Here is a 72,089-nt window from a genome sequence, read left to right on the forward strand (position 1 = left end):
GGCATTCATTGATGTAAGAGAAGGTAGAATAACACTTAGGGATGGTGATACATCGATCACCTTTGTGAACCGAAAGTTTAGATCTCCACAAACCAAAACTGTTAGACCAATAAAAACGCATAAGTGTGGGGAAGATGAAGAAACACTTAATGATGATCCAATCACAAAGAATGCCGTTGATGATACGAAATTAGATGAACCCATTTTTAACAGTTCAACGAAGAAACTTTATAAACGGATTCACGATGCTAAGATTAAAGGAAACTTTAAGTTATATAACCGATTAATATCCAATTTATCGTCAAAAGAAAAGGCAATGTTAGTTGAATTTGTGAAAGTTACGGAGGAAATCAACAAATGGATTGAAGTAAAAGTCAAAGATATACAAGTTGATGATTCAATTGAAAATAATGTTAATCACAATTTCGATACCACAGCTGACTAAGTGTGGGGAGAATCAAGGGGTTTATGTATTTCTGTTAGAGTTAGATTGTCTGTTTTCGTGTAGTTCTCGAAAATGGAACCCGAATGGTCTTTCCCTAGCAGACCCTAAAGAACTAGTCTTCTCCCCCCATTCTGAATTTTTATTTTTTTAGGTTTTTACAAAATGAAGACTGCCTGTGAACTAAACCATGGTCTAATGCTACACGCTTTGATCACTAAACGTAATAATGACACACTTCCGAGTGAAATAGTATCAGTAATCAGAGAAAGAATGGACGGAGTTAGAAAAGAATCGAGATGCGAAGATAATAAGTTACAATTTGGTAAAGGAAAATCAAAATCCGCAGCAAAAAGAAGAGCACGACACCTAGAAAGATGTCACAAATGCGGAAAATGGTCACATGGAGGTAAATGTTCAAATAATCAAACCTATTCAAACACCGAATTTGTTACTTTATGCAGAGACGGACCGTTCATATGTTTAGAAGAAAAGACACTGAATGCTCGAGGTTATGCCTATGTAGCTATGGAAAACCAATTAAACCGACTATCTTATGAATGGGATAGATCATATAACTAAGAAATCTATTTCACAGGTATGTCTGTACAGTTTTTATTTATTTTTATTTTTTAACCTTTTGATAATAAACGCTAATTTGTTCGCTATAAAGTATTAAATTGGTATTGAATAAAATTAGGTTTGGCGACTGAAATTATTGATATCATTCAAAAAAATTTATTACATCACTGCGAAATTTAACGTTTATTCTTAAGGTATAATTATCTTTAATCAATCAACCCAAAATATTTCAAAAATTCGTCATGAGTTAAATTAGGTCTTGGAACCGAAATTACTTTACCGAAAAGAGGGGCGCATGTTTTTGATAATATTTGATTGATAAAAGTGGGATAAAAAGCCAAAAAGATTTTTAATTTTATTTTTACCATGTTTTTAAAATTAATATTTAAATCTTAAATTAATATTGTAAACTTTGTAAAAACAATATATTTAAAATTGTAAATATTTGAAAAATTAATATAAGTTTGGTGTGAATTTATAATATGAATTTTTAAATTAAGTTTGGTGTGAATTTTTAATTATTAAAATATGAATTTTTAATTTTATGCATTTTAAATTTTAAGTTTGGTGTGAATTTTTAATATTAATTTTGAATTTTATATTTAAGTTGTGTGAATTTAAAAACAAAAATTTACTTTATCTCATTAAGTTAAAAATATGATTTTTAAAATTCGTCGTAAGTTGAAGACTAGGTCTTTGAACCGAAATTGCTTTACCCAAGGGAGGGACGAGAACTTTTATTATCATTATTTTTAATCTTATTGAATTAAAGTATGCCAAAAACATTAAAAAACCCAAAAATCTTAGCTTTTAAAACAATCGCTACAAAAAGACAAATTTTAAAATTTTGTCGAAGGACGGACTAGGACATCGATCCTAAACGACCTCGTCCTAAATAACAAGGGAAACAAAATTTTAAAATTAATTACTTAATTGTTTTAATTAATATAAGATGTTATATATATAAAAAAAAAAAAAACTCCGCGACTCGCGGAGTTTGAAGGGGAAATCTCCGCGACTCGCGGAGGGATCGAATTACAGAAAAAAATATAAGAGCTGGAACAGCTCAGTTCACTCCCCACACCAAATACTGCGAAGAACACAGCGAAAAAACCCGAAAATACACGAAAAAAACCCCCAAAATCACAATTTTTAACCGTTAATCATCAAATCTTTTACTAAAATCATGTTGAGAAGGATGCTATCAAGGAATTACTCAAGAAAAAAGGTAAATTTCTACACCTAAACCCCATTTAATCCGAAAATTAGTGTTCTTGAGCAATTTTTTCCCCAATTTGATTTTGATGCTTTTTAGTGTAATTATGCTTAAATTGTTTATGTATTATGCTTGTACAACCTAGATTGATGCTATTTAACATGATTAGAAGCCTTAAACTTCAAGTTTAGAATAATCTAGTGTTTGTGTTCTTGAGCAAATTTGGGGCTTTTTGATATAAACAGGTTATGGCCGATTTTTGTCATGAATTGTTGCTAAATTAAGTAGTGTAACATGTTTAGGTAGTTACATGATCCAAACTTTGAGCCTAAACATGATTTTGAGAATTAAAGTGGACTTTTTCAAGTCTAAAATTCATGAACTTGATTTTTGAAATATAATGCCATTTGAAACTTGTTTAATTGCTAGTAATGATTATTTTGACATGTTATTTGAGTTGAATGCTTATGAACTTGGCGAACATTTTCGTATATGCTTATTTGAAAAAGTGTAGATTTGATAAAAATGTGAAAATGAGCTTAAGTTTGATATAAATTGATCATGTCATTGTAATTATTTTGATTGATGATTTTGCTAACACTAATGCATATTTGGATGCACAAAAATTGTGTTTGATGTGTTTTGCAGACTGAAAGGGGTGAATCTTCATCCCAAGCTCGCAATGCTCCTGCTGAGAATGCGGAACAACAGGAGGTGGATAACTACTACAAGCAAGATATACCTCATCCAGTCATGACATTTTCTGATATGCACTTGGAAGATTTGCATCCGAACCTGAGATTTGACAGACTTTGGATAGATTATCCAAAGTACCAAAGGGGTTTGCATACTCTTCATTCTAAAGTTGTTGAGGTACCTAGGGTCATAGAATGGGGACCATTAGAAGCTGTAGAATTGGCCGGGCCAATTAGGGAATTACTTGTACAGAGGTATGGTAATTCTACTTTTAATGACTGGGTACGTTTATTCACCATGCGTAGACCTGTATATAAAGTATGATGTGAAGAATTGTTGTGTAGTATAGAATTAAATGATCGGGTAGCTAGTTTAACCGATCGATCTTTTATTAGATTTTTGTTAGGAGGTTCGATGCGCCACATGTCTTTACTAGACATGGCTCAGGCTTTACGTATATATACGCCTGAGGAGTTAGCATCTGCCGATTGTAGAGGGTTGATACTAAATGGTAGAAAGATAGATGAAAATTTTGATACACACGGTGTATGGAGTCAAATGACAAGCCATCACCGATTCAAAGGGGGAAATTACTCTTATTTGGATATAGATAGAGCTGAATTAAGAGTGATTCATAGGTTTTTAGCTAATTCGATTACACAAAGAGGTAAGAACAAGGAAAAGGTAAATGAACAGGATTTGTTTTACCATATGTGTATTCGAGACCCACAAAGCGCTGTAAGTATACCTTATTGTGTGGGTTATTATTTATCAGCTATGGTTAGGGGGATGAGACCGCATAGCATAATAGGAGGTGGTATTTTTATTACTTTGATTGCTGAATATCTCGGTGTGGATATAAGTCGGGGGGATTATTAGTAGAAGAACCAGAACCCCGCGATACAATAGGTTTAAATGTATACCATGGTGCGAAAGTTTTGAAGAGGCGAAATAACGCTGCAGTACAATACCATGGTAGACATCCACAGGTTGAGAGAAACCAACAGCAAGGTAATGTAGGAGGGGGAAATGAAATGCAAGAAATGCAAAGGTTTATAGCTTCGCAGGAGTACGAAAATGCTAGACAGAGAGCATTTGAAGATTGGCCAGTTCATCAAAACCAAATCATAGCTCATTGCCAACATATAGGTAGAAACTATATTCCTACACCAAAACCCATCTTCCCTCCCTGGTCTATAGAGATGCAACCACCGTATCCTACGTATAACCCTGCCGAAGCATTTTATAGCACCTATGGTTATGCTTGGAACCCCTATTGGTACCAGTATCATCCCTAGTCTACTTAGTTTTATTTATTTTGTAATTTGTAGTATTGATACGTTTAATACTTATGTTAATATTGTAATAGTTTTTATAATTTTCTAACTTTTATTCTTAGATTTTAATAATTTTTGAATGTGGGGTAATATACCAAACTTCAAAAATATGTGTATATGTTTGCAGTTTATCTTATATACAACAGGGTAAGACAACGCATTTTCAAAGACTGGCATTAAGTTCAGCAAAAGCAACTAATTTTGACGACAAGATGCAAAATATATGTGAAATAACAACAAGACGGAATGAACAAATGATGTGCACCATTTATCATTCAGCAAACATACGCCAATATATTTGGAAACTTTGGTAAAAATTTAATCATTTTCACACAAATCACCCTCAATAATTTAAATTGTTACTGATTTCTTGCAAATGAGGGCATTGCAAGATCTTAAGTGTGGGAAGGGGTTAAATTCTTTCGAATTTTAAAATTTTTATCTTAAACACTGGGTTACCATTAAAAATACTAGTAAAGCAGTAGTTGTATTAGAATCTAGTGCTCTCTGATAATAAAGAACAACCCTAGTCTTATATACTGACTACCCAATTCTAGTAGCGATTGTTCAAAATTTTCAATTAAATGAACTCAAATTCATGTTTATACATATTTATGAACGATAAAACTAGGTTTTAACACCGAAATTATTGTTACCTCAGAAAGGACAAAAATTGAGAAACAAACCAAAATGTTAAAATTCATTTAAAATGGAATAGAGGACGATAAAAAGGAAAATAAAAGCCAAGTGTGGGAAAATTTACCAAGTTATCTTAAACATATGTCACATATTTTTGTACAAATAACTGAAAATACTTTTGCTTTGGACTAAACTAAAAAGTTTTACCTGATTTACTGTAAGAAAGATGGATCTACATGATGAATCAATTCCATCATTAAAAGGAAGTATAGTCTTCCGAAAAAGACACGCGCTTCTTGATTTAGGTCATGAAGTTGTCTTCCAGACCAGCTGTAGGTTGACGAAAAATCTAGAAAAGTCATCACTAAAATCAGCAGGAAATCCACGGACCTCAGCATTAAACAGGGTCGCCAAGTGGTCAGATTTATCCTAACCATGAGAAGGATTTATCTCGTAAAATGGGGGGGGCACCATGCAAATTAGCTGGATAAGACTAATGAATCAGATCCCCAGAAAGGATAATCTCCTTAAAAAGATCAAAAATCAGCTTTTAAGCCTGATATTACTCAATCCTTGAGATTGACCTTAAAGATTGAGAATTACAAACTCATGGAATTCAATGATATCTAAACTCGAGCTTGAACGAGAAAATATTTTGATCAAAATTACAAACCGATTTGTTTTCTGAAAACCCTATTTTCAATGCGTTCATTACCATTGAACGTAAAATCCTAGGAATTCACCTGGAATTCATTAGGTCACCTGAACCAAATCGGGTGTCAACCGTAAGAACGGTGGTTGCATAGTGGTCAAAGACAGGACCTTGTGCCAGACCGAAAAATCATAAGGGTGAGCTTTACTATTGCTCCTACCAAGGATAGTAATTGCGTCCGACACGTTATAGACCATAATTAAAAGCATGTCAGGGGACATTGCCTTAACAGTTGCTTGTTCAACGCTTTCCTTTACAAGGTAATATACGGGACAAGTAAACTGGACGTGTTGCTTTCCAAATACAAGGTTAGCAAGTGGGTGACACAAAACCATAAGTTTTGAGCTAAAATTTTCAAATCTGAAACCCACCAAACCCACAAAAATATTTTGCAAACACCGGTAAAGGGTTATTCCGGAAAACTTATCTAGGGTAAAAACTAGATTTAATTTTCAAAAGATCAAATGTTTTCATAAAGATCCAATTTCCTTAATGGATCTAAATTTTTATAGTCATGTGGGACTGTAAACCATATCGTTACTACCATTGTTTATACCACCGTATAGAAATCACTGATGTACAAAGTGTGAAGAATAAAGAAGTGATTCTAGTATTTCAAGACGATATTGCTTGAGGACAAGCAACGCTCAAGTGTGGGAATATTTGATAATGCTAAAAACGAACATATATTTCATAGCATTATTCCTCAAGAAAGACAAGCTTTTAGTTGCAATTGTTCTATTTACAAGTGATATTCGTTTAAATAATAAAAGGTGAAGACAAAAGACAGATTCGACGAATTGAAGACGCAAACGACCAAAAAGCTCAAAAGTACAAAAGACAATCAAAGAGGTTCCAATTATTGATAAGAAACGTCTCGAAATTACAAGAGTACAAGATTCAAAACACAAAGTACAAAATATAAAATTGTACGCAAGGACGTTCGAAATTCCGGAACCGGGACCAGAGTCAACTCTCAACGCTCGATGCAACGGACTAAAAATTACAAGTTAACTATGTATATAAATATAATATAATATATAATTAATTATGTTAATTATATATATATTATATTTATAAATAAATTGTCGGCAAGAAAGACTCCAAAGAATGTGAGCTGTGTTTTTAAACTCCGCGACTCGCGGAGTTTGAAGGCAAAATGGGCCGCGAGTCGCGGATCCCCAAAGTTTGAAACTCCCTATAAAAGCAACCGAATTCTGATCGCAAAAACATCCTTTTTCTTCTTCTCTCATAAAACGTATTATATATATATATTATAATTTTAATTTTAATTTTAATTCTAATAATAAGGGTATGTTAGCGAATGTTGTAAGGGTGTAAGTCGAAATTCTATCCGTGTAACGCTACGCTATTTTTAATCATTGTAAGTTATGTTCAACCTTTTTACATTAATGTCTCGTAGCTAAGTTATTATTATGCTTATTTAATCCGAAGTAATCATGATGTTGGGCTAATTACTAAAATTGGGTAATTGGGCTTTGTACCATAATTGGAGTTTGGACAAAAGAACGACACTTGTGGAAATTAGACTATGGGCTATTAATGGGTTTTATATTAACTAAACAATACCTTGTTAATTTAATATACAAACTTATAATTCGACATATTTATATATAACCACATACGCTTGACTGGGTACGGTGGGCGGGATATCTATAAATACCAATAATTATTCATTTTACCGGACACGGAACTGGATTAATAGTTAATAGACTTGTTGAAACAGGGGTGCATTACATTCAAGGGTAATTGGTGTAATTGTTAACAAAGTAGTAAAACCTTGGTTTACACGCAGTCGATAACCTGGTGTATTCATTAAACAAAGTATTAAAACCTTGTTACAATTCGAATCCCCAATTAGTTGAAATATTTGACTTCGGGAATAAGAATAATTTGACGAAGGCTTTCGCTCTTTATATTTATGACTGATGGACTATTATGGACAAATCCGTATGGACATATTAAATAATCCAGGACAAAAGACAATTAACCCATGGGCATAAAACTAAAATCAACACGTCAAACATCATGATTACGGAAGTTTAAATAAGCATAATTCTTTTATTTCATATTTAATTTCCTTTATTTTATATTTAATTGCACTTCTAATTATCGCATTTTTATTGTTATTGTATTTAATTGCACTTTTAATTATCGTACTTTTTAATTATCGCAAGTTTATTTTATCGCACTTTTATTATTCGCAATTTCATTATTGTTATTTACTTTACGCTTTAATTTAAGTCTTGTATTTATATTTATTATTTTACATTTGGTTTTAACTGCGACTAAAGTTTTAAAATCGACAAACCGGTCATTAAACGGTAAAAACCCCCCTTTATAATAATAATATTACTTGTATATATATTTGTATTTTTATAAAAGTAAACTAATATAGCGTTAAGCTTTGTTTAAAAAGATTCCCTGTGGAACGAACCGGACTTACTAAAAACTACACTACTGTACGATTAGGTACACTGCCTATAAGTGTTGTAGCAAGGTTTAAGTATATCCATTCTCTAAATAAATAAATATCTTGTGTAAAATTGTATCGTATTTAATAGTATTTCCTTGTAAAATTTAATAGTATTTTTATACCACTCTGCTAAAACATCACAACACAATTGTCACCTTCTTCCCTATCATCTCATATGAATCTCCCCCATATGGGTTCTTTCTTGCTCGTAAACATCAAAGAAAGCTCGCACATCACCATGTTCTACAAAAGTATTTATTTAAATGTGATGAACCGGAAATTTCCAACCAAATTTAAACATAATCTTTATATGATTCTGACACGATAAGCAAAATCTGTTAGGTTAAATCTCAAACATTTTGAACTATATTCATGTAATTAATTACCCTTTGACTATGCTCGATGCTTCACAAACATTTATGTGTATATAGATATGTATATATAATATATAAGTTTATATTTTTTAAATAATAATATCATTATTTTACAAAGTGATAAAATATAATATTAACTTAGTGGTAAAACGTTTTGGATTTAAAATAATATTATTATAATATATATTGGTAAATAACGAGACGTCGATTTATAGAAGCAAATGACCAAAACACTCAAATGAATAAGTTATACTTTGAGTGGGATAATTTTTCTTTGATTTGAGTCTTGTTATTGATAAAGGTACATTACATGAAACATAAAGTACCAGTTTTCTAAGCGTACGAAAATGCGTTCGAAAAACCGGAACCGGTATGTAAGTCGAGCGTCAACGTACAATTCATCGGTGTAAAAATTATAAATCAACTATACACGAGAATATAATATAATATTTAATTAATTCTAAAGATTAAATATTAATATATATATTTATGTTAAGTAATAGTGTCGGTAGAGATTTTTAATCAATTATGAGCAATAATAGAAGCTCATGCGATCGCATGGCTTCTTCCCTTGCCTCCCATGCGATCGCATGAGGGGTTAGGTGGAGTCAGGTACTATAAATTCGAACGTCTGCAGTTTGTGAGATGCATTCTTCATCAAGCACTCCTAAATGATTATTATTATTTATTTATTATTATTATTATTATTATTATTATTAATATTAAGTTTATTAATTTTATTAGTATTAGTATTATTAGGAACGATATTATTAGTGTTATACATAAAATACTACGATGAGGTCATGGACAAGTTATTTCAAACGTGTTTTACGAGCGGGATAGAGCTAAGAAAAATATGGGTTATAGCTATGGAGATTATGGGTATTTTTCGGGGGTTTTGCTCGTGAATCAAACTAGTGTTTATCATCTCCGTTGCGTCTACGTACTTTACTGCAATATTGAATCACAATATTGATATGTAAGCATTTATATCTTATCTTTTATATATTAATAGTGTACCTATGTCTAGTGCTCGAGTATATATGTTTATGTACGCTTGTATGCTTTAATTTTGTCGGTAGATAGTTTCTGATGAATCACGAATTTGATACATATGTTATTGATAAAAGGTATATGATATGCATGTCGTTGAAAAGCTATCGAAAAATTAATAACTTTTCATTTAAAAATCGCGTGATTTCGATGAACGGATTAAAAGATATGGTCAACTGAATTATGGTTAACGTTAATTGAAATTGTGTTTGAAACTGTGAATTAATATTTAAACAACTTATCTATGAGATTGATAAATTGGATTTTTAGATATTACTAATCGAGTAAATGAATTTCTATATAAGGGACGTTTTGTTTTGTTGATAAATTGTCAAAATTGACTGTCTTATCATATTTTAAAGCTTTATAAACACTATAATCCGATTTTACATGTATTGAAAAACTATGTGAAATAGTAAAGTATGTTCGATTTCCATGATAATTCAAATATAACATAGCTCCTGAAATAAATAATGTTTTGAATTTAATAAACTATAAATTCGTTCAATTATCAAGACTTATATTATGTTAATAGACATGTATAGATTTAAAGATCATATTGTGTCAGATTAACTTTTGAGATGACTTTTGTTAACTTCTGCATGTCGGTCTCGAGCATTAGGATTGTGATACACTATGACATGACCTAGCTTGTTAGACATGTATTGACCAACATATGTTCTCTAGGTTGAGATCTACGGTTATTTTGCATTCTGAGTTTCGGTCACATTTCAGTGAATGACCTTATGTGCTGCTAAGGTGAGTTTCATTTGCTCTCTTTTTAATTGCTTTTGCAATCTATATTTTTGGGCTGAGAATACATGCACTTTATTTTAAACGCAATGGATACAAGTGTAACATCCCGCATTTTTCAGTTAAATTATTTTAACGCCGTCTTTTTATTTTAATAATATCCTTCATATCTAGATTCGTATCCTCCGTTAGCTAACATTCTATATATATTTTTTTTCTTTTCGTTATCGGATTATAACGTCTCCCGTACTCTCGTGTAATTCAAAATAATTCGTTCGGTTAATTCCCGCACCCGACTACAAACTTGAGGGACTAAACTTGCCAAGAGGGCAAAGGGATGACTAGGTCAACTAGTCAACCTTCACCCTCCTCCATTCATTCACCACCACCACCATCTTCATACTTCCACTTTTCTCCCTAATCTTCTCCACACAAATTCATCATCTAAATTCGATTTTGGAAGCTAACACCAAAACAAATTACATATTTGGAATCCTCTCTTCATCCTCTACAACTTGATACCAATTTCATCTCATTTGGGTAACTTTCTAAAATCACTAGATTTTGTGTTCTTGATGTTTTTAACTTATAAAAGTGTTAATTAGTGTCTATGGCCCAAGTCTAACATGAAAGTGTGATTTATATGCTTGATCTTGTAATTTTAAGTAACTAGCATGAACTTGAAGTTTGGTGTATTTGATTTAGTGATTTGGTTGTTTATTTGTTGTTAGATGTTAAAAGTGCATGTATTAAATGTGTTACTAGCATCATTAGCTTCAAATTAATGTGTAGGTTGATTAAGAAAACTTCATAAACATGATTATTGATTTGGTGAACTTTGAGTTAGGGTTTGATGAACTTAAAATGGACTTTTGATGCCTTGAATGACATGAGATGTTGTTAACAAGTGTTTAGTTGGATTGTATGCTTGATTACCTTCGAAACAGCATATCCTACATGTAAATTGGTTACCCGAAACATGAAATGAGATTTATGAACTTGAGTGTGATAAATGATGAACATTAAATGCGGTTTTGGTTATTGTAAGTGGTAGATTAATTGATGAAATATGCTTAGTTATTTTCCTCGTCAAAATACCTTCCCGATGATATAAGATACATGTTTTGGTTGTTTGCGGGTCATAAATTGGGATTGTTTGAGTTTTGGTTCGTGCATTTGTTTGTTGCAGCAAAACAGGGTCTGGATACAGATCTGGACGCCGTCCAAATTATTGGATGCCATCCAAGCCTTCAATGCTGGACGCCGTCCAGCAAATCTGGACGCCTTCCAGATGCACTGCCAGTTGCTGTTTTGTTTGGTCATTTTACGAAAAATGTTTGCTATGCTACGCACCTCCGATTCACATGTAACTTGTTCTAACATGCTTATATATGATTAGAAACCTCAGAAAAATAGTTCGAGACCCGACCCGAACGTGTTGACTTTCTCATTGACTTTGACCTGACCAAGTTGACTTTTAATCAAACTTAACTTAATACTTATGCAATCTTTCTAACTTGCTTCTATACTAGTATCTTGCATGAAACTTGACAATTTGATTCACATGCTACATAATCGAGTCGTAACGAGCCATAGGACTAATCGAACAACTTTGACAGATCGTGTTTACCGTTATTGATACAACTTACTTGTTTAGGTCAAGACTAGCAATTGTTCTTTGCACGTTACTTGTTGAAGTATCTTTTTACTCTTGCACTCGAGGTGAGATCATAGTCCCACTTTTACTCTTTTGAACTTACATTTGGGATGAAAAAACATTAACGTTTCTTTTTACTAAGTGAACACAAGAACAGGAAAACAAACATTCTACAAACGAGTTTAGAACAAAATCCTCAATTCGATTATCATTAGTTACACTTACCGGGTGTAAGGAGAACTTATGTTGTATGGATTCATATGGGTTTGATAAACCCTCATTCAGACGGTTCGCTACCGTCTACGAATGAAATATATTTTCGTGAATCAGTGTATGTTCTAACACTATTGTGATGGGGTTCTATGGAAGGAATGTTAAGCATTGATAATTGGGTGCTCGTGAAACAAATTTTGGAATGGGTAACTATTATTTCGATGTTGCAAATCTTGTGGTTCAAATAACTTATTTACTCACTTATTTACTTAAACCTATGATTTCACCAACGTTTTCGTTGACAGATTTCTATGTTTTTCTCAGGTCTTTGAACAATATGTGATACATGCTTCCGCTCATTATTTTGATACTTGCTTTGGATGTCGAGTATATGTGCATACATGGAACGTCTTTTGACTTTATTTAAAACTGTGTCGCATAGGTTGCATTTGTACTTATAACCTTGTAACAAAACTTTTGGTTGAACAATTCTTGTAAACTTGGAAACAATCTTTACTTTTGAAATGAAGGCGACATATTTTGGTCAAACGTTATTTTAAAGACTTATGACCACGTAACAGAACCTAAGTAGTCGGCACCGTCAATGACGATTTTTTCGGGTCGCTACAGATGGTATCAGAGCATTGGTTGTAGGGATTTAGAGTTCATTGGTGTCGACCCCGAGTCATAGGGCACATTAGTGAATCTAGACTACAACCGGCATATAGACTTGAAGTAGGAATTACTTGACTAATTGTGCATTTATACTCGAACTCTTTTATTCACATCTAACTCATATTCTACCTTAGTCTCACGTGGTTGATTTGATTGACACGCCACCTTGACTATATGAAATGATGTCGAATGTACATATGAATTAGGGCAATATAATTTCCGGGATTATATTACGGTGACTCATATGAACGTTTTGACATTATGACATAAAGAATTTAAGGCGAGTCAAGGAAAGTTTTCTCTTTATCTTGATTCCATATCACGATTAGTATTATTGATAATACTAATTAACGGTATTCTTGTGTCATGAAGGAGCGATGGCTCACCAAGGTCAACACAATACTCCTCCCGAAACTCTCGAACAAGCTCTTCAACTAATGATAGCCACTGCCGTAGGAGAGGCCGTGGCTGGTCACTTCTCCAACAACAACAATCATGGGGCCGGTAATTCAAACGAAGGGTGCTCCTACAAAAACTTCATGAAGTACAACCCTCCCACTTTTGATGGAACCGGGGGACCGATTGCTCTCACCCGATGGTTCGAATAAACGGAATCCATTTTTAGCATAAGCGGTTGTCGGGACCAAGATAAGGTCAAGTTTTCCACCCTCACTCTCACCGGTATTGCTCTTTTATGGTGGAACACGTATGTACAATCAATGGGTATCGATGAAGCCCTTACACTCACTTGGACCGAATTAAGAGAAAGAATGATCACCGAATATTTCCCGCGCGAAGAGACTCGAAGGCTCGAACAAGGGCTAAGAAATTTAAAAAAAGCCCGAAATGACCTCGAAGCTTATAATCAACGGTTTGCCGAACTAACCTCAATTTGTCCAAACCTCCGGGCTCCCGGGCTCCAAGGAGTTGAGTTTTACATGGATGGCCTCCCTAAGAGCATTCCATATGGCGTAATGCCATCAAGACCCACCGACCTACAAGAGGCTGTGATGATAGCCCGCTGATTTATAAAAACGGTGGACGAAATTGAAGTACCGGCACAAACGACCGAGGACCAACCGGATAACAACAAAAGAAAATGGGAAGCCTCTCCATCAAGCAACCACAACCACAACGACTCCACCAAGAAGCCTTTCACCCCCGGCGGCAGGAAAAGTTATGCCGAAACTCGACCTTTTTGCAACACGTGCCACAAACATCATTATGGAAAATGTGGCAAACCATTTTGTATCAAGTGTCAAAGAAGTGGCCATGTGTCCCATGGTTGTAAAGGTGCCGCCCCCGTCGCTAAAAAGGTGCCCAGTACACGTAGAAGGGGTGCTTGTTTCGAATGTGGACAACTGGGTCATTTTAAGAATGCATGTCCCAAGAAGAACGCCAACCCCAATGTACGCGAATGAGCTTTCAACATTAACACCTAGGATGCCCGGAATGACAATTAGTTACGGGTACGTTTCTTCTCAACAACTCTTATGTTTCATGTTTATCCGATTCGGGTGTCGATAAATGTTTTGTATCCAAGGCTTTGGAGCCTACTCTTTGCACTCCACCACCCCCTAGATATTACTTACGCCATTCGAGTGACCAACGTAAAACCATTGCGTACCGATAAATTTTATCGGAGGTTGTACGTTAAACTTACTGGGTGGATAATTTGAATTTTGACTTGATACCTATAGAATTAGGGAGCTCAAAACCTATTCGTTAAGAAGAAAATAATTCCTTACAGGTGTTTGGATTATCGTGAACTAAATAATCTCTGGTTAAGAACCGATATCCTCTTCCCCGTAGCAACAACCTCTTGAACCGTTACAAGGATCTCGCGTGTATTCCAAATTCGACCTTCATGCTGGTTATCATCAATTGAGGGTTAAGGGAGACAATGCCTCCTAAACTGCTTCCCAAACTCACTACGATAGTTATAATTTTCTTTTAATATTGTTTAGTTTAACTAAGGCTCCGTTCCTTATTCCTAGACCTCTTGAACCGAGTATGCAAACATATCTAGATAAATACGTTATCGTATTTACAAATGATGTCTAAACCTATTCAGGTAAAGAAGAAAAAAAACAACATCTTCGTCCTACGCTCGAACTCTCGAGAAAGGAGCAACTCTATACCAAACTCTCCAAGTGAGAATTTTGGTTAAACGAAGTTGAATTCCTAGACCATGTTGTTAGTGGTCAAGGTATTTCAATAAAATCTCGCAATCGAAGCCACACATAATCGGGAAACCCTCACGACTCTATCTTGTATTTGTAAAATCTTAGATCTCGCCGATTATTACCAAAGATTCATTTCCGACTTCTTCTCGTGTTGCACGACCTTTAACCTCGTCAACTCACTAAGGAAAAATCTAAACCTCTCCGTGTTCGAGCCTTGAACGTGATTTTTCGCACCAACCTTACTAGCTATATTCGTGTAGCACAAGATGGAACCCCAAATATGGAAATATTTCTACTTGAATGCCTGAAAGGCATACTCTCTCGACTCGAAATCAAGGAAACTGAGATTCGTTAGTTTGCACGAAGAATTTGAATACTTAATTATGAATCTGATCAATCTTCTCATCACCACGTACCACGTTACATAACTCTGTTATTTCCCTATGACTGTCTGATATTACTGGGACCCAAGATAACACACAATCCAAGGATACCCCTTTCTTCCTTGACTTATTGTCCTTATGCTTCGGATATACGGCCAACTACTACTCAACTCCGAACTATACAACTACGTGTACTATCTCGTTCCGCACCAAGTCTCAACATTTGACCTCTAGATGCATGACATGGCTACCTCAAGATGTGAACTCATCCTATTCTAAGTTCTCATTTCACTCCTGTCTTTTCACTCGCACTTCGTATAAGGAAACCTTTTATATAATTTCTCAATGCAGAGAGAGAGACTCTCCATGTATTACTAGTATTCGCCATGAGGATGACTAGCCCTGACGAACGTTTTCGGTAGCCGATAAGTAAGAAACTTGTACCAACAAACGCTTTCGAGCCCTAACTAACTTGTTCAAACATATCTTAAGAAATTCTATTCTAACACGATGTACCATTGTCGATTATCTCGGATCGAAATACTCGTTTGACTTCTAGTTTTACAAGAAGCTTTAGGAACACGTTTAAACATGAGTACCGTGTATCATCGACAAGCCGACGGACCAAGCAAACGTACAATTCAAATCTTGGAAAGACATGTTACAAACTTGTATTGTCACCTTTAGTTGATCCCTCTTACAACAGTAGTTACCACTCGTGTGTTAACGCCGCACTTCTCGAAACTTTATATAACCGCAAATGTCGTTCTCCTATTCTTTGGACCGAAGTAGGTGACAAGCAATCACAGGATCCGAACTTATTCAAGAAACAACCGTTGAGATAGTTCAAGTCCGAGAAGGACCCAAGACGGTCCGTAGTCGCCAAAAGGACTATGCCGATGTTAGGCGTAAACCTTCCGAATTCCAAGTCAGTAACCGGGTAATAAAAAAAAAAAAAACCGCACCTTGGAAAGGTGTAATCTGTTTCGGGAAATCGAGGAAAGTTATATCCGCAATATTGATTCTTTTGAAATCTTGGGGCGTATTGGGACCGATTCCTACCGTTTAGAACTTCCGACTCAATTCAGTTTTCGTCTACCCTACGTTCCATGTAACAAACTTAGAGATGTTGAAATGTCCCGTTCTTATTGATTAAAAACGTTCCATATTAATTGATTTCGTTGCGAGGTTTTGACCTCTATATGAGACGTTTTTCAAAGACTGCATTCATTTTTAAACAAACCATAACCTTTATTTCATCAATAAAGGTTTAAAAAGCTTTACGTAGATTATCAAATAATGATAATCTAAAATATCCTGTTTACACACGACCATTACATAATGGTTTACAATACAAATATGTTACAACAAAATAAGTTTCTTGAATGCAGTTTTTACACAATATCATACAAGCATGGACTCCAAATCTTGTCCTTATTTAAGTATGCGACAGCGGAAGCTCTTAATAATCACCTGAGAATAAACATGCTTAAAACGTCAACAAAAATGTTGGTGAGTTATAGGTTTAACCTATATATATCAAATCGTAACAATAGACCACAAGATTTCATATTTCAATACACATCCCATACATAGAGATAAAAATCATTCATATGGTGAACACCTGGTAACCGACAATAACAAGATGCATATATAAGAATATCCCCATCATTCCGGGACACCCTTCGGATATGATATAAATTTCGAAGTACTAAAGCATCCGGTACTTTGGATGGGGTTTGTTAGGCCCAATAGATCTATCTTTAGGATTCGCGTCAATTAGGGTGTCTGTTCCCTAATTCTTAGATTACCAGACTTAATAAAAAGGGGCATATTCGATTTCGATAATTCAGCCATAGAATGTAGTTTCACGTACTTGTGTCTATTTTGTAAATCATTTATAAAACCTGCATGTATTCTCATCCCAAAAATATTAGATTTTAAAAGTGGGACTATAACTCACTTTCACAGATTTTTACTTCGTCGGGAAGTAAGACTTGGTCACTGGTTGATTCACGAACCTATAACAATATATACATATATATCAAAGTATGTTCAAAATATATTTACAACACTTTTAGTATATTTTGATGTTTTAAGTTTATTAAGTCAGCTGTCCTCGTTAGTAACCTACAACTAGTTGTCCACAGTTAGATGTACAGAAATAAATTGATAAATATTATCTTGAATCAATCCACGACCCAGTGTATACGTATCTCAGTATTGATCACAACTCAAACTATATATATTTTGGAATCAACCTCAACCCTGTATAGCTAACTCCAACATTCACATATAGAGTGTCTATGGTTGTTCCGAAATATATATAGATGTGTCGACATGATAGGTCGAAACATTGTATACGTGTCTATGGTATCTCAAGATTACATAATATACAATACAAGTTGATTAAGTTTTGGTTGGAATAGATTTGTTACCAATTTTCACGTAGCTAAAATGAGAAAAATTATCCAATCTTGTTTTACCCATAACTTCTTCATTTTAAATCCGTTTTGAGTGAATCAAATTGCTATGGTTTCATATTGAACTCTATTTTATGAATCTAAATAGAAAAAGTATAGGTTTATAGTCGGAAAAATAAGTTACAAGTCGTTTTTGTAAAGGTAGTCATTTCAGTCGAAAGAACGACGTCTAGATGACCATTTTAGAAAACATACTTCCACTTTGAGTTTAACCATAATTTTTGGATATAGTTTCATGTTCATAATAAAAATCATTTTCTCAGAATAACAACTTTTAAATCAAAGTTTATCATAGTTTTTAATTAACTAACCCAAAACAGCCCGCGGTGTTACTACGACGGCGTAAATCCGGTTTTACGGTGTTTTTCGTGTTTCTAGGTTTTAAATCATTAAGTTAGCATATCATATAGATATAGAACATGTGTTTAGTTGATTTTAAAAGTCAAGTTAGAAGGATTAACTTTTGTTTGCGAACAAGTTTAGAATTAACTAAACTATGTTCTAGTGATTACAAGTTTAAACCTTCGAATAAGATAGCTTTATATGTATGAATCGAATGATGTTATGAACATCATTACTACCTTAAGTTCCTTGGATAAACCTACTGGAAAAGAGAAAAATGGATCTAGCTTCAACGGATCCTTGGATGGCTCGAAGTTCTTGAAGCAGAATCATGACACGAAAACAAGTTCAAGTAAGATCATCACTTGAAATAAGATTGTTATAGTTATAGAAATTGAACCAAAGTTTGAATATGATTATTACCTTGTATTAGAATGATAACCTACTGTAAGAAACAAAGATTTCTTGAGGTTGGATGATCACCTTACAAGATTGGAAGTGAGCTAGCAAACTTGAAAGTATTCTTGATTTTATGAAACTAGAACTTTTGAAATTTATGAAGAACACTTAGAACTTGAAGATAGAACTTGAGAGAGTTCAATTAGATGAAGAAAATTGAAGAATGAAAGTGTTTGTAGGTGTTTTTGGTCGTTGGTGTATGGATTAGATATAAAGGATATGTAATTTTGTTTTCATGTAAATAAGTCATGAATGATTACTCATATTTTTGTAATCTTATGAGATATTTCATGCTAGTTGCCAAATGATGGTTCCCACATGTGTTAGGTGACTCACATGGGCTGCTAATAGCTGATAATTGGAGTGTATATACCAATAGTACATACATCTAAAAGCTGTGTATTGTACGAGTACGAATACGGGTGCATACGAGTAGAATTGTTGATGAAACTGAACGAGAATGTAATTGTAAGCATTTTTGTTAAGTAGAAGTATTTTGATAAGTGTATTGAAGTCTTTCAAAAGTGTATAAATACATATTAAAACACTACATGTATATACATTTTAACTGAATCGTTAAGTCATCGTTAGTCGTTACATGTAAGTGTTGTTTTGAAACCTTTAGGTTAACGATCTTGTTAAATGTTGTTAACCCAATGTTTATAATAACAAAAGAGATTTTAAATTATTATATTATCATGATATTATGATGTACGAATATCTCTTAATATGATATATATACATTAAATGTCTTTACAACGATAATCGTTACATATATGTCTCGTTTAAAAATCATTAAGTTAGTAGTCTTGTTTTTACATATGTAGTTCATTGTTTGTAACGACCCGCACTTTTTCGATCATTCTATACTTATAAGATTAATATTTACATAAATTAAACCTTGCCAACATGATAAGCAATCCAAATTGTCGAGATTTATATTTCCGAAAAGAGTTTTACACAACGTTTGACCGTCTAGTTTGACCGATGATATCACGAACTATACAATATATGATAATTATACGTTTGTGTATATAAATGTATATATACATATTTAACATGATTAATAAATGTTTTAATATCTCATTTTGTATTAATAACAACAAGTTATATGTGTATTTTGAAACTACTAACTTAAGTTTTCAAAACGATAACTATATGTAACGTTATTTGACATAAATACTTAAGACTTATAATGTTTATACATATATCGTATAAGTAATGTATTTAATCACTTTTAAGAACTTAAATACATAAAATCATATAAGTGTATTCACAAAAGATAGCTATATTTGAATCCTCATTCCATTTTTCACAAAATTTCTATACGTATACCTAGAGTATTTGTACTCGTATCATACCAAGCTTCTATACGTATTTACTAATAGTAACTACACATCAAAATCACCACCTAACCAGCCATTATTCATGCCATGAGGGCTAGGTAATTGAACTTGGAAGCAATTAGGACTAGATACATAAAATTATCACTTGAAATTTTGTCTCCATACTCCCCCATTCACGTTTTTTTTAAAGGGTTAGGAGTAACCCATTTTTGATTCATTTTACTCCAAGTATCTAGCCAAAACACACACATACTTATGAACCCTAAAACACCTTAACCACCTCAGCTCATAACCTTGAAGATCTAGCTTCAAAAACCATACTAAAACACCATAAGAAAACCATACAAAAACACTTCAAGAAAACCCTCCAAGAACACCAACTTACTTCCAATCTTTCATCCACTTCTATCACCCTTGTGATTCTAGCTTCTTACTTCTCTTTTACAGCAACTTCATCCAAGGAACTTGAGGTAGAATATATGTTCATAACCTTATTCGATTCATATATATATAGCTATCATATTTTGTGGTATACAAGTTTAACAACAAGAACATAGTTTGAATGTTTTCAAACTTGTTTGCAAACTAAATAGATCCTTCTAACTTAACTTTTAAAATACTTCAAGACCTGTAATATAACTTATGTATATGCTAATTTAACAAGGTAAAACTTGGTTTTTCAAAGTATAAGTATTTTTAGAAAAATGGTCATTAAATGATTTTGTTGTAACGAAAATGATTAACTTCATAAGTTTCACTAAAGTTTGACCTATGCCGTGTGATTTTGAATACAAACTAAGGTATTTACAGTTCATAGTCTTAAAGAGGGACTCGATCCAAGGAGATGGCAAGTTGAATCAACGAAAACGGACTTGTAACGAAGAAACTATGACCGAAACAAAATTGGTTATCCAAGGCTTAAATGACTTCGGGATTCATTGGAAAAATTTACATAAAATCACATACTTCTAAGATAACATGATATTTTATATATATGTACTCATAATTCAATTTCATATGGTTCAGGATCACCCGTAAGCAACACGAGAAGATTAATCATAAGATCCCATGATTGTACGCAACACGTCATTTGACAACACCGGTACCATGGGTCAAGATTAATCTCGACCAATACATTTATGATGGGGTTTTACGGGAGTTTTATTTATTTCGTTGGGGGTTGTATTTATTCATTGCGGGTATATTAAACATCTAAAAATGAACCATTAAAAATTGAATTGCTAACCTCGGACTGCTAACTTCGGACTAAGGAAATATTCAAAGTATTAAAAGTATAACAAGTATATATATATAACGTTTGTTTAAAATGAAAACATATTGATATATTATATATGGATAGGTTCGTGATATCAACCAGAAGACCGAGTCAAATTATTTATATCATCAAGACAAAAGTGAGTATATAGTCCCACTTTTAAACTCTAAATATTTCGGGATGAGAATACATGTATTTTATGTTTTACGATATGGACACAAGTAACTGAAAAATATATTCTACGTTGAGTTGTACCACTGGCATACTTCCCTGTAGCTTGGTAACTAATATTTACAGCGGTATTGTAAACGCGAATCCTGTTGATAGATCTATCGGGCCTGACAACCCCAACCGGACTGGACGACCAGTATTCAACGGTTGCACAGTACTTCGTTTTTGTGACTACACTTGGTACGGTGTAGTAAGATTTCATATTAAAGGGAATATGCGACGTGAAAATGTTAAGTATGGTTACCGAGTGCTCAACCACTTAGAATACTTTTATTAAACTGTTTATATACGAAATCTTGTGGTCTATATATATATATTGCTGCCGGCATTAAACCTATATCTCACCAACTTTATGTTGACCTTTTTAAAACATGTCTATTCTCAGGTGATTTCTAAAGCTTCCGCTGCATCATGTTGGATCTAACCAGGATCTTGCGTACGCATGTTTGTGTCAAAAATAAAACTGCATATCCAAGATGTTGTACTGTAAAATATGCTAGAAACCGTGTTGTTGTCATCATTTGTAAAGTTTGTAAGTCGAAGATTATCGCTAAACGTTAATCTTCTTTTTATTGTCTTAAGTTTGTAACAAAAATAATGGTTATGGTTTGTAATGTATAATATATGCAGTTTTCTTTCAAAAATGTCTCATATAGAGGTCAATACCTCGCAATGAAATCATACGTTATCTAACGCGTTCTTATGGTTAAGGACGGGTTATGACATTGTTAATATACTTAATGATATGTTTACTTATCATAGTATCATGTTAACTATATATATATCCATATATATGTCATTATATAGTTTTTACAAGTTTTAACGTTCGTGAATCACCGGTCAACTTGGGTGGTCAATTGTCTATATGAAACATATTTCAATTAATCAAGTCTTAACAAGTTTGATTGCTTAACATGTTGGAAACATTTAATCATGTAAATATCAATCTCAATTAATATATATAAACATGGAAAAGTTCGGGTCACTACAGTACCTACCCGTTAAATAAATTTCGTCCCGAAATTTTAAGCTGTTGAAGGTGTTGACGAATCTTCTGGAAATAGATGCGGGTATTTCTTCTTCATCTGATCTTCACGCTCCTAGGTGAACTCGGGTCCTCTACGAGCATTCCATTGAACCTTAACAATTGGTATCTTGTTTTGTTTAAGTCTTTTAACCTCACGATCCATTATTTCGACGGGTTCTTCGATGAATTGAAGTTTTTCGTTGATTTGGATTTCATCTAACGGAATAGTGAGATCTTCTTTAGCAAAACATTTCTTTAAATTCGAGACGTGGAAAGTGTTATGTACAGCCGCGAGTTGTTGAGGTAACTCTAGTCGGTAAGTTACTGGTCCGATACGATCAATAATCTTGAATGGTCCAATATACCTTGGATTTAATTTCCCTCGTTTACCAAATCGAACAACGCCTTTCCAAGGTGCAACTTTAAGCATGACCATCTCTCCAATTTCAAATTCTATATCTTTTCTTTTAATGTCAGCGTAGCTCTTTTGTCGACTTTGGGCGGTTTTCAACCGTTGTTTAATTTGGATGATCTTCTCGGTAGTTTCTTGTATAATCTCCGGACCCGTAATCTGTCTATCCCCCACTTCACTCCAACAAATTGGAGACCTGCACTTTCTACCATAAAGTGCTTCAAACGGCGCCATCTCAATGCTTGAATGGTAGCTGTTGTTGTAGGAAAATTCTGCTAACGGTAGATGTCGATCCCAACTGTTTCCGAAATCAATAACACATGCTCGTAGCATGTCTTCAAGCGTTTGTATCGTCCTTTCGCTCTGCCCATCAGTTTGTGGATGATAGGCAGTACTCATGTCTAGACGAGTTCCTAATGCTTGCTGTAATGTCTGCCAGAATCTTGAAATAAATCTGCCATCCCTATCAGAGATAATAGAGATTGGTATTCCATGTCTGGAGATGACTTCCTTCAAATACAGTCGTGCTAACTTCTCCATCTTGTCATCTTCTCTTATTGGCAAGAAGTGTGCTGATTTGGTGAGACGGTCAACTATTACCCAAATAGTATCAAAACCACTTGCAGTCCTTGGCAATTTAGTGATGAAATCCATGGTAATGTTTTCCCATTTCCATTCCGGGATTTTGGTTGTTGAAGTAGACCTGATGGTTTCTGATGCTCAGCTTTGACCTTAGAACACGTCAAATATTCTCCTACGTATTTAGCAACATCGGCTTTCATACCCGGCCACCAAAAATGTTTCTTGAGATCCTTGTACATCTTCCCCGTTCCAGGATGTATTGAGTATCTGGTTTTATGAGCTTCTCTAAGTACCATTTCTCTCATATCTCCAAATTTTGGTACCCAAATCCTTTCAGCCCTATACCGGGTTCCGTCTTCCCAAATATTAAGATGCTTCTCCGATCCTTTGGGTATTTCATCCTTTAAATTTCCCTCTTTTAAAACTCCTTGTTGCGCCTCCTTTATTTGAGTAGTAATGTTATTATGAATCATTATATTCATAGATTTTACTTGAATGGGTTCTCTGTCCTTCCTGATCAAGGCATCGGCTACCACATTTGCCTTCCCCGGGTGGTAACGAATCTCAAAGTCGTAATCATTCAATAATTCAATCCACCTACGCTGCCTCATATTCAGTTGTTTCTGATTAAATATGTGTTGAAGACTTTTGTGGTCGGTATATATAATACTTTTGACCCCATATAAGTAGTGCCTCCAAGTCTTTAATGCAAAAACAACCGCGCCTAATTCCAAATCATGCGTCGTATAATTTTGTTCGTGAATCTTCAATTGTCTAGACGCATAAGCAATCACCTTCGTTCGTTGCATTAATACACAACCGAGACCTTGCTTTGATGCATCACAATAAATCACAAAATCATCATTCCCTTCAGGCAATGACAATATAGGTGCCGTAGTTAGCTTTTTCTTCAATAACTGAAACGCTTTCTCTTGTTCATCATTCCATTCAAATTTCTTCCCTTTATGCGTTAATGCAGTCAAGGGTTTTGCTATTCTGGAAAAGTCTTGGATGAACCTTCTGTAGTAACCAGCTAGTCCTAAAAACTGGCGTATGTGTTTCGGAGTTTTCGGGGTTTCCCACTTTTCAACAGTTTCTATCTTTGCCGGATCCACCTTAATACCTTCTTTGTTCACTATGTGACCGAGGAATTGAACTTCTTCCAACCAAAATGCACACTTTGAAAACTTAGCGTACAATTCTTCCTTCCTCAATACTTCTAACACCTTTCTCAAATGTTCACCGTGTTCTTGGTCATTCTTTGAGTAAATAAGTATGTCATCAATGAAAACAATGACAAACTTGTCAAGGTATGGTCCACACACTCGGTTCATAAGGTCCATGAACACAGCTGGTGCATTAGTTAAACCAAACGGCATGACCATAAACTCGTAATGACCGTAACGTGTTCTGAAAGCAGTCCTTGGAATATCATCTTCTTTCACCCGCATTTGATGATACCCGGAACGTAAGTCAATCTTTGAATAAACAGACGAGCCTTGTAGTTGATCAAATAAGTCATCGATTCTCTGTAGTGGGTAGCAGTTCTTGATGGTAAGTTTGTTCAACTCTCGGTAGTCGATACACAACCTGAATGTACCATCTTTCTTCTTGACAAACAAAACAGGAGCTCCCCACGGTGATGTGCTTGGTCGAATGAAACCACGCTCTAAAAGTTCTTGTAATTGGCTTTGTAGTTCTTTCATCTCGCTGGGTGCGAGTCTGTAAGGAGCACGAGCTATTGGTGCAGCTCCTGGTACAAGATCTATTTGAAATTCAACAGATCGATGTGGGGGTAATCCCGGTAATTCTTTCAGAAATACATCAGGAAATTCTTTTGCGACGGGAACATCATTGATGCTCTTTTCTTCAGTTTGTACTTTCTCGACGTGTGCTAGAACAGCATAGCAACCTTTTCTTATTAGTTTTTGTGCCTTCAAATTACTAATAAGATGTAGCTTCGTGTTGCCCTTTTCTCCGTACACCATTAAGGGTTTTCCTTTTTCTCGTATAATGCGAATTGCATTTTTGTAACAAACGATCTCCGCTTTCACTTCTTTCAACCAGTCCATACCGATTATCACATCAAAACTCCCTAACTCTACTGGTATCAAATCAATCTTAAATGTTTCACTAACCAGTTTAATTTCTCGATTCCGACATATATTATCTGCTGAAATTAATTTACCATTTGCTAATTCGAGTAAAAATTTACTATCCAAAGGCGTCAATGGACAACTTAATTTAGCACAAAAATCTCTACTCATATAGCTTCTATCCGCACCCGAATCAAATAAAACGTAAGCAGATTTATTGTCAATAAGAAACGTACCCGTAACAAGCTCCGGGTCTTCCTGTGCCTATACCGCATTAATATTGAAAACTCTTCCACGGCCTTGTCCATTCGTGTTCTCCTGGTTCGGGCAATTTCTAATAATGTGGCCTGGTTTTCCACATTTATAACAAACTACATTGGCATAACTTGCTCCGACACTACTTGCTCCGCCATTACTCGTTCCGACACCATTTGTTCCTTTCGTTCTATTAACCCCTGGTCCGTAGACCTCACACTTTGCCGCGCTATGACCATTTCTTTTACACTTGTTGCAAAATTTGGTGCAGAACCCCGAGTGATTCTTTTCACACCTTTGGCATAGCTGCTTCTGATTGTTGTTGTTGTTGCGGTTATTATTGTTGTTGGGATGATTGTTGTAGTTGCTGTTGTTGTTGTTGTTGTTGTTGTTGGGCCGTTTGTTGTAGTTGCGATTGATGTTGCGATTGTTGGGATAATTGTTGCGATTATTGTTGTAATTGCTGTTGTTGTTGTATTGGTGATTCTTATCACCGTTTTCCTCCCACTTTCTTTTGACTTGCTTCACATTGGCCTCTTCAGCAGTCTGTTCTTTAATTCTTTCTTCAATCTGGTTCACTAGTTTGTGAGCCATTCTACATGCCTGTTGTATGGAGGCAGGCTCGTGTGAACTTATATCTTCTTGGATTCTTTCCGGTAATCCTTTCACAAACGCGTCGATCTTCTCTTCCTCATCTTCGAATGCTCCCGGACACAATAGGCACAATTCTGTGAATCGTCTTTCGTACGTGGTAATATCAAATCCTTGGGTTCGTAACCCTCTAAGTTCTGTCTTGAGCTTATTGACCTCGGTTCTGGGACGGTACTTCTCGTTCATCAAGTGCTTGAATGCTGACCACGGTAGTGCGTACGCATCATCTTGTCCCACTTGCTCTAGATAGGTATTCCACCATGTTAACGCAGAACCTGTGAAGGTATGCGTAGCGTACTTCACTTTGTCCTCTTCAGTACACTTACTTATGGCAAACACCGATTCAACCTTCTCGGTCCACCGTTTCAATCCGATCGGTCCTTCGGTTCCATCAAATTCCAAAGGTTTGCAGGCAGTGAATTCTTTGTAGGTGCATCCTACACGATTTCCTGTACTGCTAGATCCAAGGTTATTGTTGGTATGTAGCGCAGCCTGTACTGCGGCTATGTTTGAAGCTAGAAAAGTACGGAATTCCTCTTCATTCATATTCACGGTGTGTCGAGTAGTCGGTGCCATTTCCTTCAAAATAGTTAAATGGAACAAGTTAATCATACAGAATATTAAGAGTAGTTAATAGTATTTCGTAGCATAATATGAACTCATTTATAAAAGCTTTTTCTTCATATTAGCGTTTTATAAGTTTAAATTCGGGTAGTACCTACCCGTTAAGTTCATACTTAGTAGCTAATATACAATTCAACTACTACAATTCTATATGAAAAACTGATTATAATAATATTTCGGGTTCAAACTTTTATACAATATTTTACAAACTTACAATACCGCTTATTTTACATAAAGCATGAAATATAGCACACAATAACTTTGATACAAGATAGTTGTGAAGATAATTCTAGCTAGTACACAAGTCGTTCAGCAAAGGCAATAAAGACACGTAATTCATACGTCCAGAAACAAGTCATGCATTCTGGTTTTACTAGGACTACTTCCCATCCTTGGTCTTGTGCAACATAACCGTTATGGCCGTTGATAAGACAGCGTGTTGTAACGTCGTCAAAGGGACGAGGGTTACGTAATGTCCAACAGTCCCGTAATAATCTAAAAACCTCATTTCTTACCCCAATTACCGACTCCGTCACTTGTGGAAACGTTTTGTTTAATAGTTGTAGCCCGATGTTCTTGTTCTCACTTTGGTGAGAAGCGAACATTACTAATCCGTAAGCATAACATGCTTCTTTATGTTGCATGTTAGCCGCTTTTTCTAAATCACGAAGTCCAATATTCGGATATATTGAGTCAAAATAATTTCTTAACCCGTTACGTAAAATAGCATTTGGGTTCCCCGCAATATATGCGTCAAAGTAAACACATCGTAACTTATGGGTTTCCCAATGTGATATCCCCCATCTTTCAAACCAAAGTCTCTTATAAACCAAGACATTCTTGGAACGTTCTTCGAATATCTTACAAACTGATCTCGCCTTAAATAGTTGTGCCGAGGAATTCTGACCGACTCTAGACAAGATTTCATCAATCATGTCTCCGGGTAGGTCTCTTAAAATATTGGGTTGTCTATCCATTTTGTGTTTTTAAACTGTAAAATAGACAAGAGTTAGATTCATAAAAAAAATACTTATTAATACAAGCAATTTTTACATATATCATAAAGCATAAGCACACTATATTACATATATTACACCACACGAATACAACTATCTTATTCAGACTCGCTCGTTTCTTCTTCTTCGGTTTTGGTTCGTTTTGCCAAGTTTCTAGGGATATATGATGTTCCCCTAATACGAGCCGTAATTTTCCACATTGGTTTAGAAAAACCTGGTGGTTTAGAGGTTCCCGGGTCATTGTTACAACTTAAGGACTTTGGGGGTTGACGATACATATAAAGTTCATCGGGGTTGGAATTAGATTTCTCTATTTTTATGCCCTTTCCCTTATTATTTTCTTTTGCCTTTTTAAATTCAGTTGGGGTAATTTCTATAACATCATCGGAATTCTCGTCGGAATCCGATTCATCGGAGAATTGGTAATCCTCCCAATATTTTGCTTCCTTGGCGGAAACACCATTGACCATAATTAACCTTGGTCGGTTGGTTGAGGAATTTCTTTTACTTAACCGTTTTATTATTTCACCCACCGGTTCTATTTCTTCATCCGGTTCCGATTCTTCTTCCGGTTCCGATTCTTCTTCCGGTTCCGACTCTTCTTCCGGTTCCTCTTCGGGAACTTGTGAATCAGTCCACAAATCATTCCAATTTACATTTGACTCTTCATTATTATTAGGTGAGTCAATGGGACTTGTTCTAGAGGTAGACATCTATCACATAATATCAAACACGTTAAGAGATTAATATATCACATAATATTCATATGTTAAAAATATATAGTTTCCAACAAAAATGTTAAGCAATCATTTTTAAAGAAAACACGGTCGAAGTCCAGACTCACTAATGCATCCTAACAAACTCGATAAGACACACTAATGCAAATTTTCTGGTTCTCTAAGACCAACGCTCGGATACCAACTGAAATGTCCCGTTCTTATTGATTAAAAACGTTCCATATTAATTGATTTCGTTGCGAGGTTTTGACCTCTATATGAGACGTTTTTCAAAGACTGCATTCATTTTTAAACAAACCATAACCTTTATTTCATCAATAAAGGTTTAAAAAGCTTTACGTAGATTATCAAATAATGATAATCTAAAATATCCTGTTTACACACGACCATTACATAATGGTTTACAATACAAATATGTTACAACAAAATAAGTTTCTTGAATGCAGTTTTTACACAATATCATACAAGCATGGACTCCAAATCTTGTCCTTATTTAAGTATGCGACGGCGGAAGCTCTTAATAATCACCTGAGAATAAACATGCTTAAAACGTCAACAAAAATGTTGGTGAGTTATAGGTTTAACCTATATATATCAAATCGTAACAATAGACCACAAGATTTCATATTTCAATACACATCCCATACATAGAGATAAAAATCATTCATATGGTGAACACCTGGTAACCGACAATAACAAGATGCATATATAAGAATATCCCCATCATTCCGGGACACCCTTCGGATATGATATAAATTTCGAAGTACTAAAGCATCCGGTACTTTGGATGGGGTTTGTTAGGCCCAATAGATCTATCTTTAGGATTCGCGTCAATTAGGGTGTCTGTTCCCTAATTCTTAGATTACCAGACTTAATAAAAAGGGGCATATTCGATTTCGATAATTCAGCCATAGAATGTAGTTTCACGTACTTGTGTCTATTTTGTAAATCATTTATAAAACCTGCATGTATTCTCATCCCAAAAATATTAGATTTTAAAAGTGGGACTATAACTCACTTTCACAGATTTTTACTTCGTCGGGAAGTAAGACTTGGTCACTGGTTGATTCACGAACCTATAACAATATATACATATATATCAAAGTATGTTCAAAATATATTTACAACACTTTTAGTATATTTTGATGTTTTAAGTTTATTAAGTCAGCTGTCCTCGTTAGTAACCTACAACTAGTTGTCCACAGTTAGATGTACAGAAATAAATTGATAAATATTATCTTGAATCAATCCACGACCCAGTGTATACGTATCTCAGTATTGATCACAACTCAAACTATATATATTTTGGAATCAACCTCAACCCTGTATAGCTAACTCCAACATTCACATATAGAGTGTCTATGGTTGTTCCGAAATATATATAGATGTGTCGACATGATAGGTCGAAACATTGTATACGTGTCTATGGTATCTCAAGATTACATAATATACAATACAAGTTGATTAAGTTTTGGTTGGAATAGATTTGTTACCAATTTTCACGTAGCTAAAATGAGAAAAATTATCCAATCTTGTTTTACCCATAACTTCTTCATTTTAAATCCGTTTTGAGTGAATCAAATTGCTATGGTTTCATATTGAACTCTATTTTATGAATCTAAATAGAAAAAGTATAGGTTTATAGTCGGAAAAATAAGTTACAAGTCGTTTTTGTAAAGGTAGTCATTTCAGTCGAAAGAACGACGTCTAGATGACCATTTTAGAAAACATACTTCCACTTTGAGTTTAACCATAATTTTTGGATATAGTTTCATGTTCATAATAAAAATCATTTTCTCAGAATAACAACTTTTAAATCAAAGTTTATCATAGTTTTTAATTAACTAACCCAAAACAGCCCGCGGTGTTACTACGACGGCGTAAATCCGGTTTTACGGTGTTTTTCGTGTTTCTAGGTTTTAAATCATTAAGTTAGCATATCATATAGATATAGAACATGTGTTTAGTTGATTTTAAAAGTCAAGTTAGAAGGATTAACTTTTGTTTGCGAACAAGTTTAGAATTAACTAAACTATGTTCTAGTGATTACAAGTTTAAACCTTCGAATAAGATAGCTTTATATGTATGAATCGAATGATGTTATGAACATCATTACTACCTTAAGTTCCTTGGATAAACCTACTGGAAAAGAGAAAAATGGATCTAGCTTCAACGGATCCTTGGATGGCTCGAAGTTCTTGAAGCAGAATCATGACACGAAAACAAGTTCAAGTAAGATCATCACTTGAAATAAGATTGTTATAGTTATAGAAATTGAACCAAAGTTTGAATATGATTATTACCTTGTATTAGAATGATAACCTACTGTAAGAAACAAAGATTTCTTGAGGTTGGATGATCACCTTACAAGATTGGAAGTGAGCTAGCAAACTTGAAAGTATTCTTGATTTTATGAAACTAGAACTTTTGAAATTTATGAAGAACACTTAGAACTTGAAGATAGAACTTGAGAGAGTTCAATTAGATGAAGAAAATTGAAGAATGAAAGTGTTTGTAGGTGTTTTTGGTCGTTGGTGTATGGATTAGATATAAAGGATATGTAATTTTGTTTTCATGTAAATAAGTCATGAATGATTACTCATATTTTTGTAATCTTATGAGATATTTCATGCTAGTTGCCAAATGATGGTTCCCACATGTGTTAGGTGACTCACATGGGCTGCTAATAGCTGATCATTGGAGTGTATATACCAATAGTACATACATCTAAAAGCTGTGTATTGTACGAGTACGAATACGGGTGCATACGAGTAGAATTGTTGATGAAACTGAACGAGAATGTAATTGTAAGCATTTTTGTTAAGTAGAAGTATTTTGATAAGTGTATTGAAATCTTTCAAAAGTGTATAAATACATATTAAAACACTACATGTATATACATTTTAACTGAATCGTTAAGTCATCGTTAGTCGTTACATGTAAGTGTTGTTTTGAAACCTTTAGGTTAACGATCTTGTTAAATGTTGTTAACCCAATGTTTATAATAACAAAAGAGATTTTAAATTATTATATTATCATGATATTATGATGTACGAATATCTCTTAATATGATATATATACATTAAATGTCTTTACAACGATAATCGTTACATATATGTCTCGTTTAAAAATCATTAAGTTAGTAGTCTTGTTTTTACATATGTAGTTCATTGTTAATATACTTAATGATATGTTTACTTATCATAGTATCATGTTAACTATATATATATCCATATATATGTCATCATATAGTTTTTACAAGTTTTAACGTTCGTGAATCACCGGTCAACTTGGGTGGTCAATTGTCTATATGAAACATATTTCAATTAATCAAGTCTTAACAAGTTTGATTGCTTAACATGTTGGAAACATTTAATCATGTAAATATCAATCTCAATTAATATATATAAACATGGAAAAGTTCGGGTCACTACAGATGTGTCCTACGAAAAAGGAACGTGCTACCATTATAGATAAACTTCTATCGATGACAAACTTCTCTTCATAGGAAAACCGGTTGAAATTTTGGATCGTAAAACCAAGCCTTAATACAACGTAAACTTCCGACTGTCAAAATCCGTGGGAATGCCCAAGGACGTATCTTCACTTATTCGTAGATTGGTCAACACAAGGTCCCAAGTAAGAGACATTGACTATTACTTCCCACTAAATTTCGGGACGAAATTTCTTTTAAGGTGTGGGTAATGTAACATCCCGCATTTTTCCGTTAAATTATTTTAACGCCGTCTTTTTATTTTAATAATATCCTTCGTATCTAGATTCGTATCCTCCGTTAGCTAACATTATATATATATATAAATATATATATATATATATATATATATATATATATATATATATATATATATATATATATATATATATATATATATATATATATATATATATATATATATATATATATATATATATATATATATATTTTTCTTTTCGTTATCGGATTATAACGTCTCCCGTACTCTCGTGTAATTCGAAATAATTCGTTCGGTTAATTCCCGCACCCGACTACAAACTTGAGGGACTAAACTTGCCAAGAGGGCAAAGGGATGACTAGGTCAACTAGTCAACCTTCACCATCCTCCATTCATTCACCACCACCACCATCTTCATACTTCCACGTTTCTCCCTAATCTTCTCCACACAAATTCATCATCTAAATTCGATTTTGGAAGCTAACATCAAAACAAATTACATATTTGGAATCCTCTCTTCATCCTCTACAACTTGATACCAATTTCATCTCATTTGGGTAACTTTCTAAAATCACTAGATTTTCTGTTCTTGATGTTTTTAACTTATAAAAGTGTTAATTAGTGTCTATGGCTCAAGTCTAACATGAAAGTGTGATTTATATGCTCGATCTTGTAATTTTAAGTAACTAGCATGAACTTAAAGTTTGGTGTGTTTGATTTAGTGATTTGGTTGTTTATATGTTGTTAGATGTTAAAAGTGCATGTATTAAATGTGTTACTAGCATCATTAGCTTCAAATTAATGTGTAGGTTGATTAAGAAAACTTCATAAACATGATTATTGATTTGGTGAAATTTGGGTTAGGGTTTGATGAACTTGAAATAGACTTTTGATGCCTTGAATGACATGAGATGTTGTTAAAAAGGTTTAGTTGTATTGTATGCTTGATTACCTTCGAAACGGCATATCCTACATGTAAATTAGTTACCCGAAACATGAAATGAGATTTATGAACTTGAGTGTGATAAATGATGAACATTAAATGAAGTTTTGGTTGTTGTAAGTGGTAGATTGATTGATGAAATATGCTTAGTTATTTTCCTCGTCAAAATACCTTCCCGATGATATAAGATACATGTTTTGGTTGTTTGCGGATCATAAATTGGGATTGTTTGAGTTTTGGTTCGTGCATTTGTTTATTGCAGCAAAACAGGGTCTGGATACAGATCTGGACGCCGTCCAGATTATTGGACGCAGTGCAAGCCTTCAATGCTGGACGCTGTCCAGAAAATCTGGACGCCGTCCAGATGCACTGCCAGTTGCTGTTTTGTTTGGTCATTTTACGAAAAATGTTCGCTATGCTACGCACCTCCAATTCACATGTAACTTATTCTAACATGCTTATATATGATTAGAAATCTCAGAAAAATAGTTCGAGACCCGACCCGAACGTGTTGACTTTTTCATTGACTTTGACCCGACTAAGTTGACTTTTAATCAAACTTAACCGAATACTTATGCAATCTTTCTAACTTGCTTCTATACTAGTATCTTGCATGAAACTTGACAATTTGATTCACATGCTACATAATCGAGTCGTAACGAGCCATAGGACAAATCGAACAACTTTGACCGACCGTGTTTACCGTTATTGATACAACTTACTTGTTTAGGTCAAGACTAGCAATTGTTCTTTGCACGTTACTTGTTGAAGTATCTTTTTACTCTTGCACTCGAGGTGAGATCATAGTCCCACTTTTACTCTTTTGAACTTACATTTGGGATGAGAAAACATAAACGTTTCTTTTTACTAAGTGAACACAAGAACAGGAAAACAAACATTCTACATACGAGTTTAGAACAAAATCCTTAATTCGATTATAATTAGTTACACTTGCCGGGTGTAAGCGAGAACTTATGTTGTATGGATCCATATGGGTTTGACAAACCCTCATTCAGACGGTTCGCTACCGTCTACGAATGAAATATATTTTCGTGAATCAGTGTATGTTCTAACACTATTGTGATGGGGTTCTATGGAAGGAATGTTAAGCATTGATAATTGGGTGCTCGTGAAACAAATTTTGGAATGGTTAACTATTATTTCGATGTTGCAAATCTTGTGGTTCAAATAACTTATTTACTCACTTATTTACTTAAACCTATGATTTCACCAACGTTTTCGTTGACAGATTTCTATGTTTTTCTCAGGTCTTTGAATGATATGTGATACATGCTTCCACTCATTATTTTGATACTTGCTTTGGATGTCGAGTATAACTGCATACATGGAGCGTCTTTTGACTTTATTTAAAACTGTGTCGCATAGGTTTCATTTGTACTTATAACCTTGTAACGAAACTTTTGGTTGAACAATTCTTGTAAACTTGGAAACAATCTTTACTTTTGAAATGAAGGTGACATATTTTGGTCAAACGTTATTTAAAGACTTATGACCACGTAACGGGACCTAAGTAGTCGGCGCCGTCAATGACGATTTTGTCGGGTCGCTACAACAAGTACATACTAAATTCTACACCGAGTTTGAACTGAAAATCCCTTAGCTTTGGTAACTAGTAACTGTTGGTTATAAGAACTGGTGGGCGCGAGTAGTTATATATGGATCCATAGGGCTTGACATCCCCGTCTGTTACAGGTATAGAAACCCTAGCCTGAACTATAAAACAGACGTATGCTATTTGAGGTTAGTACACGTTGGATTGCGTGTATTGTACATGTTGGTTGCATGTATGTTAAAACAGGGGTACTTATTATAACGTTAAAGCTTAGTTACCAGGGTACTCAATCTTGTAGAATATTTTGATAAATGTTTCTGGATGAAACAACTGAAATCTTGTGATCCACCTTTATATACAGATTATGCGCAACACTAAAACTATGAACTTACCAACCTTTGTATTGACACTTTTAAGCATGTTTATTCTCAGGTTCCTAGAAGTCTTCCGCTGTTTGCTTATACGTTATACAAGATATGTGCATGGAGTCATACATGCTTTATTCGAGAAAACTTTACATTCACAAAATCATCATCATGTATCTTATTTTGACAGCATTGTCAACGAATGTATCATGGTAAACTATTATTTACGGTGATTGTCTATATGTAGAAATCATCAGTTGTCGAAAACTTTGGAATTTGATATTCATTTACGGTGTGCCTTTTCAAAAGAATACAATGTTTACAAAACGTATCATGTAGAGGTCAGTACCTCACTATGAAATTGATGAATGATGTATTCGTTCAAGTGGATTTGGACGGACCGTCACAGTTGGTATCAGAGCTTGAGGTCATAGGGAACCAGAACTTGCATAAGTGTGTTTAACTGGTAATTGTTAGGATGCATTAGTGAGTATGGACTATTACCGTATCTGTTTTTACCGAGTTTTGCTTATCATTTCTTGTCAGAAATTACATGCTTATCATTCTTAATTCTAGACACATTTGCCTGCATTTCTTGCATGAATAGTGTATAGACAAAATTCATATCTTAGCGTATCTGTTACTGTAAACTTTTCCTGACATCTTCCGAAAATTTCTCCGTAAATTATGGGATTTTGGTATTATATATACATATGTAAATTATATGTTGAAGAATACCAATCTAAGTCCTATAATTTATTTCATATCAAAAATCAATTCCCTGATTATATGGATCACGTATCTAGTTCAAATTCCTTAGATTCCGACAGCTATTCCGATATGGAATTCGACCTGAGCTCCGAAAGCAGCGTAACCGGAATGGATCAACCAATTAGCCATCACCTATTCTGGATGAATTAGGGATGGGTTCGTAATCTACTTAATTGTGACGATCGCTCCAAATCCATATGGACGAATACGTCATTCATCGATTTCATTGCGAGGTACTTGACCTCTATATGATACATTTTATAAACATTGCATTCTTTTGAAAAGGTATACCATAAATGAATATTTAAATCTAAGGTTTTCGACATCTGATGATTTCTACATATAGACAATCACCGTAAATAATGGTTTACAATAATACTTCCGTTGACTATGCAGTTAAAATAGATACATGGTGATGATTTTGTGAATGCAATGTTTTCTCGAATAAAGCATGTATGACTCCATGCACATAGCTTGTCTAACATATAAGCAAACAACAGAAGACTTCTAGGAACCTGAGAATAAACATGCTAACAAGTGTCAACAAAAAGGTTGGTGAGTTCATAGTTTTAATGTTTCGCATAATTTTTTTATAAAGGTGGATCACAAGATTTCAGTTGTTTCATCCAGAAACGTTTATCAAAATATTCTACGAATTTGAGCACCCTGGTAACTAAACTTTAATGTTATAATAAGTACCCCTGTTTTAACATACATGCAACCAACATGTACAATACACGCAATCCAACGTGTACTAAACTCAAATAGCATACGTCTGTTATATAGTTCAGGCTAGGGTTTCTATACCTGGAACAAACGGGGATGGCAAGCCCTATGGATCCATATACCACTATTCGAGCCCACCGGTTCCTATAACCAGCAGTTACTAGTTACCAAAGCTAAGGGATTTTTGGTTCAAACTCGGTGTAGAATTTAGTATGTACTTGTATCCATTGTGTTTAAAATAAAGTGCATGTATTCTCAGCCCAAAATATATATTGCAAAAGCAATTAAAAAGGGAACATATGAAACTCACCTTAGCAGCACATAAAGTCGTTCACCGAAACGTGACCGAAACTCGGAATACCAAATAATCGTAGATCTCAACCTAGAGAACATATGTTGGTCAATAAATGTCTATCAAGCTAGGTCAGGTCATAGTGTATCACAATCCTAATGCTCGAGATCGACATACAAAAGTTATCAAAAGTCATCTCAAAAAGTCAATCTGACTCAATACTATAGTTGAATGATCATGGCAATCGAAACATTTTAACATTTAACATAGTTTCCCAATACTTGTATAATCAGATTATAGTGTTTATAAAGCTTTAAAAACATGATAAGACAATCAACTTTGACAATTGTTCAACAAAACGAGAGGTGCCTTATATTGACATTCATTTGCTCGATTAGTAATATTTGAAAATCTAATTTATCAATCTTATAAACAAGTTGATTAAATATTACTTTACAGTTTCAAACACAATTTCATTCAACGTTAACCATAATTCAGTTGACCATATCTTTTAATTCGTTCATCGAAATTATGCAATTTCTAAATGAAAAGTGATAGTGCTCTAAATGAACATATATTTGGTATCAATATCCTTCCAATTTGTAAAGATTTTAGTTACTATTGTTCCATTTTTATGTAATAATCGTTTATATTAAATAAGTGTGAAGATAAAAGAAGAAAACGAAGATTAGAAGACGCAAACGTCCAAAATGCTCAAACGTACAAGTTACAATCCAAGTGATTCAATTTATTGATGATAAACGTCTAAATATTTAGATAAAAGTACAAGTCGCGGAATGCAAAGTACAAGATATCTAAGCATACGAAAAGACGTTCAAAAATCCGAAACCGAGACATAAACCGAACATCAACGCGCGAGTCAACGGACCTAAAATTACAAGTCAACTATGCACAAGAATATAATATAATATATATATATAATTAATATAAATTTTATATATATTTAAAAAATATGTCGACAAGCTAGTGTACAAAAATTATTGGAGCTGGACAGCCTGGCCATGCGAGTGCATGAGAAATGCACTAAAATCCCATGCACTTGCATAAGCCCATGCGAGTGCATGGGAAATACACTGAAATCTCATGCGAGTGCATGAGCTTCAGGATCCAAAAAAGTTCTATAAATTGGCCAGTTTTCTGACGAGTTCTTTACACTTTTTCCAATCTCTCCATCTCTATATGTAATATATTTATGTTATAATTATAATTTTAATTTAAGATTAATAATAAATTATGGTTTAGTAGGGTTATTGTAAGAAATGTTTTACAGGTTTTAAAGTCGAAACTCTGTCCGGGTAACGCTACGCGATAAATAATCACTGTAAGCTATGTTCTTCCTTTTTAAATTATTGTCCCGTAACTAAGTTATTATTATGCTTATTTGAGCTGAAGTAATTGTGATGTTGGGCTAAATATTAAGATGGGATTATTGGATTTTGTACCATAATTGGGGTTTGGACAAAAGACCGACACTTGTGAACACTGGACTATTGACTATTAATAGGTAGGGGGTATTGTCTAATTGAATGACAACTCATTGGAATCTGTCGAACCTATCTTCAAATTAGTTAATCTAATAATTATTAAATTGATTACGAATGTCCTATTTAGTGACGTTTATACCACATCGTTTACAATCATTTAATTAATCAATTGGATTGGGTAATTGATTATTCATTTTGGCCAAATGGATAAATTAATATATCATGGACTAATTAAAATAGGGGTGAATTACATACAAGGAAAATTGGTGTAATTGTTAATAAAGTATTAAAACCTTGGATTACACACAGTCGATAACCTGGTGTAATCATTAACAAAGTATTAAGACCTTATTATAGTTTAAGTCCCCAATTAGTTGGAATATTTGACTTCGGGTATAAGGTTAATTTGACGAAGACTTTCGCACTTTATAATTATGACTGATGGACTATTATGGACAAAAACCAAATAGGTATCAAATAATCTAGGACAAAGGACAATTAACCCAGGATAATAAATTAAAATCAAAACGTCAAACATCATGATTACGGAAGTTTAAATAAGCATAATACTTTTATTTCATATTTCATCGTACCTTTATTTACTGTCATTTTAATTATTGCAATTTACTTTATCGCAATTTAAATTCTGTCATTTATATTATCGTCATTTATCTTTACGCTTTATTTAAAATCGACAAACCGGTCATTAAACGGTATAAAAACCCCCCTTTTATATTATTATTACTATATATAATTATATATATTTTATATAAATATAGTTGTTAAAAATATAGCGTTAAACTTAGCTAGCTTCCTGTGGAACGAACCGGACTTACTAAAAACTACACTACTCTACGATTAGGTACACTGCCTATAGTGTTGTAGGAAGGTTTAGGTATATTCCATAAATAAATAAATAAAACTTGTGTAATTTCGTCGTATTTCGTAATAAATAATAATAGTATTTCGTATACACCGCTGCACACATCAAGTTTTGGCGCCACTGCCGGGGACCCGAAGCGAAACGCTATATTCTATAAAAAAAATATTAGTTTTTAATCTATTTTTGTAAAAAAATTATATAAGTTTAAAAATATAAAAACATATATATAAAAAAAAGTATTCGGGCCAAAACTGTAGCAGCCCAAACAATCTGGCCTGATATCCTAACCCATGCGACTGCATGGATATTTAACCTTCAACTCATGCGATCGCATGAGCTGATTGGACAGCTCTGATCATCAACAGACTCGAATTAGGGTTCGGTTTATTTAATAATTATAATTATTAATTAAGATTAGGGTTTAATTAATTTATTAGTTAGGGTTTAATTTAATAATAATTAGTTTTAGTTTTAAATTAATTTTGTATTTTTAAGTTTTAATTAGTTTTATTGATATATAAATTAATACTTTTATAAATTAATAATATAAAAATAATTTTTTTATAAAAATAAGTAATTTTGTCACTTTTTATATCTTTTTATAAATTGTATATTTTAATCATTTAATTCCTAAATTGTATATTTATCATTCGTAATTAGTTTTAAGTTTAGTATTTTGCCGTAGTTATTTTTATATTTCTAGTTTTTAGGCTTTGCCGTAAATTCCCTTAAGTGCTTTTTCTTTAGAATTAAGATTTAGGCGCTTTAGAATTTTGCGACGCCGTTTTAAATTTTAGTGCCTTTTAAGTAATTGCCGTTTTCCGTTTAGAATTCCTTTTAAGCTTTAATACCTTTAGGCGCAACTTTTTAGATTTAGTTTTTAGACTTTTAAGTTTCGACGTTTTTCTTTCTTATTTTTATTTTTCGACGTTTTTCGACGCGCTTCTTTTTCTTTCTCATTTCTACGCTCTAGTTTTTAGGACATAGATTTTATCTTCAAAATTTCGACGAAAAAATCATTTTAAGCGGTTAAATTGATAGACATTCAAAATTTTCTGGTTCGTAGTAATAGTTGGATTTGTTAGTGGCGAGTTGTGGGCTTCTGATTTAAAGGGTCCTGGCTACCTGCTGCATCTATTGGCTATTCGAAACGTGGGCAAAATCAAAAAAGTCTATTAATTTGATAACTTATATAATTTTTATTTATATAACTAATAGGATATTCAATGAATTCACCAAGAAAAACGTTCACCACCTTTCATACGTTCACCACCTGTAACCAGATCAAGACATCTAGCCAATATTGTCGCCGTTGATGTTTCTTTAGAATCATCATCTAGTCAAACAAGTACTCCAACTCAAAATCCCGATAATCCATTTTTTGAACCCGACTTCAAAATTGAAAACCCGAAGGATATTCAAGGACAATTCCAAGATCCTGAACCACTAATCATTCCTCCTGAACCACAAACTGTTAAATCAGAATCCTCCAGTGATTCGTATTTAACAAATTCAGTTATGGAAGTAACTGAACCTCTAAGTATGGAAGACCGAATGAGAGCCACACGCACGGGCCAAGGTCACGCCATTATTAAGCCAGATGTTAATGCGCCAGATTATGAAATCAAGGGACAAATCCTACACATGGTAACTAATCAATGCCAATATAGTGGTACGCCAAAAGAAGATCCAAACGAACATCTTCGAACCTTTAATAGGATCTGTACTCTATTCAAAATCAGAGAAGTTGAGGATGAACAGATCTATCTCATGTTGTTTCCCTGGACTTTAAAGGGAGAAGCCAAAGATTGGTTAGAATCATTACCTGAAGGGGCGATTGACACATGAGATGTTTTAGTTGAGAAATTTCTTAAAAGATTCTTTCCGGCATCTAAAGCGGTGAGACTTCAAGGAGAAATTGTTACGTTCGCGCAAAAGCCAAATGAAACTCTATATGTGGCGTGGACAAGATTCGGAAAGTTGTTGAGAGGATGTCCTCAACACGGCTTAGACACTTATCAAATAGTATAAATATTCTACCAAGGTGTCGACGTTGCTACACGAAAAGACATCGACACAGCAGCTGGTGGTTCCATTATGAAGAAAACCGTAACCAAAGCTCACAAAATTATTGATAACACAGCCTCCCACTCACATGAGTGGCACCAGGAAAAAGATATTTTTCGTTCATCTAAAGTGGCTAGAGCCGATTCTAACCATGACTTTGATTCCATTTCCACAAAAATAGATGCTTTCGAGAGACGAATGGAAAAGATGACTAAAGATATTCACGCAATACGAATCAGTTGTGACCAATGCAGTGGACCACACTTAATAAAAGATTGTCACATTGAGCGAACGATGGAACAGCGTGAGAATGTTTCCTACATAAACCAAAGGCCGGGAAATAATTATCAACCGCCAAGGCCAAACTTTAATCGAAATCAAAACATTGTTTACAATCCAAATGGACCCAACAATAACTCGTATAACCAACAAGGTCTGAATAACCAACCAACTCAAAACAACACTTTCAATCAACAAAGACCTGGCTTGTATAAACCACCACAACAAACCGAAGAGAAAAAGCCAAATCTGGAAGAAATGATGGCAAAGCTAATGGAATCTCAAACACAATTTATTACATCTCAAACCCAAACAAATGAGAGATTTGATCAGTCATTAAGAACTCAACAAGCTTCCATTTTGAATATAGAAAAACACGTAGGTACTCTTGCTAGCATGATGAGTGAGAGGGAACAATGAAAGCTACCGACTAATACTGAAGTAAATCCTTGGAATGAGAATGTTAATATGGTATCAAAAAATTCTGAAAAACCAGCACCAGAAGATGGGAAGGTTTTAGATGTGAGTAACAATGAAGAAGTTACAACACCACCACCACCCGAGTATGTAAAGCCAGTGGTAGCACCCTACAGACTACCCATCCCATTTCCAAGAAAAGGAGTTGAGTATGAGAAAGTAATAGGTAATAAAGTTTGTGATACCTCTGGAAAGAAGAAGAACAAGAATAAGAAAATGCAAGAAACAAAAATCGTAGAAGTAAACCCTGTGAAGACAGTTCCACCAAAAGTTCCACCCAGGTTGGGTGATCCGGGTGAATTTATTGTTCCTTGTCTACTTAGTGATTGTGTCATGTATGATGCACTTGCAGATTTAGGTGCGAGTGTGAGTGTTATGCCTCTTTCATTATATAAGAGATTAGAAGTAGGTGAGTTAAGTCTAACAGAGATGAGTGTTCGACTCTTTGATCAAACCATTAGGCACCCTGTTGGAATTGCTGGCAACCTACCCGTTCAAGTAGGTAATTTAACCTTTCTAGTCGAATTTATTGTCATTGACATAGAAGAAGACTCAAACATTCCTCTAATTTTAGGTCGACCATTCTTAGCGTCCACCGGGGCATTATTTGATGTAAGAGAGGGTAGAATGACACTTAGTGATGGTGACAAATCGGTCACCTTTGTGAGTCGAAAGGCTAAATCTCCACCAACCAAAACCGTTGAACCAATAAAAATGATTGGTAAGAACCATATTGTTTTACCAACTCCAACGGTAGTGCTTAACAATAATAAAATGCCTAAGTGTGGGGAAAATGAAGTAACACCTAATGATGACCTGATAACAAAGAACCTCGTTGTTGATACGAAATTAAATGACCCCGTTATTAACAGTTCCATGAAAAAACTTATTAAACGAATTCGCGATGCCAGAACCAAGGGGAACTTTAAGTTATGTAACCAGTTAGTATCCAATATATCGCCTAAATAAAAGGCAAAACTAGTTGAATTAGTGGATATTACACAGGAATCTGACCAATGGCTTAAAGCAAAAGTCATAGATATGCAAGTTGATTATGGTCCAAGAGAAATTGACAATGAAGTTAACCACAATTTCGACACCACAGTTACCTAAGTGTGGGGAGATTCAAATGTTTTAAGAAAAAAATTGCTGTCTAGAGTTAGTTGTTCTGTTCTCATGTAGTTCCGAGAATGGAATTCGATTGGTCTTTTCCACTAGCAGACACTAAAGAACTAGTTTTCTCCCCCCATTCTGAATTTTTGTTGTGTAGGTTTTATATGAAATTAATATGCATTTTTAAATTTAAGTTTTGTATGAATTTAAAAACAAAAAAATTACTTTATTTCATTAAGTTTAAAAAATGATTTCTAAAATTTATCGTAAGTTGAAGACTAGGTCATGGAACCGAAATTGCTTTACCCGAAGGCGGGGTGAAAAATTTTGTTATCATTATTTTTAATTTTATTGATCTAAAGTATACAAAAAAAATTATTAAAAAACCAAAAAAATCTTTGCTTTTAAAACAATCACTTTAACGACAAATTTTAAATTTTGTCGAGGGACGGACTAGGAAAACATACCGAAACTACCTAAAGTAAAAAGAAACAAAATTTTAAAAAATTATTCATTTAAATTGTTTTAATAAGTAAAGGTTTATATATATATATATATATATATATATATATATATATATATATATATATATATATATATATATATATATATATATATATATATATATATATATATATATGTTTGTAGTTTATCTTATGTACAAAATAGGGTAAAACATCGCACTTTCAAAGACTGGCATTAAGTTCAGCAAAAGCTATTAATTTTGACAACAAGACGCAAAATATCAAATGTGATATAAAATAATATGTTTGCAAACTCGGTATTTTTAATCACTTTTATACACTAATCACCCTCATGAATTTATAATTATAGTCTGATTTCATGCAAATGAGGGCATTGCATGATCTCAAGTGTGGGGAAGGATTATAAATTCTCTCGGGTTTACACTTCGTTTAATTGCCAAATTTTGTGAAAATTTGAAAAATTTTCAACTAAATGAATTCAAAATCATGTTTATACATATTTATGAACGATAAAACTAGGTGTTAATGCCGAAATTATTGTTACCTCGGAGAGAACATAAATGGAGAAACAATCCAAAACGCTTGAATTCATTTAAAATAGAATAGAAGAGAATAAAAAGGTAAAGAAAAGAATAAATAAAAGCTAAGTGTGGGAAGAATTTACCAAGTTCTTTAAAACATATATAACATATTTTGTACAAGATTATTGCAGGTACTTTTGCTTTGGACTAAACTAATCAGTTTTACCCGATTTAATGTAATATATTTGAAAGAAAGATGGATCTACATGATGAATCAATTCCATCATTAAAAGGAAGTAAAGTCTTCCGAAAAAGACACGCGCTTCTTGATTTAGGTCAGGAAGTTGTTGTCCAGACCAGTTGTAGAGTCTACGAAAAACCTTGAAAAGTTTTCTCTAAAATCAGCAGAAAATCCACGGACCTCAACATCAAACAGGGTCGCTAAGTGGTCAGACTTATCCTAACCATGAGAGGATCTGTCTCGTAAAATGGAGAAGACACCGTGCAAATTAGCTTGATAAGACTAATGAATCAGACCCCCCAGAAAGGATAATCTCCTTAAAGATTAAAAATCAGCTTTTAAGCATGATATTACTCAATCCTTGAGATTGACTTTAAAGATTGAGAATTACAAACTCATGGAATTCAATGATATCTAAACTCGAGCTTGAACGAAAAAATATTTTGATCAAAATTAAAACCGGTTTGTTTTCTGAAAACCTATTTTCAATGCGTTCATTACCATTGAACGTAAAATCCTAGGAATTTACCTGGAATTCATTAGGTCACCTGAACTAAATCGGGTATCAACCGTAACAACGGTGGTTGCATAGCATGGTCGAAGACAGGACCTTGTGCCAGACCGAAAAATTATAGGGTGATCTTTGTTATTGCTCCTACAAAGGATAGTAATTGCATCCGACACGTTGTGGACCATGAACATCTGCATGTCATTAGACATTGCCTTAACAGTTGCTTGTTCATCGCTTTCCTTTACAACCGGACGGTAGTTTACCGAAAGGTAATATACGGAGCAAGTATACTGGAAGTGTTGCTTTCCTAATACAAGTTTGGCAAGTGGGTGACACAAAACCATAAGTTTTGAGCCAAAATTTTAAAATCTGAAACCCACAAAACCTACAAAAACATTTTACAAACACCGGTGAAAGGTTATTCCGGAAAACTTATCTAGGGTAAAAGCTAGAATGAATTTTCAAAAGATCAAATGTTTTCATAAAGATCCAATTTCCTTAAAGGATCTAAATTTTCATAGTCATGTGGGACTGTAAACCACATCGTTACTATCATTGTTTATACCGCTGTATCAAAATCACTGATGTATAAAGTGTGAGAATAAAAAAGTAATTCGAGTAAAGTGTGATTTTATTTCAAGTTCTATATTGCTTGAGACAAGCAACGTTCAAGTGTGGGGATATTTGATAGTGCTCTAAATGAACATATATTTGGTATCAATATCCTTCCAATATGTAAAGCTTTTAGTTACTATTGTTCCATTTTTATGTAATAATCGTTTATATTAAATAAGGGACAAAAGAAGAAAACGAAGATTTGAAGACGCAAACGTCCAAAATGCTCAAACGCACAAGTTACAATCCAAGTGGTTCAATTTATTGATGATAAACCTCTAAATATTGATAAAACTACAAGTCACGGAATGCAAAGTACAAGATATCTAAGCATAAGAAAAGACGTTCAAAAATTCGGAACCGAGACATAAACCGAGCATCAACGCGCGAGTCAACGGACCTAAAATTACAAGTCAACTATGCACAAGAATATAATATAATATATATATATTTAATATAAATTATATATATATTATATATATTTAAAAAATATGTCGACAAGCTAGTGTACAAAAATTATTGGAGCTGGACAGCCTGGCCATGCGAGTGCATGAGAAATGCACTAAAATCCCATGCACTTGCATGAGCCCATGCGAGTGCATGGGAAATACACTGAAATCTCATGCGAGTGCATGAGCTTCAGGATCCAAAAAATTTCTATAAATTGGCCAGTTTTCTGACGAGTTCTTTACACTTTTTCCAATCTCTCCATCTCTATATGTAATATATTTATATTATAATTATAATTTTAATTTAAGATTAATAATAAATTATGGTTTAGTTGGGTTATTGTAAGAAATGTTTTACGGGTTTTAAATTCGAAACTCTGTCCGGGTAACGCTACGCGATAAATAATCACTGTAAGCTATGTTCTTCCTTTTTAAATTATTGTTCCGTAACTAAGTTATTATTATGCTTATTTGAGCCGAAGTAATTATGATGTTGGGCTAAATATTAAGATGGGATTATTGGATTTTGTACCATAATTGGGGTTTGGACAAAAGACCGACACTTGTGAACATTGGACTATTGACTATTAATAGGTAGGGGGTATTGTCTAATTGAATGACAATTCATTGGAACCTGTCAAACCTATCTTCAAATGAGTTAATCTAATAATTATTAAATTGATTATGAATGTCCTATTTAGTGACGTTTATACGACATCGTTTACAATCATTTAATTAATCAATTGGATTGGATAATTGATTATTCATTTTGGCCAAATGGATAAATTAATATATCATGGACTAATTAAAATAGGGGTGAATTACATACAAGGAAAATTGGTGTAATTGTTAATAAATTATTAAAACCTTGGATTACACACAGTCAATAACCTGGTGTAATCATTAACAAAGTATTAAGACCTTATTATAGTTTAAGTCCCCAATTAGTTGGAATATTTGACTTCGGGTATAAGGTTAATTTGACGAAGACTTTCGCACTTTATAATTATGACTGATGGACTATTATGGACAAAAACCAAATAGGTATCAAATAATCTAGGACAAAGGACAATTAACTCAGGATAATAAATTAAAATCAAAACGTCAAACATCATGATTACGGAAGTTTAAATAAGCATAATACTTTTATTTCATATTTCATCGTACCTTTATTTACTGTCATTTTAATTACTGCAATTTACTTTATCGCAATTTAAATTCTGTCATTTATATTATCGTCATTTATCTTTACGCTTTATTTAAAATCGACAAACCGATCATTAAACGATAAACTCCCCCCCTTTATATATTATTATTACTATATATAATTATATATATTTTATATAAATATAGTTGTTAAAAATATAGCGTTAAACTTAGTTAGCTCCCTGTGGAACGAACCGGACTTACTAAAAACTACACTACTCTACGATTAGGTACACTGCCTATAGTGTTGTAGCAAGGCTTAGGTATATCCCATAAATAAATAAATAAAACTTGTGTAATTTCGTCGTATTTCGTAAAAAAACAATAATATTATTTCGTATACACCGCTGCACACATCAAGTTTTTGGCGCCGCTGCCGGGGACCCGAAGCGAAACGCTATATTCTATAAAAAAATATTAGTTTTTAATCTATTTTTGTAAAAAATTTATATAATTTAAAAATATAAAAACATATAAAAAAAGTATTCGGGCCGAAACTGTAGCAGCCCAAATAATCTGGCCTGATATCCTAACCCATGCGACCGTATGGACATTTAACCTTCAACTCATGCGATCGCATGAGCTGATGGGACAGCTCTGATCATCAACAGACTCGAATTAGGGTTCGGTTTATTTAATAATTATAATTATTAATTAAGATTAGTGTTTAATTAATTTATTAGTTAGGGTTTAATTTAATAATAATTAGTTTTAGTTTTAAATTAATTTTGTATTTTTAAGTTTTAATTAGTTTTATTAATATATAAATTAATACTTTTATAAAATAATAAATATAAACATAATATTTTTATTAAAATAATATAAAAATACGTATCAATATTGTGATTCAATATTGCAGGACGCAACAGAGATGATAAACACTTGGTTTGACTTGCGAATAATATCCATGAACATTACCCATAACCTCCATAGTTATAACTCATAATTTCCTTAGCTCTATTCCGCTCAAAACTCGTTTTGAAAATAACCCGCTCATAACCTCGTCGTAATATTTTATGTAATAATAATACTACTAATAATAATAAGATTAATAATAATAATAATAATAATAATAATAATAATAATAATAATAATAATAATAATAATAATAATAATAATAATAATAATAAATATAATTATATATATTGAGATAGATATGTCGAGAGATTGAATGAAATGAATCAGAAACTGAAAAACGTCGAACTTTATAGCACTTGGCCTGCCCCCTCCCTCCATGCGATCGCATGGTTTCATGGGCATATGGCCATGCGATCGCATGGCCACCTGTGTCCAGCCTGGTTCCTTTGTTTGCTAGCTCGTCGACATATTATTTAATTATATATATAATTTATATTAATTATATATATATACTATATTATATTCTCGTGTATAGGTGACTTGTAATTTTGTTCTGATAAGTCGTACGTCGTCACTCGACTTATGTCCCGGTTCTGGTTTTTCGAACGTCCTTTCGTACACTAAGAAAACTGGCACTTTACCTTTCGTGACTCGTACCTATGTCAAAATACAGACTTAAATTATCCATAAACTATATTACTCAAAGAGTATCTTGAATGTTCTTGTGTTTTGGTCATTTACTTCTATAAATCATGTTCTCGTTATTTACTAATATAATAGTATTATCAAACGTTTTATAACCAAGTTAATATCTATTCGATAAACATATTTTTATTACACGTCGCAAATTATTCATACAATTAATATTCCAACCTATCATAAATACTCAAATAGATATTTAAACCAACAAGTTAAATGCACAGTATCATATACTTAATACTTTGTTAACGTTTTCAAGTTTTAGTGTATATATATGTATCTATTTACATATATTAGTTCGTGAATCGTCGGGAACAGTCGATGGGTAATTTGAACATATGAAAGTAGTTCAAAAATATTGAGATTAATTTTTACAGACTTTGCTTATCGTGTCGGAAACGTTATTCATACAAAGATTAAGTTTAAATTTGGTCAGAAATTTCCGGGTCATCACAGTACCTACCCGTTAAAGAAATTTCGTCCCGAAATTTGAGTGAGGTCGTCATGGCTAACGATAAAAATGTTTTCATGACGTATATGAGTCGATAAATAGAGTTTTATCACCGTTGAATAATATGGATAAAACAATTCGATAAATCGAAGCGTATGAGGGAAGTTATTGTAAAAGAGTGAAATGAAGGAATAGAGATCCGTCTTATCTTTTGACGTATTAATGATTGATTTCTGGAATTTAAGGAATAGAAAATCTTCATAATCTAAATAAGATTTGATTCTTAGGAAATTGCGGAAATTAGGATTTTCTTTGATTAAATGCGTAATCTGCCTCGATTGCTCTGTCTGTTATTTCGCTATAAATTAACCACTTTCGTTCCATTATTTTCATCACTCCTACATCTTCTTCCTCAATTCATACTTTCAAAAGATTGTGAAAATGCTTCATCCAGTTCTGATTTTTGATCTCATTCTGACTACCACCACGATCATCCTTCTATTCTAACTCCCACCGGAGGAATCTGTTTACTTCTACTTCGCTCTTGGGGTAGTGGTTTTCATAATCCTTCCTTGCATTTGTCTTTCCATAATTATTGACATCTACGGTTAATGATCTCTTTTAATTGCTGTGATTTATACTCCTCTTTATATTTAGAAGCTTTGTGTTATTATTTTCTCTTCTCGACCTTAAGGCAAGCGAATAATGGTCCAAAATTCGTAGGTATGAAGTTTTAGATTAACATAACTAATGTTCTAAGAAAGAAATGGTAATAGTATGATCTGATTGGTTAAATTACCAGAATATCTGGAAAAGACCGAATCATCAAGATAAATATTTTCTTGATATGTTTAGAGATTAAATAGAATGAAAGAGTTATGTAACATGGTTCATGATGAGGGTGGGATCTGTGAACCTTTATCACATTCCATTAGAAACTCAGCATGACTTACTGTAATATAATCACGTTGATCAAGTGTCATTATATTATACTAACTCGTGCTTCAATTCCCAATACTACTTCAAAAACATCCATTTTTTCGAAATTTTCAGAATTTAGAAACTAAAATAGCTTCTTTTATGATGTAACACAGATAGCGCGAAGAGATAAATAATTTCGGATGATAATAGTTATGAAGATATCTTCAGAAATATCGAAGATATTTATAATCAAAGATATGATAATATCTTAGAATTTCTAATATCGAAGGATGATGAAGAAGATTTGTTCGTAACGGTTTTGAGTTAGGAGCAAGGTATTCGTTAATGACTTCAGCAGATACTGAATCATTTGTATTCTTTGAAGGCAGGTTTAGTCTTTGTGATTTGTCCACAGCCTCCTTCATGGTCTGCTCAATCCGTTTTCCAGTTCCAAACCTTCTCTTTTTCTCAGCTTTACCACCATACTATTCTTTATCATCAAACTTTTGACTGTTAAGGTCGTTTACAGTTTTTGCTACTTCATCAGCATTTTTCCAAAATTCGGAGAACTAGTTTCGTAGTTTGGGGTGTTTTTCAGAAACTTCACATTCGAAGTATGTAAGTCTAGAAGATAGACATTATATGTATATATATAACTGTTGGTGTAGAATTACTACGAAATTCAAAATACTGATTGCTAATTCCTGGTAGTTGGTATGGCAATTACCGTTACAAGACGTGGATGAGTACATGATAGGGTTTCTATGAGTATAAGGATTTTTCGGAAGGTCAAGGATCAATAAAGTTGTTGGTAAGTTACTGCTAATGTGGTGGAACATGAAAGGTTCCCCAGTAACAAAAACGTGTATATCAAAGTTATAAAAAGGGTAATCTGAAAAGTCGAAGTTGACTGGTTGGAAGTGTGATAAAACTGTATACTTTGAAAAGGGATTGCAAGATTATTTTTGGTAATAACAATGCTAAAGGATCTTTCACAGTTTTGAAGTCAAAGTATAGCTTTGAAAGGTGTAGAGATCTAAGAATGATGTCACCATTTCAGAGTTATGACTTGGATTCTGATCCGTCAATATCAGAATATGTAATTGAATTTGTATTAAAACGATTGTATATCGATGTGAAAATGGTGATTATAGTTAATGATTTTTGAATCAACATTGAAGAATGTACAGTGTAACATATTAATTGCGAACTTATATATTTCCCGAGTATTACCTACCCGTTAAAGATTTCACAATTAATACTTTGTACAATGAATTTTCATTACAGTCTTTATGAAAATATATGTATGTATATTTTCTTCAAATGTAATACCGATTTAATGAGTTAATATCATATTAAGCTCATTTGATTTTTGGCTTGGATGAATAATCACTAAAACATTAGAGATTACATAATCTTCGCGGAGTATTTCGCTAATGTAATCGATACTTCATTATTTATGCTTATTCCTCGGTGAAGGAAGTTGATGCTCGTGGAATTTTTGTGAACCTTACAAGGCACAGATGATGTTTTCTGGAAAGTTTCGAGTACATCAAAAATAAAAATGTACAATCAATTATGTAATGGAATAATACACTTGGTTTATTATGAAATGGAATTCATTGAGTTGAAACAGAGAATGTAGTTAACGAAGGTTAAATTGTTATCGAAGGATGTACATCATAGCATATTAGTAATATGAATTTAACCGAGTAATATTTACCCTTTTTTAATTCATACATAATAGCTTAGTACGAAAAGATTTATGATGGTTTTAAAATTTATATATATAAGATATACATATAAATTATTTAGAGGAATTGAGTTAATACTTCATAACTCATTGATACAATATACTCGTTGTTGACTCATAATGATGTCCACGGTGCTTTCTTGAACTGGCGGAGCTTGTGATGTAGTAGATGCTGCTGGTGTTGATGATGCCAACGGTACTGACGGTGCTGATGATACTGACGGTGCTGTTGATGTTGTGATATAACAAGTCTAGCTTGTAAATCATACACCATTCCGATCAGGGTTTCTACTCTATCTGATTTATGATTAAGGCTAGAATAGATAATCTCTAAACTTTAGAAATTACATAATCACCGTAGAATGTTTCTCCGATGAAGTTATGAATCCATACTTCATCATTTGTTGCTGTTGGTACTCCTTGGTATCTATGGTGCGTATGATGTCGATATCCGAGGTACAGATTGTGATGTTGAGGCATGTGATGGGGATGTTGTTGGTGGTAGTAATGGTACTGTTGGTGTTGTTATCGGTGGTACTGTTGCCGCTGATGCTGGTGGTGTCTGTGATGCCTGCAAGTTGCACATCATGTTCTCCAAAGTCACTACTTGTGCGCGAAGCTCGTTGACTTCTTCTATTATACCGGGATGATCGGTGGTTTGGACGATCGGATAAATAATATTTAGAATATGGGATAGTATATAATCGTGACGAGATACTCTAGAAATGAGAGAGAAAATGGTGTTTCGAACAGATTCACCGGTAAGTGCTTCGGGTTCTTCGCCAAGAGGTGAATGTGGTGGATGGAAGGGATCACCTTCTTTCTGTCTCCAATGATTAAGTAGATTACGAACCCATCCCTAATTCATCCAGAATAGATGATAGCTAATTGGTTGATCCATTCCGGTTACGCTGCTTTCGGAGCTCGAGTGGAAATCCATATCGGAATAGCTGTCGGAATCTAAGGAATTTAAACTTGATACAGGATCCATTTTGTGTAATCAAGGAAAATATTTTTGGAATGAAATAGATTATAGGACTAATTTGGTACTCCTCAATACATAGTTTACATATGTATTTATAATACCAGAATCCCATAAGTTACAGAGGATTTTACGAAAGATGTCAGGCAAAGTTTACTGTAATAGATATGCCAAGATATGAATTTTGTCTATACACTATCTATGCAATCAATGCAATCAGACGCGTTTAGACTTAAGATGATAGACAGGTAATTTTCGACAAGAGATGATAAGCAAAACTTTTGACATGCAGACATAGTCGAAGTCCAGACTTACTAATGCATCCTAACAACTGTGACGACCCGGAAATTTCCAACCAAATTTAAACTTAATCTTTATATGTTTCCGACACGATAAGCAAAGTCTATAATGTTGAAATGAAATGACCGGTCCTATTCCTCTCGGACGGAGTCATCAACATTTGGTTCCATTGCGATGATCGACTCCAAGTAATGACCTTAACATGAGCAAATGCACAGCGGAAGACTTAATTTGTACCTGAGAATAACATGTTTTAAAAAGTCAACATAATGTTAGTGAGTTATATAGGTTTGATGCTAGCAGTGTTATAACTATGGACCACAAGATTTCATATGTAAACATTTTAATAAAAATATTCTAAGTGGTTGAGCACTTGGTAACCATACAAAACATTTAATCACGTCGCATATTCCCTTTATTATGAAATCTTACTACACCGTACCAAGTGTAGTCATGAAACGAAGTACTGTGCAACCGTTGAATACTGGTCGTCCAGTCCGGTTGGGGTTGTCAGGCCCGATAGATCTATCAACAGGATTCGCGTTTACAATACCGCTGTAAATAATAGTTACCAAGCTACAGGGAAGTATGCCAGTGGTACAACTCAACGTAGAATATATTTTTCAGTTACTTGTGTCCATAACGTAAATCAATTATAAAAACAGCGCATGTATTCTCATCCCAAAAATATTTACAGTTAAAAAGGGACTATATACTCACCTAATGTATTTTGTAGCAAAAATACATATAACACCATTTAACGAGTATAAGGTTGGCCTCGGATTCACGAACCTATATCATTTATATATATATTAACACACATAATTGTATTTGAGCAAATCTATATATTATATTTTAAATCATATATCTCATATATTTAATTTGTAACAATAATATTGCTAATATAAAAATAATAATAGTAATGATATGATGATGATAATATAATTAAAATGATACTTTTAATTTTAATTTTGATGAAATAATGATAACTTTTTAAATAAATATAAATATTAATTTTAATAATAATGTATAATAATAATAATAATTCTAAAAATAATAATTTTATTAACAATAATAAAATTGATACTTTTAATAATAGAAGTTTTCAAAAAAAAAAAAAAAACAAGTTTAATTATAATTATAATTCTAATAATAATACTAATGATAGTTAAAAAAAAATGATAATTTTAATAGTCATAATAATAATAATAATAATAATAATAATAATAATAATAATAATAATAATAATAATAATAATAATAATAATAATAATAATAATAAGAAATAAGACTACCTTTGAATGAGTTAAAATAAAAATAACTGCCCAAGCATAGAATTGAACCCAGGACCACCCGCTACCACACCAACACCCTTAACCAATGGACTGCCTGATACATTTCTGATTTAGATTACATCCTGAGTTCTTTAAACCATTTTCTGTTTTCTATTTCCTTTACTTACATAATTTGGCCCATATATCCTACCAGTCCAATCCGAAATCTCAGCCCAAATGATAAGTGAATCTCGGCCCAAGAATACAATTAAGTTTACGGCCCAAGTTTAGAATTTGGAACAGAAAAACAAGAACCGTTGACATCTAATCGTCTTTCTCGTTATCTATATTCCATCATTAATCATAAAACGGCCCGAAGCTATTTTATAACCCGCTAACTTATTCGTGGTTGTTTGATCTAACACAAGAAGACCGAGAAAAAAATAATGCAGTAGTTCATATGTCAAACGCCAACTCAGTTGTATATGCAATTGTTTAACATATTTATAACACCACTTTATTTCTTTTGTGAATCTGTTTGTCGGCCATCAAGGTCTCTTTTTGTCCCAACATGAAAAAGAAAAACGAATTTGCTGTAAAATAAATATGTATTTTTTTTTTCACAGCCTCTCTTAATTGAATATCCCAATTGCCTTTCAATTTGGCCCTACTAGTATTATATCCTCCCACTAGTTTAAGAAGATAAAAGTGTCGGCCTGCTTTAGTTTAATATTAATTCGATAGTATATATTTATTTGTTGAATGTTGTTCAACTGTAACAAGCAGAAACGCTACAGAAACTCTTGTCATTATAGACGCGTACCGTAGCAGAAATGAGTTGCAATAGATGGGGTTTTCGAAAGGGTTTACAGAAAACATTTAGTACGCAGTAGCAGCTGCAACTCGTGAGTTACAAGTGAGATAGAGAGAGAAGAGAGAGAGGGAAGAAGGTGTTAGTTTATGGTTGTGAGTCGTGGGTTTGTTCTTAACGATCATAGAAACCGAATAGCAGTAAATAATAACGAGGATAATGATGTTTTAATGGGTTTCGTTGTCGGGTCGTTTAATGATCGAAAGGTGGTGGTGTTTAGGCTTTGATGATCAATGAAGACGATGTTGGGTTGTTTTTCTTGAACCGTAAAATAGCAAGTGGGTTGGTTGATTGAATATGGTGGGGTTTGTGTGAACGGGTTCAGATAACAAAAGAAAATATAGAAGTAACTCACGGTTGTAACTGCAACAAAAAGTATTCGAATAATAACAAATGATGGTTTTATCGATTGATGTTCATGATAGATGTTGGTGTTCGTGTGGTGGTATTCGTGACTAGTCATGGTTATGGTAGTGGTGATATACCGGTCTTGGAGATGGTGAATCATGTGGGTTGTAGCATAGACATGTTAGAGTGGTGGTGGTCATGGGTGGTGGTTCGAGAGAGTCACGACCATGGTGGTGGCTGTGACCGGTTGTATGTATCTTAATATTTCTTACTTGTAATGAAGGATAGCATTATATATAGATGGAAACTAGTAATTGAAACAGTAGCTTAACATGATCCTAATTATTTGTATTAACAGGTGGAATCAACTTGTAACATAAAGTCGTAATAAATCTCAAAAGAAGAAAACAAGAAAAAGATATAGAAAATCAAATTGGGATTGGGACATTCAATGGACATTAATTGTATTTGATTGCATTGAGTAAGATTACAAACAGGAACAAAATATTCGATCGGTTTTTATATTCATTTCAGTACAGATAATTATATAATAATAATTATAATTAATAATTATAATTAATAATAATAATGTTATTAATATTAATAATAATAAAAAGATTGATTTCCTTGTATATATATATATATATATATATATATATATATATATATATATATATATATATATATATATATATATATATATATATATATATATATATATATGTATCTATTTACAACTAATTGTTCGTGAATTGTCAGGCTTGGTCAAAGGGTAACTGATTATAGATTTTAAACTTTCTAGACTCAACATTACAGATTTTGCTTATCGTGTCGGAAACATATAAAGTTTAAGGTTTAAATTTGGTCGGAAATTCCCGGGTCGTTACAGTACCCACCCGTTAAAGAAATTTCGTCCTCGAAATTTGGTAGAGGTTGTCATAAATAACAATAGGAATGTTTTCATGACGAATATGAGGTAATAACGAAGTTTTATCATTATAGATAAAACATTTCGATCATGTGAAGCGTACGAGCGAAGCTATCACAAAAGAGAGTGAAATGAATAATATGATATCGTTTTAACCGATGATGAGATTAGAATTGATTTCCAGAATTTAAGAGATTTAAAGAAAATCTTATGTAATAAGATTTGGTTCTTCAACGATTTAGGAAACAGGATCTCCTTTGATTTAATGCGGCAGATCTGTTTTGATTTCTTTGTCGGATATTTCACTATAAATCTACCCCTTCGTTTCCTTATTTTCTACATCTTCCATTCTTTACTCTTTCTCCTTAATTCCTACTTTAAGACATTTGCCAATATGCTCCATCCTATTCTAATCATTGATATACTCTAAATTTTCACATCTGTCATTCTTCTTTTTCATCTACCACCAGAAGAATCTATTTACTTCTACTATACTCTTGTGTTTATAGTGTTTCTAGTTCTCCCGTGTCTCTATATTGCTATGTGCATTGATATACACGGTTTGTGATTTCGAGGTTGTTATCGGCCTTTGTATTCTTCATTATTTTTCAGAGCTTTATGCTTTCGTTTTCTCTTTCCAACTTCGAGTCAAGCGAGCAATGGTCCGGAATTCGTAGATATGAAATTTGGAATGAATATAGCTAATGTTTTTAAGAAAGAAATGGTAGCTGCACGATTTTTGATTTGTCAATTTACCAGAATATCCTGGAAAAGATAGAACTATCAAGATGATATATTCCTAATATGTTTGGAGATTGGTTAGAATGTAAGAGCCGTGTAACATGGCACATGATGATGGTACTGTGAATCATCACGTTCCATTAGAAACTTAACATGATTTACTGTATTATAATGAAGTTGATCAAGTTTCATTATATTATACTAATTCCTGCATCAGTTCCCAACACTACTTCAAAACATTCCTATTTCAAACTCAAAGGTTTCAAAATTTAGAAACTAACACAGTTTCTTTTATGTTGTATCGCAGATAGTTCGGAGAGATAGATAATATTAGATAAGACTAGTTGTGAAAATATCTCCAGAAATATTGAGGATATTTATAATGATAGGCACGATGATATCTTAGATTTTCTATCATTGATGGATGACGAGGAGAATTTGTTTGTGAAAGTTTAGAATGAGAAGTAAGATATTTGCTAATGATTTCAGCAGACACGGTATTGTTTAGATTCTTTGAAGTCAAACTTATTCTTTACGATCTGTCCCCGGTTTTCTTCATGGTTTCGCATAATCCGCTTTTCAGTACTAAATTTTCTGTCGAGTGTTCCTAATCCTCCTTTCTTTATTATCAACTTTTTGGCCCTTAAAACCATTTACGACATGCTGCTTTGTCAGCATTCTCAAAGTTAACGGATCTGGGTCATCGGTTATCAAACCAAAGTGGTTTCAAGAGAATTACGTTTTTAGATGATTAAACGCTGATGGCAGTATGGTGGAATATAAAAGGTTCTTCGGTAACGACGGCGAACGATCAATGTGTATATATCGAGGTTATAATAAGAGTAGTCTTACTGAGAAGCCAAAGTGGAGCTGTAACAAAATTTGGCTACTTTGAAAAGGAATCGTAAGGTTGTTTTTGCTAATGAATGATAAGGAATTCGACGCGGATACGATTTAACTAATACTTCGGTTTCGAAAGTTTTTCAGGTGCATAACTGTATGCATAAATCTTTCTTCCGTAGACGAGGTGCGGCTGGTTCAACTTCTCGATCGAGGTATTTTCAAAGAAATCATGATCGGTTTGAATATGAATTGTAATTGTCGAGGTACAAATGAGGTTTAGGATGAAATCAAGTGGCAAGCTTGAAGAATTATTTAGTTTCATATGTTATAATCAATATTTTAATTTAATTCATTTTAATTGTCCAAAGTTAGCAGTCCAATAGTCCGATGGTTCAATGATTCATATATAATTTAATATATAATATTCGAATTAAATAATACGTATCGTGACCCGTGTACCGGTCTCGGTGTCGATCACAACTCAAAGTATATATATATTTCGGAATCAACTCCAACCCTGTATAGCCAACTCCCTCCTTCACATATAGAGTGTCTACGGTTGTTCCAAAATATATATAGATGGGTCAATATGATAAGTCGAAACCTTGCATACGTGTCCCGTTATTTATAATGCGTAAAAGTAAATAACAGAAATTAAATGATGATAAATAAAATTGCGAGAATGTAAATTGCGATAAATTAAATGTTAATCAGTTAGCTGGGAACAGTTAGCCGGAACAGTTAGCGTGAAATCCTATCACATTTCCAATTAATTAATTCGTTTGTTTCTAACACTTTTTATTTTTGTCCAATGTTTTCTTCGTTATGCCACTTGTTGGATTCCGATAGGACAAAATCCAATTATGAAATTTGAATATAAATGATTATTCTGTGGTGAACGGATACGTATATCGGTAGTCATAGGTAGGATAGTAAATGACCGTTGAATCAGATTCGAAGAATGTACAGTGTAACTTATTAATGTGAAATCCAAATATTCCTCGGGTACTACCCACCCGTTAAAATATTTTCATCATTAACAGTTTGTACGAGAGAATTTTTAATTACAATCTTTATGAAAATATACTTGCATATATATTTTCTTCGGATGTAATTATGAATTTAATGAGTCAATAAAATATTAAACTCATTTGATTTATCGTTAACAGTTGATTACATGATCTCTAAAACTTTAGAGATTACATAATTGCCATGTCGGACGAAGGTAAAATGAGGTGGAATGATACGTAAAGCGAAGATAATCGATGTAGAACGATATGTAGAGCGAAGATCATACTCGAAGTACAGATGAGGTTATTGAGGAGTGTGAGGTTGATATCCGAGGTTCAGATTGTGATGTTGAGGTTTACGACGTGGTTGTGGTTTGGGGGTGATAAGGATACCGTTGACGTTGATGATGGTGATGCTGTTGATGCTGATGATGATACTGGTACCGAAGATTGTGAAGTCGATGTTACTGGCGGTACTGGTTATGCTGTCGGTGCTGCTGCTGGTGTTTGTAACCTTTGCACCGTGTTCTTCAAAGCCGTTACACGAGCGCGAAGTTCGTTATCTTCTGTTAGTACATCAGGATGATTGACGGTTGAAGCAAGTGGATGAATAAGATTTGAAATATAGGATAATATATAATCGTGATGAGATACTCTAGAAATGAGAGGGTAAATGGTTTCCCGAACAGGTTCGCTGGTAAGTGCTTTCAGGTTCATCGCCAAAAGGGCAATTTGAGAAGAATCTTTGACGGGAAATGATTTTTGAATATAGGATGATATTCTACCTTCATAGAATGAATAAAGATTTCGTAGCCTACAGAGGAACTTACGGCATATGACAAGCAAGTCTACATATGCGCTAAGATATAAATTTTGTCTATACACTATCGATGCACTAAATGCAGTAAGACGTGTCTAGACTTAAGAATACTAGGCAAGCAACTCCTAAGGATGATAAGCAGGTGATTTCCGACTAGGAATGATAAGCAAAACTTTTGACAGGCAGACACGGTCAAAGTCCAGACCCACTAATGCATCTAAACAACTAACAGTTAGACACACTAATGCAAGACCTGGTTCGCTAAGACCAACGCTCTGATACCAACTGAAATGACCGGTCCTATTCCTCTCGGACGGAGTCATCAACATTTGGTTCCATTGCGATGATCGACTCCAAGTAATGACCTTAACATGAGCAAATGCACAGCGGAAGACTTAATTTGTACCTGAGAATAACATGTTTTAAAAAGTTAACATAATGTTGGTGAGTTATATAGGTTTGATGCTAGCAGTGTTATAACTATGGACCACAAGATTTCATATGTAAACATTTTAATAAAAATATTCTAAGTGGTTGAGCACTTGGTAACCATACTTAACATTTAATCACGTCGCATATTCCCTTTATTATGAAATCTTACTACACCGTACCAAGTGTAGTCATGAAACGAAGTACTGTGCAACCGTTGAATACTGGTCGTCCAGTCCGGTTGGGGTTGTCAGGCCCGATAGATCTATCAACAGGATTCGCGTTTACAATACCGCTGTAAATAATAGTTACCAAGCTACAGGGAAGTATGCCAGTGGTACAACTCAACGTAGAATATATTTTTCAGTTACTTGTGTCCATAACGTAAATCAATTATAAAAACAGCGCATGTATTCTCATCCCAAAAATATTTACAGTTAAAAAGGGACTATATACTCACCTAATGTATTTTGTAGCAAAAATACATATAACACCATTTAACGAGTATAAGGTTGGCCTCGGATTCACGAACCTATATCATTTATATATATATATTAACACACATAATTGTAATTGAGCAAATCTATATATTATATTTTAAATCATATATCTCATATATTTAATTTGTAACAATAATATTGCTAATATAAAAATAATAATAGTAATGATATGATGATGATAATATAATTAAAATGATACTTTTAATTTTAATTTTGATAAAATAATGATAACTTTTTAAATAAATATAAATATTAATTTTAATAATAATGTATAATAATAATAATTCTAAAAATAATAATTTTATTAACAATAATAAAATTGATACTTTTAATAATAGAAGTTTTCAAAAAAAAAAAAACAAGTTTAATTATAATTATAATTCTAATAATAATACTAATGATAGTTAAAAAAAATGATAATTTTAATAGTCATAATAATAATAATAATAATAATAATAATAATAATAATAATAATAATAATAATAATAATAATAATAATAATAATAATAATAATAATAATAAGAAATAAGACTACCTTTGAATGAGTTAAAATAAAAATAACTGCCCAAGCATAGAATTGAACCCAGGACCACCCGCTACCACACCAACACCCTTAACCAATGGACTACCTGATACATTTCTGATTTAGATTACATCCTGAGTTCTTTAAACCGTTTTCTGTTTTCTATTTCCTTTACTTACATAATTTGGCCCATATATCCTATCAGTCCAATCCGAAATCTCAGCCCAAATGATAAGTGAATCTCGGCCCAAGAATACAATTAAGTTTACGGCCCAAGTTTAGAATTTGGAACAGAAAAACAAGAACCGTTGACATCTAATCGTCTTTCTCGTTATCTATATTCCATCATTAATCATAAAACGGCCCGAAGCTATTTTATAACCCGCTAACTTATTCGTGGTTGTTTGATCTAACACAAGAAGACCGAGAAAAAAATAATGCAGTAGTTCATATGTCAAACGCCAACTCAGTTGTATATGCAATTGTTTAACATATTTATAACACCACTTTATTTCTTTTGTGAATCTGTTTGTCGGCCATCAAGGTCTCTTTTTGTCCCAACATGAAAAAGAAAAACGAATTTGCTGTAAAATAAATATGTATTTTTTTTTTTCACAGCCTCTCTTAATTGAATATCCCAATTGCCTTTCAATTTGGCCCTACTAGTATTATATCCTCCCACTAGTTTAAGAAGATAAAAGTGTCGGCCTGCTTTAGTTTAATATTAATTCGATAGTATATATTTATTTGTTGAATGTTGTTCAACTGTAACAAGCAGAAACGCTACAGAAACTCTTGTCATTATAGACGCGTACCGTAGCAGAAATGAGTTGCAATAGATGGGGTTTTCGAAAGGGTTTACAGAAAACATTTAGTACGCAGTAGCAGCTGCAACTCGTGAGTTACAAGTGAGATAGAGAGAGAAGAGAGAGAGGGAAGAAGGTGTTAGTTTATGGTTGTGAGTCGTGGGTTTGTTCTTAACGATCATAGAAACCGAATAGCAGTAAATAATAACGAGGATAATGATGTTTTAATGGGTTTCGTTGTCGGGTCGTTTAATGATCGAAAGGTGGTGGTGTTTAGGCTTTGATGATCAATGAAGACGATGTTGGGTTGTTTTTCTTGAACCGTAAAATAGCAAGTGGGTTGGTTGATTGAATATGGTGGGGTTTGTGTGAACGGGTTCAGATAACAAAAGAAAATATAGAAGTAACTCACGGTTGTAACTGCAACAAAAAGTATTCGAATAATAACAAATGATGGTTTTATCGATTGATGTTCATGATAGATGTTGGTGTTCGTGTGGTGGTATTCGTGACTAGTCATGGTTATGGTAGTGGTGATATACCGGTCTTGGAGATGGTGAATCATGTGGGTTGTAGCATAGACATGTTAGAGTGGTGGTGGTCATGGGTGGTGGTTCGAGAGAGTCACGACCATGGTGGTGGCTGTGACCGGTTGTATGTATCTTAATATTTCTTACTTGTAATGAAGGATAGCATTATATATAGATGGAAACTAGTAATTGAAACAGTAGCTTAACATGATCCTAATTATTTGTATTAACAGGTGGAATCAACTTGTAACATAAAGTCGTAATAAATCTCAAAAGAAGAAAACAAGAAAAAGATATAGAAAATCAAATTGGGATTGGGACATTCAATGGACATTAATTGTATTTGATTGCATTGAGTAAGATTACAAACAGGAACAAAATATTCGATCGGTTTTTATATTCATTTCAGTACAGATAATTATATAATAATAATTATAATTAATAATTATAATTAATAATAATAATGTTATTAATATTAATAATAATAAAAAGATTGATTTCCTTGTATATATATATATATATGTATCTATTTACAACTAATTGTTCGTGAATCGTCAGGCTTGGTCAAAGGGTAACTGATTATAGATTTTAAACTTTCTAGACTCAACATTACAGATTTTGCTTATCGTGTCGGAAACATATAAAGTTTAAGGTTTAAATTTGGTCGGAAATTCCCGGGTCGTTACATGAAATCTCAAAAACTATGAACTGTGTTCATGTATTCATTGACCTTCGACCATTTCCGACGATTCACGAACAACCTTGTATAAATAAAAATGTAAATATTTATATATATATATATATATATATATATATATATATATATATATATATACAAGTATATGAACATTTCTAATTAAATAAAAAATATAAATACACATTAACTAATTAGAATTAAAGTTGTAATTACAAGTTAAAATATATTCGTTATAATATTATTATTATAATTTATTATTATTACTAATATCAATATCAGTATCAGTAATATTATTATGGAAACAGGTAACTTGTATATCTTCATTATTATTAGATATTATTCTTATTAAAATATATAAAAATTTAATAATCATTATTATATAATATATTATTACATAATCTATAATATGTAATATTAATATATAAAATATATTTGTTATAATAATATCCTTATTGCTTTTAATATTAATATCAATACTAGTGTTACTAATATTATTATTTAAAAAATAATAATATATAGATATGAAATTAATATATATAAATATTATTATTAATATGATTCTCAATATTAATATAATTAGTATTATCATTATAATTAATAATGTTATTATTATCAATTTCACTAAAAATTGTTATTTTTGTGACTTATATTTATTATTAATCTTATTATTATTATTATTATTATTATTATTAATATTAATATTATTAATACTATTATTATTATTATTTAGATTATTATTAATATACTTATAATTATAATTATTAATTATTAATAATAAATATATAAAACCCTACGTATACTTTTTAGGAATCAATTCAGTTTCATATCTTAATCATACTGTAACCAATTTCTTTCTTGTAGTACAAATCGATTCCCTTTGTCTCAATAACAAACAAGAGCAGTTAAAGGCGATTTTAATTATTTTAAATTTTATCTTCTGACAGAATATTTGATTGTCAGACGAATCAAGCTACAAAACAAGCTTCAAATGAGTCAGATTACCTATAATAATATCTATTAACCTCTATGTAATCCTTTGCTAATGTAATTCGAGTGAAAAGCAGAAAAATCAAATTAAAACTATTTATCTATCTCTTTCTTTCTCGCATCATAAATTGGGTCTTCTTCTTGACTACCACCTTCCGCAAACCACCCTCCCCCCATTTAAACTTTCACGAACCACCGTCAAACCATTTTACTCGATCACCACCAAACGAGCCACCATCTTCACATGGTTACACCACCATTCCAACACCTCACCACAACCTAAACCACCCTAGTAAACATCACTTTACTCAACTAATATACTATGGTAAACAACATAAAAATCACCACTACGATAAACAATCGCGAACCATCAAACCCACCTGCGTTTATCCTTTCTTTTCTTTCTTGTTTATTCGAAAAACAACAGCGTTATTTTTTCGCTACACCTGCTGCTTACTTCTTTTTGTGTGCAACTACTCGACAACCCACAAGCCAAAAATCACGTGACTATTTGCTACTGCTATATTTTTCTTCCTTCGCTACTACAATTGAACCCACACAACACATTTACTTGATTACTTTTACTCGCTAGTTGATAATGCTAAAAACGAACATATATTTCATAGCATTATTCCTCAAGAAAGACAAGCTTTTAGTTGCAATTCTTCTATTTACAAGTGATATTCGTTTAAATAATAAAAGGTGAAGACAAAAGACAGATTCGACGAATTGAAGACGCAAACGACCAAAAAGCTCAAAAGTACAAAATACAATCAAAGAGGTTCCAATTATTGATAAGAAACGTCTCGAAATTACAAGAGTACAAGAATCAAAACGCAAAGTACAAGATATAAAATAGTACGCAAGGATGTTCGAAAATCTGGAACCGGGACAAGAGTCAACTCTCAACGCTCGACGCAACGGACTAAAAATTACAAGTCAACTATGCACATAAATATAATATAATATTTAAATAATTCTTATAATTATTTATATATTATATTTATATTTAAATCCGTCGGCAAGCTAGGAGCCAAGGCTTTGTGAGCTGGATTTGATATCTTCGCGACTCGCAGAGTTTGAGGAACGAGAGGGCCGCGACTCGCGGAGCCCCAAAAAATGAAACTGCCTATAAAAGCAAACGCAGTTTGATCGATCAATATATCATAAAAATCAATCTCTCTCTATATATGTATACGTAATATTTATATTTATATTTTATATTTTAATTTTAATTTTAATTTTAATCCTAATAATAAGGGTATGTTAGCGAATGTTGTAAGGGTGTAAGTCAAAATTCTGTCAGTGTAACGCTACGCTATTTTTAATCATTGTAAGTTATGTTCAACCTTTTTAATTTAATGTCTCGTAGCTAAGTTATTATTATGCTTATTTAAAACGAAGTAATCATGATGTTGGGCTAATTACTAAAATTGGGTAATTGGGCTTTGTACCATAATTGGGGTTTGGACAAAAGAACGACACTTGTGGAAATTAGACTATGGGCTATTAATGGGCTTTATATTTGTTTAACTAAATGATAATTTGTTAATTTTAATATAAAGATTTACAATTGGACGTCCCTATAAATAACCATATACACTCAATCGGACACGATGGGCGGGATATTTATATGTACGAATAATCGTTCAATTAACCGGACACGGGAATGGATTAATAGCCACTAGAATTATTAAAACAGGGGTGAAATTATGTACAAGGACACTTGGAATAATTGTTAACAAAGTATTAAAACCTTGGGTTACACGTAGTCGATAACCTGGTGTAATTATTAAACAAAGTATTAAAAAATCTTGTTACAGTTTAAGTCCCCAATTAGTTGGAATATTTAACTTCGGGTATAAGGATAATTTGACGAGGACACTCGCACTTTATATTTATGACTGATGGATTGTTATGGACAAAAACCAGACAGACATATTAAATAATCCAGGACAAAGGACAATTAACCCATGGGCATAAAACTAAAATCAACACGTCAAACATCATGATTACGGAAGTTTAAATAAGCATAATTCTTTTATTTCATATTTAATTTCCTTTATTTTATATTTAATTGCACTTCTAATTATCGCACTTTTATCTGTTGTTATTATATTTAATTGCACTTTTAATTATCATACTTTTTAATTATCGCAAGTTTATTTTATCGCACTTTTATTTATCGCAATTTCATTATCGTTATTTACTTTACGCTTTAAATTAAGTCTTTTATTTATTTAATATTTTTACATTTTGTTTTAACTGCAACTAAAGTTTTAAAATCGACAAACCGGTCATTAAACGGTAAAAACCCCCTTTATAATAATAATATTACTTATATATATTTGTATTTTTATAAAATAAAATTAATATAGCGTTAAGCTTTGTTTAAAGATTTTCCCTGTGGAACGAACCGGACTTACTAAAAACTACACTACTGTACGATTAGGTACACTGCCTATAAGTGTTGTAGCAAGGTTTAAGTATATCCATTCTATAAATAAATAAATATCTTGTGTAAAATTGTATCGTATTTAATAGTATTTCCTTGTAAAATTTAATAGTATTTTATACCCCTTAGCTTTAACATCACTAGTATCTATCAAAGAGATGATGTTAAACAAAAATGAGATACAAGAAAGATGTCGATAATGAGAAGAAAAGGATTTATAGGATTTAACGATTAAGTTAATGATATAAAAAATTGATAAAAGTAACGAAGGTGGTGACATAAAGTAGAAGTGTCGGTTGAATTGTGATAGTGGAAGAAGTGTGGGACACATTTTTCTTGGATTCTATAAAAACGTACACCTTTTCCTTGTTAGTTCCAAATCTATGAATTTGGATTAGGCCATAGAAAAACCCATGAAATCCCATCTAATTTTGTTTGTCTATTGGGCTTATCTTTTACAGTGGACCGAAACCCACAGCCCACCATCGAAACCACCAGCCATCATTGTGTTTCCTTCTTCACTATACAGGTTACTGCTGCAACTATATATTTTTGTTACCTATCGACTAAAACGCTACTCATTATTATATAAGCATAATTCTGTAAACTACTGCTTGCTTTCCGTTCCTGTCCGAGACAAAACCACCATCGCAAATATATTTTTTTCTAGTCGATCACATACAACCCAACACCATGATTTTTCTTTTACTATTCAACGAAAAACAGGAATTTAGTATTGCTATAGCTGCGTTACTATTCTATTTCTATTCTATTCACGATGAAGAAAACATAATGGAAATGATAACAATGTGGACGTTGCAAGATAACCGAAGTTTATTTGGTTTTGTCGCTGCTACGATTACTTTGGTTCTTAGAAAATCACGAAACTCATCTAATATTGATGATGAACTTGAACGAGAAGAATGATGTTATGATACTAGGATTTCGATGATGATTTCAGTGACAATGATATTAGATGATGATTTTGATAAGGATGAATAGTTCTGTGTTTGTATGTTGAAGATGAAGGAAACTGAAACAGAATAAAGCGAGTTAAATATATATAAATCGGTAATAATATCAGAAAAATGGAAGTGGTACAATGGTTAAGGAGGTTAATGAGTTAGCGGGAGGTCTTGGGTTCGAGTTCGGGCGGAGTCCGTTTATTTTCTATGTGGAAGCTTTTTCTTTTAAAGGTAGTTTTTATGATTATCATTATTATTTTTATCATAAATATTAGTATTATTATTAGTAGTATTATTATCATTATAGTTATTAATATAAATATTATTATTATTATTATTATTAATTCTATCATTATTAATATTACTATCATGATTATTATTATTAATTTATTATTATTATTATTATTATTTTTACAAATAGAAGATATTTATATAAAAATATATATATATTTATTTCATATATTATAAGTATACTAAAATTCTAATATATTAACTAATATAGTATTATTTATATTAATATAACGTTTATGAAAGTATATACATATAAGTATTATAACAAATCATAATGATTAATATAACTACATATAAGGATATTAATCTATATATATTATAAAATATATATAAATTTTGTTGATTAAAATTACAATGTGTTAATATATATATTTGATATAGGTTCGTGAATCCGAGGCCAACCTTGCATTGTTCAGTATCGTCGTATACATATTTTTACTACAAAATATCGTATTGTGAGTTTCATTACTCCCTTTTTAAATGCTTTTGCAATATATATTTTTGGGACTGAGAATACATGCGCTACTTTTATAAATATTTTACGAAATATACACAAGTAATCGAAACTACATTATATGGTTGAATGATCGAAGCCAAATATGCCCCTTTTGCTTGGTAGCCTAAGAATTAGTAAACCAGTCTACTAATTGACGCGAATCCTAAAGATAGATCTATTGGGCCTAACAAACCCCATCCGTTGTAGCGGATGCTTTAGTACTTCGATGTTGTTTTATCATGTCCGATGGATGTCCCAGAATGATAGGGTATATTCTTATATACATCTAGTTAATGTCGGTTACCAGGTGTTCAATCCATATGAATGATATTTTTGTCTCTATGCATGGGACGTATATTTATGAGAAATGGAAATGAAAATCTTGTGGTCTATTAAAATGATGAAAATGATCGATTATGATAAACTAATGACCTCACCAGCCTTTTGGTTGACACTTAAAGCATGTTTATTCTCAGGTATAAAAGAAGTCTTCCGTTGTGCAATTGCTCATTTTAAAGATATTACTTGGAGTCATTCATGACATATTTCAAAAGACGTTGCATTCAAGTCATTGAGTTCAACAAGATTATTATAAGTCATTTATAGTTTGATATATTATGAAATGGTATGCATGCCTGTCAACTTTTGTTGAAATGAAAGTTTGTCTTTTAAAAACGAATGCAATGTTTGTAAAATGTATCATATAGAGGTCAGAACCTCGCGATGTAATCAACTATTATGAATCGTTTATAATCGATATGAACGGGTGCTTTCAATTGGTATCAGAGCTGGTTTAACACCGTTGGTGTGGGTTACTCGTAAAGGAGGTTCTCACAGTGTGACCTGTGGTGAAGCATTGGCTCTTACTCCTTGCGATCCTTACGAGGGTTGGCAGTTGCCGAGAGGCATGCCCTAAATCAGTATCTGAGGTACACTCAGTGGTCGCTGGATAGTTAAGGCACTGGGTGGGACGGTGGTTGTCCCCACTGTATTTACAACAACTATCAGTTAGACACACTCATGCAAGACCTGATTCGCTAGGACCAACGCTCTGATACCAACTGTGACGATCGCTCCAAATCTATATGGACGAATACGTCATTCATCGATTTCATTGTGAGGTACTTGACCTCTATATGATACATTTTATTAACATTACATTCTTTTGAAAAGGTATACCATAAATGAATATTTAAATCCAAGGTTTTCGACATCTGGTGATCTCTACATATAGACAATCACTGTAAATAATGGTTTACAATAATACTTCCGTTTACTATGCAGTCAAAATAGATACATGGTGATGATTTTGTGAATGCAACGTTTTCTCGAAAAAAGCATGTATGACTCCATGCACATAGCTTGTCTAACATATAAGCAAACAGCGGAAGACTTCTAGGAACCTGAGAATAAACAAGCTAACAAGTCTCAACACAAAGGTTGGTGAGTTCATAGTTTTAATGTTTCGCATAATCTGTATATAAAGGTGGATCACAAGATTTCAGTTGTTTCATCCAGAAACGTTTATTAAAATATTCTACGAAATTGAGCACCCTGGTAACTAAACTTTAACGTTATAATAAGTACCCCTATTTTAACATACATGCAACCAACATGTACAATACACGCAATCCAACGTGTACTAAACTCAAATATCATACGTCTTTTATATAGTTCAGGCTAGAGTTTCTATACCTGGAACATGTAGTGACCCATCCTAATACATCTGGACGAATACATTACATTTGGTTACATCGCGAGGTACTTGACCTCTATATGATACATTTTACAAACATTGCATTCATTTTTATAAGACAAACTTTCATTACATCGAAAGTTGATAGGCATGCATACCATTTCATAATATCCAACTATAAATGATCTAAACTGTCATTCTCTTAATCATAATCTTTACTGAACTCAACGACTTGAATGCAACGTCTTTTGAAATATGCCATAAATGACTCCAAGTAATATCTTTAAATTGAGCAAATGCACAGCGTAAGATTTCTTTTATACCTGAGAATAAACATGCTTTCAAGTGTCAACCAAAAGGTTGGTGAGTTCATTAGTTTATCATAATCGATCATTTTCATCATTTTAATAGACCACAAGATTTTCATTTCTATTTCTCATAAATATACGTCCCATGCATAGAGACAAAAATCATTCATATGGATTGAACACCTGGTAACCGACATTAACCAGATGCATATAATAATATCCCCTATCATTCCGGGACATCCATCGAACATGATAAAAACGAATTCGAAGTACTAAAGCATCCGGTACTTCGGATGGGGTTTGTTAGGCCCAATAGATCTATCTTTAGGATTCGCGTCAATTGATCGGTTTACTAATTCTTAGGCTACCAAGCAAAAGGGGCATATTCGGCTTCGATCATTCAACCATATAATGTAGTTTCGATTACTTGTGTCTATTTCGTAAAACATTTATAAAAGCGCATGTATTCTCAGTCCCAAAAATATATATTGCAAAAGCATTTAAAAAGGGAGTAATGAAACTCACAATACTGTATTTTGTAGTAAAAATACATATGACGATACTGAACAATGCAGGGTTGGCCTTGTATTCACGAACCTATATCATTTATATTTATATTAACACGTATAATTGAAATCGAACGAAGCTTTATATTATTAGTGATATATTTGTTATTTTAGTAAATTATATGTTATATGTATTAAATAGGATTTTATGTAACTAATTGTTATTTGGTAAATTAATATTAATAAAAAGTTGTATTAGCTTATAATAATAATAATAATAATAATAATAATTTTTAATAATAAAAATAATTACAATAATAATAATCATGATAATAACTTTAAACCTAATTAGGTGACCAGAAACCCTAATCGCAATTAATACGGGGTAATTATTATTATTATTAACTTTAAACCT

Source organism: Rutidosis leptorrhynchoides, chromosome 5 (assembly GCF_046630445.1).
Source record: "Rutidosis leptorrhynchoides isolate AG116_Rl617_1_P2 chromosome 5, CSIRO_AGI_Rlap_v1, whole genome shotgun sequence".
NCBI classification, from domain to species: domain Eukaryota; kingdom Viridiplantae; phylum Streptophyta; class Magnoliopsida; order Asterales; family Asteraceae; genus Rutidosis; species Rutidosis leptorrhynchoides.